General features: G+C 39.8%; 1 protein-coding gene and 1 long non-coding RNA gene across 3 annotated transcripts; one reads left to right on the top strand and one right to left on the bottom strand.

Annotated features, from left to right (window-relative positions):
- Window positions 1-17,370: 17,370 nt before the first annotated feature.
- On the top strand, window positions 17,371-46,666 carry LOC139162299 (uncharacterized). Of its 2 annotated transcripts, XR_011558297.1 has the most exons (6): window positions 17,371-18,265; window positions 21,509-21,600; window positions 23,098-23,427; window positions 24,094-24,173; window positions 24,919-25,112; window positions 46,192-46,666. It is a non-coding gene; the product is annotated as an uncharacterized lncRNA (long non-coding RNA). The 2 variants fall into 2 exon arrangements; XR_011558298.1 differs by lacking the exon at window positions 24,919-25,112 and having other exon boundaries at window positions 17,765-18,265.
- On the bottom strand, window positions 43,925-53,755 carry LOC139162298 (cyclin-dependent kinase 4 inhibitor B-like). The gene is made up of 2 exons (XM_070742501.1): window positions 53,328-53,755; window positions 43,925-44,452 (listed from the first exon to the last, which is right to left on the bottom strand). Exons 1-2 carry the CDS (start codon window positions 53,469-53,471, stop codon window positions 44,195-44,197), a joined length of 402 nt encoding a protein of 133 aa, XP_070598602.1. The 5' UTR covers window positions 53,472-53,755; the 3' UTR covers window positions 43,925-44,194.
- Between the last annotated feature and the right edge of the window lie 18,334 nt (window positions 53,756-72,089).

Genomic DNA, 72,089 nt, shown 5'->3' with positions numbered 1-72,089 from the left:
GATTTTGCAGTATCCTTCCCCTGGAGTGGGGGAGGGAATGGGCATTTTTCAGTATCCTTCCCCTGGAGTGGTGAAGGAATGGGGATTTTGCAGTATCCTTCCCCTGGAGTGGTGAAGGAATGGGCATTTTTCAGTATCCTTCCCCTGGAGTGGTGAAGAAATTGGGATTTTGCAGTATCCTTCCCCTGGAGTGGGGGAGGGAATGGGCATTTTTCAGTATCCTTCCCCTGGAGTGGTGAAGGAATGGGCATTTTTCAGTATCCTTCCCCTGGAGTGGTGAAGAAATTGGGATTTTGCAGTATCCTTCCCCTGGAGTGGGGGAGGGAATGGGCATTTTTCAGTATCCTTCCCCTGGAGTGGTGAAGGAATGAGGATTTTGCAGTATCCTTCCCCTGGAGTGGGGGAGGGAATGGGTATTTTTCAGTATCCTTCCCCTGGAGTGGTGAAGGAATGGGCATTTTTCAGTATCCTTCCCCTGGAGTGGTGAAGAAATTGGGATTTTTCAGTATCCTTCCCCTGGAGTGGGGGAGGGAATGGGCATTTTTCAGTATCCTTCCCCTGGAGTGGTGAAGGAATGGGCATTTTTCAGTATCCTTCCCCTGGAGTGGTGAAGAAATTGGGATTTTGCAGTATCCTTCCCCTGGAGTGGGGGAGGGAATGGGCATTTTTCAGTATCCTTCCCCTGGAGTGGTGAAGGAATGGGGATTTTGCAGTATCCTTCCCCTGGAGTGGTGAAGGAATGGGGATTTTGCAGTATCCTTCCCCTGGAGTGGTGAAGGAATGGGGATTTTTCAGTATCCTTCCCCTGGAGTGGTGAAGAAATTGGGATTTTGCAGTATCCTTCCCCTGGAGTGGGGGAGGGAATGGGCATTTTTCAGTATCCTTCCCCTGGAGTGGTGAAGGAATGGGGATTTTGCAGTATCCTTCCCCTGGAGTGGTGAAGAAATTGGGATTTTGCAGTATCCTTCCCCTGGAGTGGGGGAGGGAATGGGGATTTTGCAGTATCCTTCCCCTGGAGTGGTGAAGGAATGGGGATTTTGCAGCATCCTTCCCCTGGAGTGGGGGAGTGAATGGGCATTTTGCAGTATCCTTCTCCTACCATGCCTACCAAGCCATTCCCACCAAACCATAACAAGCCCACCAAGCCACGCCCACAGAACTGATAGTAAAAAAAAAAAGGATAGTAAAAAGGGGATTTCACCACTGGTTCCAGGGTTGAAAACTATTGGTTCACTTTCATCAGAGTTTCTTGCATGTGCAGTGTGTCTAAACTGAGGCTCAGAAGGAAACTAGTCAATTTCAAGGGCGCTTCTTCCCATGGAAGTCAGGAAAAACTTTTTAAAGTTGGCACCTAACTAATTCCAGGGCCCAAGAGTGGGGGGATGTGGGCAAATGATTTCCTCTTGTTTTTATATTAATCTCCACTGCTGGGGGGCAGGGAGATGCTCTGAGGCAGAAATTCCCAGAGATGCAAATTCCTAACTGTAGAGCAAATTTGATCTACTTCTTCCACCTCCAAAGCAGGTCTGTTTTTTGTAGTTAAAGGCTTCCCAAAACATCTCACTCATGAAATTCCAAAGCCAGCTTTGATCCTTCCCATGTCCTCTTCTGAGAAGCTTTTCTCTTCTGCTTCCAGTTAGGAAATCTAAGATTCTAAGACATGCTGGGCTGGATCAGACATAGGGCAAATCCCCTCAATCCACCAGCCTGAGTGAGCAAAGAATCCAATGTCTCTAGAAGGAACAGCAAATGAGCTCAATAGCCACTCTTATGGTGATGTGGCTGGGCAAATAATGTGCTTCTGTGAAGCAATGGCATAAGAAGGACAATCAGTCCTGATCACAGTTTCTAATTAAAAAAACAAACTTTTTGGGCTCCTGTGTTAGCCCTGTAGAAAAAGAGCCATGTTTGTCTGTGATGGCTAAAAATCAGGAGTCTGGCAGGGTCTTTTCTCACTAATCAATGTTATTAAAAGGCATAAGGTTTGATAAATGTTCCAAAACTTTTGCTTTTTAATATAGTGTGGCTTTTCCTGTTTCCTCCTTTGTTCAATAGTATGGTAAGATACTAGAAGAGAAGAAAGATACTCTAGCTCAGTGATTTTCAACCTTTTTTGAGCCTCGGCACATTTTTTACATTTACAAAACCATGGGGCACATTGATGGGGGGGGGGTGGCTAAAAAAAGTTTGGACAAAAAAAAATCTCTCTCTTCCTCCCTTTCGCTCTATTTCTCTCTCCCTCTTTCTCTCCCTCTTTTTTTCTCTCTCTCTCCATCCCTCTTTCTTTGTCTCTTCCTTCTTTCCTCTTTTTTGCTCTTTCTCTCTCCCTCCCTACTTCCCTCTATGTCTTTCTCTCTCTCTCTCTTGCTAAGAAAATAGTAAGAACAGGGCTTCTGTGTTTTCTAAATATTCAGCCATTTTGAAATATTAAGAGGAAGTTCATATTAAAAGCTGCAAGAGAGACAATCCAAACCAATTGGAGTATGTTGCCTTGTTAAGGGCCCTGTTCAGGTAATACATCCAAGTGCGCTTTGCTTAACCATTATTTATGTGCTTTTGATATATTTATATGTCAAAATTCGCTAGGTTTATACATATGAAACTATCAGCCATGGTTCACAAACCATAATAACAGCGTTCAGACTTAGCATGTAGAATGAACCCAAGGGTGAGACAAACTTTCAAGTCAATTTTTGATGATTATAAAATGACTTTGTCACAGCTCCAGCTCTTAAAAAAATTCTTCAGATTTCTGAGTTAATGGTGAAGTGCTATGGTTGACTTGAATTTTTCTCAGAGCAGTCTTACTGTATGATGAAATCGTCAATTTTTGATGATTATAAAATGACTTTGTCACAGCTCCAGCTCTTAAAAAAATTCTTCAGATTTCTGAGTTAATGGTGAAGTGCTATGGTTGACTTGAATTTTTCTCAGAGCACTCTTCCTGTATGATGAAATTGGAGAATTGTATAGTCACAGTCATAAATGGTTCATTCAAGACTTGTTTTTGAATGAACTAGTGACGTTTCTAAGTACATTTTAATAAAACTAGTAATGAGTACTCATTTTACTAATACTGAAATACTTCACTAAGTACTTTTTATTTATTTTATTGTGCAAACATAAATACAATATTGGCTTTTGTTATGCCTCTAAATTGACCTTTTGATCTAACTAGTTTGTATATGCTAAGCTGTAACATGATTCTTTGGCTCTAAAGTGTTGTGTTTATTCCATCAATTGTGTTTATTCAAGAAAGCTGGGTCCTCTGCACCTTGTGTTCCTGGTCGGCAGTTTTGGCTGGATGAGATCAAAGCATCCTCACTTCCCAGGCAGGCTCCTAACAACTGATTGAAACAGAAGGAAATCAGCCTGAAATAATTAACTGCAGGGTATTTCAACATTATATTTCACTGGTTCAAGATAGGTGGGTGAATAAATATTTTCTGATTTCCCTTACTCAGGCCGATAGAAAGCTCTGCAGCCAGCTTCAACGCTAAAGGATCTCCCCGTTCCTAGCCCAGCATCTTAACCACACAGGTTTTCATTAATTAAAATAGTGTTACAGAAGTGCTGGGAACTTTTAATGACAGAGATCCAGAAACTCTGGCCCTCTGACGAAGAGACAGCAATAGTGAGATGGGCAGCATATACATTTAATTAATAAATAAAAAGCATAGCTTTCAAAATAAGCTAAGATGTGTCAACTCTGCAACTTTGACCATCTCTTATGGGAACGATAGCTTTTGCAATTCAATATGATTAGAGGTACATGGGGGATGTCCTTAGGAACTTGCTATGGGTGTGTGCCTTATACACCAATCCAAATGTTTGCCTCCTTAAAGGAACAGCCCACTTAATCTATTATGGTGGCATAGTGGTTAGAATGCAGCATTGTGGGCTAATTCTGCTGACTGCCAGCAGTTTGGCAGTTCAAGTCTCTCCAACCTTCCAAGGTCACTAAAACAACTTTCATTTAGTAACTTGGATCACTTAAATGAATGTTTAGTAGTCGCCTCAACTGAGTTCACACATTTCATCAAACCAAAAAGTCCTGGGTTGGGGACTGGCAAAGCCAGTTGTTTTGAACCACAAAAGGCAATCCTTTTCATATGTGAAACTAGATGTTCTCTTCCATCTTGATACTCCCCAGAAATAGCAAGGCTTACCACTTTATCAAACATAGACAGGTCAATCTGCTGGAAGCCTGGAAGCTCTTCTGAGGAATTGCAAGGAGTCTGCAGTTGAAATGCCCTTCCAACTGTGGGTTCCAGTGGGTACTTATCAAGTGGAGATATTTGCAGGACCTCTTCAGCATCCTAGAAAAAGTGGGATTGTGTTGATGAAGATAGTGATAATAATGATATCATTATATAATTATCATTGATAACCATTTGTCTGAAGGGTCTCCTGCCCAAGCAGGGGGTTGGATTAGAAGACCTCCAAGGTCCTTTCCTACTCTGTTATTATTATAATAAAAAATATTACTTTCTTTGATGAGACTTGTCCAATTCCAACCTCAGAGCATGGAAGCCCCACAACTACATCAAGGTGAGATGCAATTTATAAGCCCATATTGGATCAATCATTGCCAGGTCAAGAAGAATCACATCAGGTGTTGGTGGTTCTGGACATCTGGTGACAATTAGGCTATGGAACTGAGGATTGTTGGCTGAGCAAATGAAGTCAGCAGCAGCTGCAGAACTATCAGAAAAAAAGTTGTTTTCCCATCCCAAATTTATTTTTTTATCTATCTATCTATCTATCTATCTATCTATCTATCTATCTATCTATCTATCTATCTATCTATCATAGGATAGTAGTTTACATAAACGTAACTTAGAAAGTAATGATAAAGGAAGACAAATAGGACAGGGACGGTAGGCACAATGGTGCACTTATGCACGCCCCTTACAGACCTCTTAGGAAAAGGGAGAGGTCAACTGTAGACAATCTAAGGTTGAAGATTTTGGAGTTTGGGGAAGAAATAATAGTCAGGTAGCGAATTCCAGGCATTGATCCCTCTATTGTTGACGTTATATTTTCTGCAGTCCAGTTTGGAGCAGTTTAAATTTAGTTTGAATCTATGATATGTTCGTGTGTTGTTGCAGTTGCAGGTGAAGTAGTCATTAACAGGAAGGACATTTTGGTATATGATTTTGTGAACTATGGTTAGATTAGTTCGGAGGCCATGTAGTTGTAAATTGTCTAATGAACTTATAGACTTATAGTATTTCAAGTCTGGTGGAGTAAGATATTTTGTTTTGGGAGGAGGAGTTAAGGACTCCTCTTGTGAAATATTTCTGGAGACACTAAATTGTATTAATGTCTGATATGCAATGCAGGTGAGCTGTATTCTACAATTGGTCTGACAAATGTTTTGTAAGCTCTGGTTAGCAGATCAATGTTACCAGAGAAGAAGCTACATAAGATTAGATTGACAGTTCTTAATGCTTTTTTGCCAATGTTGTTACAGTGGGCTCTAGGACTTAGGTCATTGGATATGAGTACTCCAAAGTCTTTGATGGAGTGAGGGTCATCTATAAATTCATTTCTTCCAAATATATATTTAGTATTCTGATTCTTTTTACCAATGTTTAAGACAGAGCATTTAGTTTTGTGACAAAGGATATTGCAATAACGTTACCAGTTCTACAAAGAATGTTCTGAATAAAAAATAGAGGATAGCTTATCAGTGGCAATTTATAATATGAAACAAAGTAGTCACAGAAAGAGAATTGGAAGATCTGCAAAGTTCTACCCTGTTCTGTCTGGGTTCCCCCAGACCTCAACACCAACTGGAAAAAACAGCCAGACACTCTGGTAAAAGCCAAAAGTATTTTATAACTGGAAAAAATAAGCACAGAGGAAAACCTGTTCTTCCCAACAGACAGGATATAATACGGTACAGCAGGGTCCTGATGTCCAGACAATACAGCAAGCTTCTTGCTGGCACCCACCCCCAAGGTTTCAATAGTCAAAGGCACAAACCAGGATTCCAAGACGCCAAAGTTCACAGTCAGGTCCCACGACTCTCAAAGATAAAACTCCACAAGCCAGGAAGGGTGGGTCTGCCTTTTAGCCTTTCCCAAGAGCACCACACCCAAACCCAGCTGTTGCCACTTTAATGCTGAAAGTATTTAGCCAATTGATTCCGTCTCTGAGTAGCTCTTCGTTGTCGCAGATCAATTATGGCTTGTGCACTTTCCTCTAAGGAATCCAGGCTGCTTGCTGGGGAGAGCTCCCCCTGGTGGGACTCTGGCTGTCCTCCCTCTTCTTCAGCCTGGGATTCCTCCTCCTCGTCTGTCTGCACCTCCTGTTCCTCAGCCTCTCCCTCTGAGCTGGAAACCGACAGAAGGTCAGCCGTTCCCGGAGGGGCCTCAGACGGAACCACAACATACCCAGGGCAAATAAACCAAAGCCTTACCAAAAGTAACTCAGACTGTAGAGCACAGGTGTCAAACTCTATCGCATCACATGACGTATTGTGACATATCCCAAGGTTTTTGACTTTGTGATCTGCCTATGCAAGACTCATCCAGCCCGTGAGGTGGTGGGGAGGTGCCAGTTTGACTGGCCTGCTTAGGGGCAAACTAGGGGGCAAACTAGAGGGAACCATCTCCCCATACCATCCAGTTTCAACTCAGTATTTATCCATTAATCCCCCAACATCAAAACTGAAGAAGTTCCTTGGTTGATAAAGGAAACATTTTCTTCTTCGTCAAGAAAAAACCAGTCCATTTGAAAAAGCATTGCTACTGAATCATTTTTACTCTCGAACTAAGCACCTGTACGCTGCCTTCTCAGAAAAACTAAGTGTTCTAACTAAAAAACTAGAGGAATTGAAACAAAGAATAACTGAGCAACAAAATAAGACTTCAGGCATAGAAATGTATTCCAAAGAAATAGCTAGTACAAATATTAAAAGAATCCAATACTGTAATAGGAAACATAAATAACACTAATTGCAAGAAACAAATCCACTAATGCAGTGGTCAGTGAGAAATTTTTGCAGGCACGCAGAAAAAGTATTTGCATTTTTTATATTGCACTAAATACTATTTATATTGCACTAAATACTTTTTATTAATATATATTAGTGGTCCGCAGGATTTAAAATTATGAATTTAGTGGTCCCTGAGATCCAAAAAGTTGATGTAAATTAATGTACAGCATGGCTTCAGTTACAGTTTATGGCTTTCGCTTAATAACCACTGAAGTTATAACAGACCTTCTCAGAGCTAATTATATAATTTTGAAACTGCCTTTCCCCCCCTAGATTCTGGCATTTACTTTGTTTCGAGCAAAATTGCCATTGGAAAAAACTGATACATTTAATGGCTGCCAGAAATAAGGTTATCAAATCAGGCCTGGTCACGTAGTGATCTGCTAAATGACAAGTATGACAACTTATGACCATAATTATGGGCATAATTACAAGTAGTGCTCAACTTATAGCCTGTTCAAAATTACAACAGCACTGGAAAAAAATGACCCATCACTACTTTTTACATTTACCACCATTGCAGTATCCCTGTGGTCATATGATCAAATTTGGAGGCTTAGCAACTTTCCTGTATTCATGAAGGTTGTTGTGTCCAGGAGTTGTTTTGATGCAACCATCCTATTATAACCTATCCCTCCATCTCCTCTCCCTCCACCATCCAGTCTCAACTGTCAATATTTATCCATTCATCCCACATCATCAGAACTGATGAAGTTTCTTGGTTGAGAAAGGAAACATTTTCTTCCTCAAGAAAAAATAGTCCAGTTTCCTTTTGGAAAAGTATTTTATTTTATTAGCACATGAAATTAAAACAAAAACAAAAACCCACAACACCAAGCAAAGCATATATCAATAAGACATGACTGGAAAATTTAAGAAATAGGCAGAGGAGCCAATTCTGGCTGCACAAGATCAAGCCTTAATAACAGATGCTCATAAATACAGAACTGAGAAGATAGCAACAGACAGCAAATGCCTAGCTGTGTCAGAAACAAGGGACTATAATTGCTGCTAGATGTTCACAATGTGATGACAAAACAGCAACAACAGTGCACTGGAATATCTGCAAGAAATACCAATTGTCCACAAATAAGAACTGGTGGGACCATAAAAGCAGACAAAGTAATAGAAATTGCAGCCATTGACCCTTGATAAGAGAGACAAAGAGTCTAGATAGTGGCCATGGCAGAACCTGGAGATAGCAGAAGAGAAGAGAAAGAACCCGGAGAAGATAATAAAATTCAAATACAAGTAGAACGTACTAAAAGAAAACAAAGGTAAGCAGCAGTAGTAATAAGCATTTGGGTGCACTCTCAAAACAACTGGAGCACGATTTTAATGCTATCAGCACTATCAATTAACCACAAGTCAATTGCAGAAATGCAGCGTTACTTGCACATCCTGTGATAATTTTTAACAGCCCCAAGCAACACCTGCTTATCCCAGGTCTTTAGAAAGGATTCAAAAGGTGGATAAAAATACCAAATCAATCAATCCAAATCTACACATCTGGCTGACAGTACGACCAAACCATAATAATTCATTCTAAGTTATTACTAGCCAATAAATGTGGATACGATATAAAGCAAGGGGCAATTCTGGAAAGGAAAGGTTTTCGAGAGATTCTTTGTCTATTCCTTTACTCCTGGGAGTAGAGGAAGGGTCTCTTAAAAGCCTTTCTTAACAAAAATTGTATTCACTTCAGCCTGCATGGCAGGAGAGAAGACAATTATGTGAGAAGGGCCTTCCGGCCTAGTAGTAAAAGGCATGTCAGCAGTAGTTAACAGTTTGAACTTTCAGGAACTGTTAGCAATTTGAACTTTCCAAACCCTTGAAGTTAGCTGTTCGAACCTCAAACCTTTGAGATTGCTTGAAGACTACACACTGAGAGCAAGGACACTCTGGCGGTGCTTATAAAGTCAAACTTGGAATAATATCGATAAAATAATGAAGATTAATATGAAAAGCATAATGATAGTTTAAGAAAATTATACAAATGACTATTGTTTCCTAGGGGACATTTGGTTATGACAAAAGGGGTGGGAGGAATGAATGACAAATAAGATTAAGAAAGGTGAAGAAGCAACATGGCTTAATATTAAAAGGCAAGAGACAGAACAACTATCTTGGTAAATTAAGCTAACAGCTGTTAATTTGAGAGGAAAAAAACTTTTTGAAATTAATTGGTAGATATCCCAGATGACAAAATTAGATTTATTTTTTTCTCTTTTTTTTGAAGCATATAATTTCAGAATAATATACCTGGAAAAAAAATGTGTGTGTGTGTGAATATATATATGTATATACACACATACATACATACACATACAGTACATATGTACTGTATACTGTACATACATAAATATTTTTGTCAAGTCACGTGTGTGTGTGTATATATATGTGTGTGTGTGTGTGTGTGTGTGTGTATCACATGTTTTTGCTGAAGTTTTTAAAATTAAGGGAGACTAGGATGGTACCATTTCAGTCTTGTTCAATAAACTAGGGTGATCCGACATAAAACACACACACACACACACATATATATGTATACATACACACACACACGTTTTTATATACACACGTCCGCGTGCGCACACACACACACACTACATACATACATACATACATACATACATACATACATACATACATACATACATTCTATGAATGATTGATTAAAGTGTATAATTATGTATTTACTGTAATAACGTAGTATCTGAAAGTAAGTATGAATTGATGGAGGGAAAATTAAAAACTCCGAAATGGAGGGAAAGCCCCAATGCTCATATTTACATATTAGACAAAAAAAAAGTCAACTCATTACTTGCATCGGCTTTATACCCTGCAGGAATAAATTCCCAATTTTCAGGAAATTCCCCTTTTCCTCTTTGGCCCCATTTATTCTCCTCAATGTATTCCGAGGCTTCTTTCGCTGGTCCCTTCATTTTATTTTCTTTTTTTAAAAAAACCACCACCAAGATTATTATTCGTGAGGGCGAAAACGGCGTCCTATTTTGACCTTTCTGAAAGCAGCCGCCTTTTCTTTCAACGGATAAACTTTTGGCTTATAAACATGCCTAACTTCCCTTTTTCTCACACACGGCATGCGCGCGCTCGTCTTGAACTTCGACGTCTTGAGCTTCGTCTTTCTGAAAATGGAAGGATGATCGCCACTTCCTTTTCCGAAGTAGCCGAGAATCGGGCGACTTAGCTGGCTCAAAGAAAATAAACGCCGGAGGAGCTCCTCAGCAGGGAAGGATGAGCAACGGCCATATTGGAAAGAAAAAGATATATACTGTACACTGCTCAAAAAAAATAAAGGGAACACTTTAAAAACAGAATACTGTATAACTCCAAGTAAATCAAACTTCTGTGAAATCAAACTGTCCACTTAGGAAGCAACACTGATTGACAGTCAATTTCACCTGCTGTTGTGCAAATGGAATAGTTGTGCAAATGAAATATTTCATTTATTCAGATCCAGGATGTATTATTTGAGTGTTCCCTTTATTTATTTTTTTGAGCAGTGCATGTACACTGCTCAAAAAATAAAGGGAACACTTAAACAACACAATATAACTCCAAGTAAATCAAACTTCTGTGAAATCAAACTGTCCATTTGGGAAGCAACACTGATTGACAATCAATTTCACCTGCTGTTGTGCACATTCAACTTTGTACAGAACAAAGTATTCAATGAGAATATTTCATTCATTCAGATCTAGGAGGTGTTGAGTGTTCCCTTTATTTTTTTGATATACATACATACATACATACATACATACATACATACATACATACACATAAACACACACATACATACATGTGTATGTATCAGGGATGTGTGTTGCCCATTAAGGGGTAATGGGACAAGATTAGAAAAGATAAGAGATTAGAAGAACATCCGCTGGTGTGGAAGGGCACGAGTCAAAATTCAGGAAATAACCACCCACAGGATGACAATGGGGAAATTGCTTCATTAGGCTGCATTTACACAAATGCTTAACTTTTGAGTTTTTAATGCCCTGTTTTACAAAGTTTATACGAAGTGCCAAATTGACTCCTGGCCCAAGATGGTCCTTTGTTGAAAATGCACCTACTAATGTCTTATCCCAGCCACTGATTCATATTCTTTCATACTTGGATGGCCAGAATTTTGTGTAGTTGTGAAGGCACCAGGCTAGATAGTCTGTGGGTTTTAATATGATTTTAGGTACCAATAAGCTGGGTGACCTTGGACCTGTCAATTTCTCTCAACCCTAGGAAGAAGTAATGCCAAATAGTTTTCCAGGGATTTTTCCAGGCAGAGTCAAGGTTGACTTGAAAATATTCCTCTCTCCTCCCCAGAAGAGTTGACTAACTCTGACTCAGATATTGGTACCTATAGTCCAGTCTGCACATACACAAAAATCAGGGTTAACTGAATTGTTAGGGTAGATGGTGAATTAGCTGGGTGGATTGTACTGTATAACATTTAGACTTATATTCATAGTGCTCTTACAGCCCTCTCTAAGCTGTTTACAGAATCCGCATATTGCCCCCAACAATATAGGTCCTCATTTTACCCAACTCCCAAGGATGGAAAGCTGAGTCAACCTTGAGCAGGTGGTGAGATTTGAACTGCTGAACTACAGCTTGCAGTTAGCTGAAGTAGCCTGCAGTGCTGCACTCTTAACCACTGTATGTCTGCCTAGATTTTACCACAGTGCCAGAGGGCTTTCTCTAGGGCTGTTGACCTTTTCATTCCAACCTGGAGAAGTAAAGAATTGAGATTAGATTTCTTTACACCTCAAGATAAGTGTTCAGTGGTGAAACTACAGCTTTCTCCTTTTTTTTTTTTTAAAAAAAGAAATATATCCACATTTATACCAGTCTATTGTCCCTCTTTGCATTAAGTTTGGGTGATGGGATCTTCCAGGAGCAGGAGACAAAACAGGTCAGACATAAATCCAGTCAAATTAATGAAGTTTTTTAAAATCATGCAACAATTGAAGGAATTCAGCAAGATGGACATGCAACTGAGCATAGAGTCTCCTTCATGTGAGATTGGTTCCTAAATGTGATGGATGGACGGATAAATTAAGAGGAGTAATTTTGTTATTCTTTGACAGGAAATTATTCTTCATAACAACATGGTGGTTATTTCCCCCAGTGCTTCCCCCTTAAGAGTCTCCCCACTTAAGACCATACCTTTTAGACGTTTAATGTTAAATTGTTATTTTAGACTTTTAATATTAGATTTGTTATTGTATATTGTTTTATCACTGCTGTGAGCCGCCCCGAGTCTGTGGAGAGGGGCGGCATACAAATCTAATAAATGATAAATAATAATAATACTACCAATGACATCTGATCTGAAGATGAATGTACAGTTCTGTTGGGGTCTTCTCTCTCTCTTCCTTCCCTTGCCTTAATGATCTCCCTGCCTCTTCCCCAGGGAGGTTTTAAGTGCAAGAACACCTGTATTCATTCTGATGGCAGAAGAAAAGCATAGGTCCGTATTCTCACTAAAAGTGCATTGAAAGAGGAGGAACTGAAAACACTGTGCCCAAATGGTTTATTTCAGCTTGGTTACTGGATTATTTATTTATATCCCACCTTTATTGTTTTATAAATAACTCAAGGTAGAGAAAACACATACAATACTCCTTTCTCCTTCTATTTTCCCCACACTATTAACCCTCTGAATTATGTTGAGGTGTGAGAGAGCGACTGGTCAAGTCACTCTCTCTTTCCTGAGATTAGAACTTGAGTCTCCAGGCTTCTATTTTTTTGTCCATTTTTTAAAAAAATTCTCCCCTTTCTCACATACAAATCAATATGTACAGTATATGCTTTCCAATATTACAAACAAAATACATAATTGCACATTTGTATCCCTTGTTCAAAGATTCATATCTTATTCTGCCCTTATCTTAACTACCACCAGTTTGCCCCTCTTCTTGTTCTTTCTTACACTCCCCCCTCTCTTCCTAACTACTTACTCCTTCACTCCTCCTCTCCCACTCTCTTCTTCTCTTCCTCCCTGTCTACTTCTTCTTCAACCCTCTTTTACCTGTTTTCCATCCTAACTCACTTCGTAATTAGCAGACTGATGCTGTATATTCAAATTTAAAGCTACTAATGGCTCTTCCAAATTTTTTAAAAATTATTTTTAAGATTTACTCCTAAAACAAAAGAACTATTTATTCTGGGTATATATCACCAAAAGAAAAAAACAAACCTACCTCCAGTAAAAAAAATCTATTTTTGTCCTCTATCAAATTCCAAATTTTAATCACTTTTGGCTTAACTTTCCAAAATGCTTATTATTTCTTGTGCCTTTTCATCTTTAGGCCTGTTGCTTCGTCTCTTTCCTTGATCACTTTCTTCAATGTTTATTTTTTTCTTATTCCCTCTTTTATTATAACTAAATACCTCTAAAATACATTTAGACATAATTAAACATATTATCTTATATTCATATTCACTATACATTTCAACTTTTCTTATTAGTCATCAAGATTTCATCCTGGTTTCTAGACTGATGCCTTAACCAATATACACAGTGCCTTAACTAATCAAATAGATTGGGTTTTCATAAGGTGTGTGTGTGTGTGTGTGTGTGTGTGTGTGTGTGTGTGAGAGAGAGAGAGAGAGAGAGAGAGAGAGAGAGAGAGAGAGAGAGAGAGAGAGAGAGAGTGAGTGCTATGGGCACAAATGCGGAAATGTCCCCACAACTCCAAACACATACATATGTGCAACCCCCAAATCAAAGTTAATACTAACTAAACTTAGTAGATTTTGCAAATACCTGTCCCATGCTCTTACCAGACCTGGTTAAAAGTGATGTATAAATTAGGCCAATGAGACTTTAGAACATTGAAATGGTGATTGGAATATCAAAGAATCCATGTTCATATTCTCAGAGGCACTTGGGCACAATTTTTTTCTGGACCATGTCTTAAGAATGGAGACAATAAAGAACTCAAAACTTCACGAGGCCATCAGGGAGTTTGACTCTTGAGCACTTGTGTGTGAGTGTATATTTCTATGTATATGATTATGGTTTTTTTTCCCTTACCAAAGTTTGTTTTATTTAAAGAAAGGAAAAAATGGTTTAGGTAAAGCATATAAAAGCAATAACAAAAGTCTGTGATCATCTATAAGACAGTTATCTTAGGTTTGCCCAAGCTTAGTAGGAAGAAATGTTTTCAATTAAAATTAAATATTATGCAAGATTATTACACATTATATGTATTTGGAAATACTATTCCCCAAAATATGAATATTGTACTTCAAAAAAGGAGAGCTCAGTGCTGGTTTTCTATCCACTTATTTCAGAGTATGTTGCATTCAGATTAAGGACATTTTATCTGAAACAAACATGTAGGATTACAATGTTATGCGGCGAAAGTAAGAAAAACTTCCATTGCATTTCAAAGCTTAACACAGGTACCTTTCTTGTTTTCTTTAAAAGAACTTAACGATACTAACTGGCCTTTAATCTCAAGTAAAAGTAAGTTGTAAGTTGAGGGTAAGAGTAAGTAAAAATGCAGTTGTGGCGGTGAGAATTAATTGAAAACAACTCTTATTAAATTCTGGAATTCACTTCTAAGTGAGTCTGTCTAGGGAGGGGCCAAAATAAGTTTTTAATTTATGTTGATAAATATTTACTCATGGTGGGATATTTGGCTGAAGAACTGGTAATATTTTTGGGCCTGCAGTCTTTGTCACCCTTAATGGTTAAAAATGTCCACTAAACCCTACCAATCTTAGTTCTGAGTAAACCTATATAGAACTCTCGTCCACAACTGCATTTTATGCTGTTACATAATATTTTTTTCTCCAAAACATGCATTGGATACAAATACAGTTGCAGTAGACTGAAACTACTAGGAATTGTTTAAACATGTCTCTTGATTAGCGTATTTTCGTTCCTTCATTGGGAAGGTCCTACTTCCTGTTGTTTCAGTTTAGAGGCCATTTTCTTAGAAAAAATAAAGAAAAATAGAAAAGAGGTCTGGAGACAGAATTCAATTTTCTTTTATTTCAAGGGGAGATTTAAGTATATATCAGAATGTCCCAATGCAAAACAAAATATTTTTTAATGTTTAGATCATATCTTTAAGCTTGTCTGGAGCCCATATGGTACCAGAGAAATTTCCAGTGAATCATAAGAGTGACTGCAAAGGCAAAGAATTGGAGTAAATACCTATTGTTGAACAATGGATTATTCAAACACTACCAAGATGGTGAAATTCTCTTCTAGAATTTCATTAGTAGTTATATTTATATTTTCCAATCTGATTTATTTTATTCTATTTATTCTATCTTATAAACTTCCCAGGTTGTCTTTGAAAAAACAACAACAACCTACCTGCCACTGGATTCCACAAAAGGCCAGATTAAATAAGAGTCCTCAAAGACCAGATGTGATTCTACCAAATCATTTAAAATAACCATTACCCAAATATAAAAAAAACTTTTTTTTTTAAAAAAGTATAAATTATATTTGGATATTTAGAGTAATATACAGTATCAGGGATTTTCTCTCTCTCTTAAAAAGTGAGAACTACTAATGGCAAAGTGAAAGTTAAAAAGACAATATAATTTGCTGTTTTGGAAATAGAAGATACAGATGAAATAATATAGGATTAAATTGGCATAGAGAAAGAATAAAGCAGGAGACTGATGTTGCAAGTTTTTTCCCTGGCACATTGAAAATGGTGTAGGAGGGAGGCCTATTCTTATAAGCACGGACTCTCCAGTGAAAGTTTTGAGCTTCTTTTACATTTGCATAATGGGCCCTCTTTATTTTGCATCCTTGCGAAAATAAACAAAGTTGCTTTAAGATAAGGAGAGGATCCTAGAACTATTATCAGTTGATAAGCGGCCTAAATTGGGTGATAACTAGCAACAAAGACTTGAACTCAGCTTGCTTTAATATGGAAAGGCCTACTCATCTCAAAGCCACATGGGAGAAATGTGTTTGTGATCTTGCTTCTTATCCTTTTGTTTACTCCCACACGCTATCTGTAAATTAGTAATTTCATGTTTGTAATATAGCTGTGGCTTTTGTGCAATAATGTGTAAAACCTAGTGTTTAGGATTTGCCTAAACCCATGCAGTGTTGTTATTTTATTTTACTAGATCTGTGTAGAGTGTGTATTTCAGAACATTTCAATTAAAGGGGGTGGGTTTCTTTTAGAATAAGGATGCTTCTTTTAATCTTCTGAAACCCATTTGGTAACAAACAACTCTTTCGAGCGACTGACTATAGGCATACCTATGTAGGTCTGAATATGCGTGTGTTAGGTTTATGTTATGCATACATAAAATGGAGGTCAGGGAAATTGTCCCCGAAAATAGAATGAAAGGGCAAAGAGGGAGAACGAATAATCCCTTTTGAAAAGGGAATGAAATCAAATCGAATAGAATTTTATAGGACACACAAGGAATCTTTCTTTCTTTCTTTCTTTCTTTCTTTCTTTCTTTCTTTCTTTCTTTCTTTCTTTCTTTCTTTCTTTCTTTCTTTCTTTCTTTCTTTCTTTCTTATCTTACTTATATGCTGCCCAACTCCCAAGGACTCTGGGCGGCTTCCAACAAGTTAAAAACATTTTTTTAAAAAAAGCAGCATAAAACATTTCATTAAAAAGCCCTAATAAGCACACACACTCTCACAGTCACGCATGGTCTTGGCGCATATGCTCTCAGCGTACATAAAATAAAAGATGCATTGTTTTGGGAGGCATTGGGAGATTCGCACTCACTCGGCAGCGGCACTCCCGGCAGACAAGCCAGGCGCAGCCTCTTTCCTACCTGTGGAGAGCGGGAAGTCGGGCTCCGCCGTTTCTTGACCACCAGCATCAGTGTGTGGGGCAGCGATCGCGTCCTCACCACCTTCCTGATCACTTTCCGCAGGCAACGCTGCAGAAACGGAGACGACATCCTCCCGCCTCTCACGCCTCGCACGCGGCACTTGACCCGGCCGCCCATGCCTGGCATCCGCGAGGGGCTCTCCGGCTGGTGGGTGAGCGTCCGGTGGGAACGCGTGGTGGAGATCGGAGATCTGCTTTTATGCTGATGCCCGCCACGGCATCCGAAGCCGGTGGGGGAGGCGGAGGGACCCGTTCTCGAAACTGCTTCGCGATCTCGCAGTGACAGGTTTAAAGCGCGGGGCCAAGAAGATCCTTAAAAGCTGCCGAGTCAGCTTTGCTTTTTTTAATCCCCCCTCCCCCTCTTGCTCCTCCTCCGTGCTAATATTTCTTTTTAACAAGAGAACGCTGGAAAATTATTATTATTTTTTTAAAAAGGAGAGGCGGGGGAGTGTCGACCCACGTTACGGGGCTCCGGGATGAGGAGGCAAGACCCGCCTCTTCTCTCGCCTTGGAGGCGGAGGAGGAAGGGAAAAGGAGGGACGAACCTCTCCCGGCTTCGGAGATCGCTCTTTGAAAGAAAAAAGAGAGAGAGAGGCGCGCTCGCTTTGCACACGTTAAGTCCTCGACTTACAACCCCCACCAGAAACGCCAAGTCCTCGACTTACGACAGGGCAGGCTGAGGCTGAAGCCTGATTGGCAGGACGTGTTTTGAAAACAAGAAAGGTCGCTTTCTGCCTCCTTCGGCCCTTCCCCCTCCCCCCTTTGCTCTTCTCTCCCTCCACATCTTCACTCCGCGTACTGTCTTTTTAACTGGGGAAGGGGCTGGCGGTGGGTTGGAGTGTGTGTGTGTGGGGGGGATTTGGGAACAACCAGGTCGTTAAAACGTTCGTTTGAATGGGCCACCGTCGCAAGCAGCCGCTGCGGACGCCTTTCTCGCTCACTTCCTTTCAATGGTCCAATGGCGTGGGAGAGGCGGAACTAGATCTTAGCAATCGCGAGCCGCGCGCGCCGAACCAAATTTTTTCGGTAATTGCTGTTGGATGATCGGCTTTATTTTATTTATTTTTTATTTTTAAAAATTCGCATTTCGCATTTCGGGATTCTTCCCCCGAAAGCTGGTGCTTTGGCCCTGACGTCTCGGGAGGGGGAAAAAGCGGCAAAACGAAGTCCCTTTTAAAATATCTTCCATTTGGATCAACGGGGACCCTTTGACATCTCCTCTCCTCTTCCCTCCCCCGCCCTTCCCAGAAGAAAAACGTGAACGCAAAAGTTTCGGCCTTGCAAAAGAAAACTTGAAGGGTGTGGAAATGCAAAGAGACGGCGGCGTGTGCTCAATTTGGCGGTGGTTCCCGTGGATCTTTGGTGACCTTTGGATTGGAGATCGGCCAAATCAGCTGAGGTGTGTTTGTGTTTATTTTTTTCCTCCCGCTGTTTCCCTTGCCTCCTTAAGGGCGCTTCATCGATTTGCTGTGATGCGGCGAGGTAAGTGTCATCTCTCTCTCTCTCACACACACACACACGATTTCCAGGCCTTGTCCGTTTTATTGCTGGGCGGGGGTGGGGGAGGGAAGCAAACGCTGGTTCCTCAAGTCCGGATTGAACTAAAGAGAGTGAGTCGTACCTTCCTTCCGAATCGATCTTAAGTATTTTTTCTCCGCAGCCGCGGTGAATTTTGCAAACTGTCAAATTTGCAACCTAGAGAGCACGAAAGACAAAAGCGACTATACTTTCTGGTTTACTTACATTTCCGTATCCGCGCCGTCCCGGGCATTTATGGCAGAAGAGCGTGAATCTCGAGCGCGGGCGAAGGTGTCCGTTCTCTTCCTTGAACGTTTGCTTTCAGTTAGAAGCGAGGGGCTTTGTGGTTTTTCGATTTCTTTTACCGGGCTTGAATGTGCCTTCAGAGAGATCTCTACTTAGGCAAGGGCCATAAACTATCAAATGATCTCCCCGTGTATTAAATTTATCTTTTTATTGGAGGGCGGAGTCCTTTATGTCTAATGTGACTCAGTAAAACAATAACAAAACTCTTATACTAATAATTAACCTTAACCAAACCACACATTGACTGATTTCAGCAAAAAATACATTATTTCTAGAGTAATGAATTTCTCAGTCATAATATGATCATTACAGCATAACTTCACCTCTCCTTTAAACATTAATATATATCTGTAAACATCTTTTATATGAGGAACCTTTGTTTACAGGTTACAACTTAACTGCCAAAAAATATTTCCCCCCTCTATTTTCCAGGTCACAATATTCTCAAACCCTTCTTTCCATTCAGAAATGTTCCCCCCTTTGAGACTATCTTGCCTTTATATTCTTTCTTTTCTACATATTCTTTCTGTTTGTTTTTGTTCATTATCGGTTTACCACATTTCTTTTTCCTTGTCAGAAATAAAAATATCTTTCCAGGGAGGATCCTGCACCAGTTGAAGTATTGCTAGTGAAGTTAAGCTTTTGTGAAGTTAAACTTGTGACCTTTTCTAGAGTAAGTCAATGAAAATAATAAGACTCAACAATATCCTGAGTTTGCTTTGGAAGACAAGTCAGAAATTCTAGCCAGTAGCCACATTGTGTAACATGGTAGCCAAGCTGTTAGCTAGGGCAATTAGCTACCGAATAATTATATATATATTCTTACATTATTGCAGTGTTGTCAGTTGTTTTTTAGTCCTGTCAAATTTCTGGTCCCCCACCATAAAACCTTATATGGCACATCATTAGCTACATGAGAGAGGGAGTGTTTTACTAAAATTAATTCCGTCCTTATTATTTGGCCATCTGGGAAATACTATCTGAGAATCTTGTCCTGTAATGGATATTTATATTCTTGAAAATCCTTTCTCTGGAATAGTTAAATATTCCTCTCTTTGGAATACTTCCAGAACAATGGCTGCCCCAAGTTTCCTTGCATTTAGAAATATTGTTTTATTTTAATTAATCTTCAACCCCATGGCATGTTTGACTAGGACGGTGGGTTCTGATTTTTAACTTAAATTATTGGGGAAGGGGTGGGGGAATCTCTCAGGATCATTATAAAACATGTAACTAAATCAATAAAGAAGCTAGCTTTGCTCTCAAAATATTTAAGTGTATGGGTGCAAGAAAGAGAGAGAGCCTTTACATGTTCCAAACGTGAATCTTTTATTATATCCATTCATGACAAGTTTTTGAAGATTTGTGCTGATTAATATTTGTATACATGAAAGTAGATCTAAAAATCTTTAAAATTAAAACGTGAAGGAGGGAGAGAGGTCTGTGAGGAAGAGAAAAACAAAGCATGAGACTTGGCATGGAGCTTTTGAGCTATATAAAAGGAAGTGATGACACTGAATATTACAGTCTTTCATTCAGCCATCTTACAGTCTTTCATTCAGCCATCTTAGTGCTAATGTGAGTGTAGGCCTCAGCCTGACTCTCTTGATAAAGCAGTATGTTCTCTCTGATTCAATTTACTCCTACTTTTTAAAAATTTGTCTTTATCTAATTACTTTGCTTTTACAACAACAACAACAACAACAAGAAGACACAACAGATATATAAGTCATGTACACATTAATTTGTGTGCATTAATTTTGTTATAATGAAAGGCAAAATTTTCTTCTCATTTCTTCTAATTATACCCAGCAGCAAATCAGGGTTCTTATCGGTTTCTTAGGTGTGACATAAAACTGAAATAATATTTATCTTGTTTCTTTTGCCGCCAGCATTGTTAAAAAACTCTTATCTTTGGGCACTGCCTATATGTAAACAGTATAGTAGTTGTTGGTTTGGGCATGTTTTGAATATTATTATTCATGCTTGACATGCATGCTTGACATTAATAATATTAATGTCAATCATGAATAATAATATTCAAAACATGCCCAAATCAACAACTACTATACTGTTTACATATAGGCAGTGCCCAAAGATAAGACTGGCTCTTTTGAATTATTTCCAGATTATGTCTCAAATATACAGTACATTGTTACAATTAATTCACAGTAAAAATGTGAGAATAAGTCTCAAATGGATCTTGGGTATATTTCTAATATTTGCATTGATGTTGGTTTTTGCTATCAGAAAGGCAAGACTAGGTGACATTTCTTGTATTTATTTGGATGCAACTTTTTTTCAGTAAGAGAAAGAACCATCTCTAAGGGATATATAATATATGCTCAGAACTTCTGGTAGACAAGAAGGCTGAAACATTTGTATCATTCCTGCTAATACATTGTTCTTATTTTTAATATAAGTATTTATTCCTAATATTTATTTAAACTTTTTCCTTAGATAGGATCAAAAATGTATTTATTTGTTTCTCATATAACATATAATATATCCATTAGAGTTGGTTCTTTATCTTACTGAAGAAAAGTTATCTAATATATATAGTAATAATAAATAATAATTGTAATAATATATAGTAACAATATATACATAATTGTAAACTAGTATTTGTAATTTGTAATATATAGTTAGCTGTAACAAATATTTCTAGCTAGACTAGATCTTCTAAAATGTAGATACATTGTCAAGTTAATATGTATCACTTTCAGTTTCCTGCATTAAAAATTCAAGATTTTTTTGAGAGAATAACATTTTAACTCTTTGAGCAGCTTGAAACTGACTTTATTGTGCTTTCTCCTAGAAATGTTCCTTTTATTTGCTCAGAACGTCTGGTAGACAAGAAGGCTGAAACGTTTGTATTATTCCTGCTAATGCATTGTTCTTATTTTTAATGTAAGTATTTATTCCTAATATTTATTTAAACTTTTTCCTTAGGTAGGATCAAAAAATGTGTTTATTTGTTTCTCATATCCCAAGAATATACTGATAATTAAACTTTTATGGTAATAAAAAGGAAGTGTGAAATGTAATTGCTCAGAGAGTTGTCTGAGAAAATGTAATATATTGTGTTGTTTCTGTAGATTTGCTATTTGGAAGTGGAGTGGCTGAAATATTAGGGTTTTGTTGATCTAGTAGGGCTAGTGGGAGGTGGCTGTAAAATGATGGCTACCATTGTTTTTTCAAACTTTTTAATAGATCACTTTCTATACTTAGAGTTGTACACTTAAAGGATTGAAATAGCATTGTGATAGGAAAATGTAACGTACTTGCAGGTCGTTGTAGATTCAGTACAATATATCCAGTTAATTTAATATTATCATTGAAGGGTAAATATATTTTAAAAAATATAATGCTATCAGAATCTTCTCTGATAAAGGACAAAAAAGATAAGTGAAGTATATATAGGTTATCTCCTAATGGCATTTGAATATGTTTAGTTTTTATTCCGTCTTTCCTAATACTGTATATTGTCTGCTCTCCGGCCAGAAAATTCAGTGGCCAACATAAATAGGAATTTTGGAAAATGTTGTCCAATTACACATGTAGAATCAATGGATTATTAAAAATATTTTAGTGTTATTCTATTGTATTGAAACCATTTACATTTATCAATTTAAAATTATCTTGTTTTAATCTCTCTTAAATACTAAAATTTGGATAATTTTGTAGGCAGAGTGACTTCTAAGGATATGCAAAACATTTTGTACTTGAACCATTTAAAAGTTGAACCCCCCTGATACATGTGGGAAGATTTTTTTAAATGTTATTCTGGAAATTTTGTTTAAAGCAGTTCTGTTTTGACTAAAACAGAAAAAAAATGATTTAAACTGTTTTCCCTTTGAAGTAGGAGGGTTCTGACTTCATACAAATCTGAAATATTTTGTACATCTATTTGTTCTCTGTATTTTCTACTATTTTTAAAAACCTGGTTTTAACCACGTGCTACAGCATGGATGTTACTCAGTTATTATTTTGTTAGCCATCCTGGACTCTTTTAAAGAGAAAAAGCAGTGTAAATATTCCAAACAAACAAAGCAAACAAACATGAAAATATTTTGACATATAAAAAATATTGATATATGTTTTCATTTTATCCTTTCATAACTCTGTGAGATTGACTAACCTAACAGAAACTGGTTGAACTTCAAGAATGTGCAGGAATATGAATTCATTTTAGTTTTAGTTGTGCATCTTAATTGATATAACACATTTATTCTCAAATGAAACACAATTAGTTAGTTACAGCTAAGCAATAAGATTTGCTTGTTGCTGTTGTTTTAAACTGGATCAGGTTATCTAGTGGCTTTTAAAATAACATTAATTTGAGTTAGACAAATTTGAGTGCCATTATGCTTAAGAGATTATAATAATTATTTTTCTCTCTTCCAGCTTCCATACTTAACTAAAATATTTTCACAACGTCCACTGGTCCAAGGTTCATTACTATAATCAATTTTGAAAGCCACAACAAAGATCTCCATCCTCACCATTCAGGAGAAATAAAACTCTTGCTTCTGTCCATTGTGACATTCTTTCTCTAACTTCAAAATTGCTGCATCACCCTGCTCAACAAAAATTATACATCCGGTTTTAACTGGTAATGAAGATTACAAACACATTATCTACAGTAAAAGGAAATTGAGTGCTAATGAGTCCTGCATGAAATTGAAAAGATACAGACAAATAACATCTTTCCCATATTTAACACTGTACTCTGAGGTCAGTAAGTGTGATTTTATTCTGACTACTACTTTTATTAGAGGCCAGGTCATCTTCAATAGTAGTGATTGTTAATGAAATTTACATAGCATGAAATATTATGTTAATGAAGTATTTAAAATTTGACTTTTTTTTTTTTACCATTGTAATGTTTTATATTGTTGTAAGCCATCCTGAGTCCCATGGGATTGGCCGCATAGAAGTCAAATAAATTAAATTATATAGCATGAGATGCAACGTGCTCTAATAAATTTGCAACTTTCCCTAGTGTGCTCTTTTTAGAAATACAATTACTGTACACTTAAAATGTCTGCAATATCTAGTAACCTACAACTGACTTTTATTAATATCAAAAAATTAGGTAGGATTAGAGGTGGTTAGGAATTGGATAGGAAACCTGCTAGGAAATCTCAGAGTCACAGACTAGATTGGGAAGTCCAAAAATGCATTCTTGATAAATCCAACATTTCTATAATTGTTTCAATACAATACATACATTGGTAGGAGTTTATCCATGGCAAAGTTTGCCAATCATGTGGTAGGTGTAATTAGTCCAACACACCCAATTAACCAGAGCTTGTTCCTCACTCTCTTTCTTACCTTGTTTAAATGTTTTTATTTTATGGGTATATTTTTTATTTTATGAATTTATTCTCAAACATCCAGGTTGTCCTGTCTGGGATATATGAGGAGAAAACAAATATCAGAAGGTGGTGCTTTGCTGCATGTCAGGATTACTTTTCAGGGTGAGTCTTTTTATTTGAAAACAACAAAAACATGTTCAGAAGTAGAGGAAATGGAAAAAGTATTATAGGTATATATGATGCCCATTTCTAAATTTATTTGTTTATTGTTGAAAATGTAATTTGTGGAAGTGACTGTTCAGGACAGAAGGAAAAGGGGGGACATGATCAAAACATTTAAATATGTCAAAGGGTTAAATAAGGCTCAGGAGAGAAGTGTTTTTAATAGGAAAGTGAACACAAGAACAAGGGGACGCAATCTAAAGTTAGTTGGGGGAAAGATCAAAAGCAACATGAGAAAATATTATATTACTGAAAGAGTAGTAGATCCTTGGAACAAACTTCCAACAGACGTGGTTGGTAAATCCACAGTAACTGGATTTAAACATGCCTGGGATAAACATATATCCATCCTAAGATAAAATACAAAAAATAGTATAATGGCAGACTAGATGGACCCTGAGGTCTTTTTCTGCTGTCAATCTTCTATGTTTCTATGTTTCTACAAGAGCACTAAAGATTTACTCTGTGCCCCTTCTTTGTCTACTTTTCTGCCTGCTCTTTTTGTCTGATTGCTTTCCCCCCCGCACACAGGCATGAAGCACACATTCTTTTACTGGCCATTTGATAGGTTGCAGCTAGATAAATGTTAATATTTGATTATCTCTATGACATATTTCCTGTAGATACTGTACATCTTTCTGTTATATATACCTGTAAAAAGTCCTTCATTTACATTTTTGTTCAGGTCAGATTCCTATTCCAGAATCATTCGCGTGCACCAAAAGAATAGTTTCCTCAGATAGAAACATTGGTTCTTAAAATCTACACCACGACTGACCCAGATTTTAAATTCAAGGCCTAAATTGTGACACAGGAGTTATCTGAGATTTACCTAGTGCTCCAGCACTCAAGATTTGACTAATCACTTCCACAGCAAAGGTATCAATATACAATACTTAATTTTTAGATGCTGCTGGTGATGATAACAAAAAAAATGTTTTTAGGTTTTTCTCTTTTAGTGAAGGAAAATTATTAGCCTTGTTTTGAGTAAACCATAGCAGCAGTTATGAATGTTTACAAATTCAGTGTTTGTTGAAATAGAAAGGCTACTCTGATGAAGGTGTAGTATTTTGGAGAAGAAGGTTGATAGAGATGGCAGATTCCAGAAGGCAATAGAGAATTACTGAGAAATCTGTTCTTGTAGTACTCTGCCCAGGCAGAAAAGACAACTAATGCCTGAAAATGGAAATTTGTCCTCAGGCAGGAAGAAAGGGAACCAGAGACTACACAAGCAAGAAGCTGATTATGTAATGAGCAGAGAAGATACCCTGGAGGGAGGAATATCCATTATAATGCAATAAATATATAAGTGTGGTGTAGCCCATATGAAAATCTCTCAGATAACATCCCAGGTTATGTTCACCTGACTCACTAGACCTTAAAGGCAAGACACGTTTCAGATCCCTTCAAATATATGTTGCAAAAAAGGGCCTCTTTGATAGTGGCCCTTTGTTATAGAACATCAACCCCTACACCCTGTTCCTAAAGGCCCTAAACTTAGTGTGGCTTTGTCAGTAGGCCTGAGAATTACAAATGGAAATAGAATGGATCAAAAGGCTCATCTCATTGTGTTATTGCTACTGTGTGGGGTGAAATAGGGATTTTTAACAGTTTTATTATATGATGGAGCTTTTAAATTTTTAAGAACAGGTATTCCTTGACTTATGACCACAATGAGCCCAAAATTTCTGTTGTTAAGTGAGACATTTCTAAAGTGAATGTTGCCCTGTTTCTTGCCACAGTTGTTAAGTGAATCACTGCAGTTGTTAAGTTAGTAACACAATTGTTCAATGAATCTGGCTTTCCCATTGATTTTGCTTGTCAAAATATTGCAAAAGAGTATCACATCACTTTGGGACACAGAAACAGTCATACGTACGAACAGCCCTAAGTGGTTTACAGAGAGTAAGCATATTGCTGCCAACAATCTGGGTCCTCACTTTACTGACCTTGGAAGGATGGAAGGCTGAGTCAACCTTGAGCCTACTGAGATTTGATTTGCCAAACTGCTGGCAACTGGTAATCAGCAGAAGTAGCTTGCAGTACTGCATTCTAACACTGCACCACCGAGGCACTTAAGTGTCAGAAATGTCATAAGTGTCAAAAATGGTCATGATTTACTGTTTTTTTAGTGCCACTGAAACTTTGAACAGTCACTAAAATGAACTGTTGTAAATTCAGGACTATGTGTATTGTAAGCTGCCTGAAGACACCTTTATGTGAGTTTAGCAGCTATACAAATTTGATGATAGACAGGCAGACAGACAGACAGACAGACAGACAGACAGATACATACAGACATACAGACAGACATACATACAGACAGACAGACAGACAGAGGTGGGTTCCTCCTGGTTCGCACCAGTTCACCTGACCTAGTAGTAAGGTGACGTCATGATGATGTCCAGTTCTTTTGGTGCTGGTCCATCTTTTTTCTGAGTTTTTTCCCTTCTGCGCAGGTGCAGAAGCTGGGTTTCCGGCACTGCACATACATTATCATCTTGTTTTTGGGGGAAGGGGGTTTAGAATTATTTTGGATTTTTCGGCACTGCACATCCATGTGTATGCCCATGAGGTGTGCCCACGCAGCACAGGAGGAAGCGGACCAGAAGTGAGATAAGTTAGAATTCATCCCTGGATGGATGGATGTATGGATGGATGGAGAGGAAGGGGAGGGAGAAAAAGAAAGAAAAAGAAAAGGAAGGAATGAAAAAATAAAAGGAAAGAAAGGAAGGAAGGAAGGAAGGAAGAAAGAAAGAATCCATGTGAAAATAAAATGGGAGGGGAATTAGATTTGGAAAATTCTGTTACATTTTAATAAAAGTAATTTTAAGACTGTGAGATCTATCTTGCAGAACAGACAGCTTATATGACCACAATTGAGTCTAGAAAGAGACTAGGAGAGCAGTCTCTTTCCCCAATCATTTAATTTTAAACATAGAGTTCTTGATTTGGACTGTTGAGGAGTCTTTTTGTACTTTTGTACAATGACTCAATGACTGTTCAAGGGATAAAGAGAATAAGCCAAGATCTCTGCACCTTTAGAGAATCTAGTGTTTGCAATATGTTACTCTCTAGTAACAGAAGCTCCCCACTCTCTATTTACAAGGGTCTCTTCCATGTCTGTTTATTTTAGAACTGGGGTCTCCAAAGTTGGCAACCTTAAGACTTGTGCACTTCATTTATACTATAAACTCTATTGACAGATATGACACCAATTCCCAAAAACCTTGCTTATGGTCAGACATATCCATTCTACAACGAATCTGCTCCTGTGAACTCCGAGCAGAACTCTAAAGACGTCAAGACCAAGGATATACTGACCTATACATTGAGTACCGTGCCGACTGCATCAAAACTAAGCCCTGCAATCCACCATTCACCATCCAACCCCCCATCACCCAAAACCAACCTTCCATCACCCATAACCAACCTCCCATCACCCAAAACTAGGTATGCACACCCCTTAATTCCTCAATATCACCCAAAATCAACCTTTCACCCATAACCAACCTCCCATCACCCAAAACTAGGTATGCACGCCCCTTAATTCCTCAATATCACCCATTGCTGATAATAAATGCAAACTAATGAATGCAAGAAGCATCGTAAATAAAATACCTGAACTCCTCCACTTACTAAAACCTGCTAAATTTGACATATTTGTCTGCGAAACATGGCTGAGCCAATCTCTCCCTGACCCCATTATCATAGTAGGAGAGTATCATGTTTACTGGTCAGATCTTGAAACCCATGAAGGCGGTGACATCTACAAAAAACCACTAAACCTTAAAAATATCCAAATTAGACAAATTGTTAAAATAGGGAATGCCCTATCATAGTCTGCACCTGTCAAAAGTGGTATCCCTCAAAGCAGCGTTATAGGACCAACACCATAGTTCCCTCTAAGCTGAGCAGTGAGCAATCGCTCACTTAAAAATCATCATCAACTCAGAGTTTTCCAAACCTGCCCAGAAGCCGAGAGGGAAAGAGTGAGAGGGAAGGAGAGAGAGAGGAACAGAGGAAGAGAGAGAAACAGATAGAAAAAAGAGAGGAAGGAAAAGAGAAAGAAAAAGAATGGGAGTAAGGAAGAGAGAAAGAAAATCAAAATCTAGTTTGAAACTAGCTCAACTATTTAAGTGGCATTTTGATATTGATAGAGTTGCCCTGTTATAGACACACAGTACAGTATTTTATTTTGAAATTCTCTGAGACAAAACAGGGTGGGTTTTTTATTTATTTATTTATTTGTTTGTTTGTTTGTTTGTTTGTTTGTTTATTTGTTTATTTGTTTATTTATTTATTTATTTATTTATTTATTTATTTATTTATTTATTTATTTATTATTTCTGTGCCGCCCAGTCCCGAAGGGACTGCCGCTCAGGCACTATACTTTTCCGCCCCCCCCAAAAAAAATTAGAGGGAACACTGACCAACACTATTCATTCTTTACATAAATGAACTTTGTGATCATATTAGAAGCAACTGCATTCTCTTTGCAGATGATGTTAAGCTATTCAACACCACTGACAATACTTCTACCCTTTAGAAAGACCTTGACCATGTATCACAATGGTCTGATAACTGGCAACTTCAAATATCAACCAACAACTGTTTTGTCTTACACATTAGCAAATAAAAACAAACTTGGAGGACACGACCTTGTAGACGACCCTCACTCTGTTAAGGACCTTGGAATACTCAGATCTAATGAACTAAGTGCCAGAGTCCACTGTAATAACATTGCCAAAAAGGCACTAAAAGTTGTTAATCTTGCGTAGCTTCTTCTCTGCCAATATTAAACTGTTAACCAGCGCGTACAAAATATTTGCTAGACCAATTCTCAAATACAGCTCACATGTCTGGAACCCGGACTGTAATATCAGACATTAATACAATTGAGAAAGTCCAGAAATATTTCACAAGAAGAGTCTTCCACTCCTCTGCTTGCAACAGAATACCTTATTCCACCAGACTCAAAATTTGGGGCTTAGATAGCTTATGTCACCTTTGATCTAAATGCAGTTCATAAAATCATCTGCCACAATGTCCTACCTGTCAATGAATACTTCAGCTTTAACTGCAACAATACATGAGCACAAACTCGACTGCAGAAAATACGACTTCAGCAACAGTGTTCAATGCCTGGAATGCACTACCTGACCTGTGGTTTCTTCCCCAAACAACAAAAACATTACTTGGATCTCCTTTTTTGAAGATAAGGATGACTTTAACCTTAGACTGTCTACAGTCGACTTCACCCTATTCCTAAGAGGCATGTAAGGGGCATGCATGAGTGCGCCATTGTGCCTATCATCCTACTGTCCTGTTGTCCAAATTTACCTGTATTTTCTTCACTGTTGTTTATGTTTATAACAATTCCTGCTATCTTGTACATGTTTTGACAAATTCTGGAAGTTAAAATCCACACATCTTAAAAGTTGCTTAGATTGAGAAACACTGGAAATTCAGAGCTGTTTCCAATTCCTTCCAAATTTTGTCTCCAGCTGGGAGAAGAGAAATTTTGCTAGTTTTTTTAGTTCAGTGATGAATCAGTGGACCATCCTGATTTAGGTGGCTGAATTAAAACGGAAATTCCTTTCCCCTTACCCAGATTCTGCCCAAACAGGTTTCCCTGCAATTTTCCAATAAATGGTATTTATTGTTTAGAATTTTACCCTTTGTTGGTTTTGTTTGAGGTTCTCTGGAGACAACAAAGGAAAACAATAAGATTGGCACAAAAAATTGTTAGAAGCATGTGAATGCAGATAAATACCTTTGGGTAATGAGTACCCTTCTCAATATCCCTCCCTACCTCTGCTCACCAGGGATAATTTGAGTTGGAATCCAATAGTATATGCAGGATCAAAGTTCTCTACCACTCTTTCCATTCATTGTTCTTATATTTATACGCTTACAGCTGGGGTAGATTTCCTTCTGAGTAAACTTGCTAGAATGATGCTGTCATCCTTAAGCTCATACTGTTGCTGATTGGTGAAATTCTCATGTGATGTCAAAGGGAGACAAGCTTTGCAGATACTGATACCCCAAATATGGGGTAATTAAAAATAACCTGTCTTACTGAAGCAAACCGAGTCTGCGGAGAGGGGCGGCATACAAATCTAAATAAATAAATAAATAAATAAATAAATAAATAAATAAATAAATAAATAAATAAATAAATAAATAAATAAATAAATAAATAAATAAATAAATAAATAAATAAATAAATAAATAAATAAATAAATAAATAAATAAACAAACAAACAAACAAACAAACAAACAAACAAACCAGAATTATTAATAATGACCTTAACTGAGATTTCCCTCATTTTTTGTTGGTAGTCTTTCCCCAAGACATGAGCACATTTTGGATATTACAAAGTTTGGGCTGTAACATTTTTTCCCCTTGAATACTAGTATCTCAACTTTTCTAATTTGGTGAAGGCTGTGACAGTCAAGTGTAGATATTACACCAATATCCTCTGCTATGTTTTGTGCACTGCAAATACAGACCTGCTTGACACTCCTAGATCTTATGTCTTAGGAGGATTTTAGACATGAATAATCTTAGCAATTCTTCCCATTTCCAAGCAATTGTGATGTGTAATATAATTAAAGTTAACGTAGTGGCTATCATAACTTACACAGAAGCTAGTTATAGGCTATATATCCAGCGAGAAACTTGTCATGAAGAGGTTGTTACCTATTGAATGTTGAAAATGTCCCAGACCTTTGATATTTTATGAAACTCAATCTGCTACCAATACTAGCTTTTATCCATCCTTAACATGAGGTGTAGTCATAGCAAACTGGCAATTATAATACAAAATTCAAAAAAAATGTATGTTTGCTTTGAACATGTGGTTAAGGTATAAGAGCTTGTACTACCACCTCTTACAATACTAGAAAACACAGTATCAAGAGTAGAGTCCTTCAAGTTTCTAGGTCCATGATGGTGAACCTATGGCACGCATGCCACAGGTGGCACACAGAGCCATATCAGAGGGCACACGAGACTTTGCCCTGTGTCAGCTCCAGCACGCATGTGTCTATTGTCCAAATGATTTTTGGCCTTGGGAAAGGCCATTTCGCTCTCCATATGCTTCAGGAAAGCTTCCCCGAAGCCCCAGAGGCAAAAAAAAAAAAAAAAAGCCCAATGGACAAACTGGGAGTGAGGAAAAATAGATGTTCAGTTTGCCTTTGTGCTGTTTTTTGCACTCCGGAGGGTTCAAGGAAGCTTAATGAAGCCCTGGAGTGACAAAAAACAGCACAACGGGCAAACCGGAAGTGCATTTTCCGAACTTCCGGTTTGCCCGTTGTGCTGTTTTTTTGCACTCTGGAGCTTCAGGAAGTGTCACCAAACCCTCCAAAGTGCAAAAAATGGCACAATTGCAAACTGGAAGTGCGTTTTCCCAAACTTCCAGTTTACCTGCTTACCTGTTTAGGCATTTTTTTCACGTTTTTTTTCAATAAGGCCTGTGCACATGCACATGGAGTAGCACAGGGAGGTATGCATATGCGTGAGGGGAGGGAAGGGGTGTGGGCACATTCATGCATGCTAGCACACCCTCACACCCTGTTTTGGCACATGAATCAAGACAGGCAGCATGCAAATCTAATAAATAATATTCTCAAGATTTAAAATTGGTACCTAACATCAAAAAACATCATCAAAGAAGCACAACAAAGAATGTTCTTTCTGCTCCAACACAGAAAACACAAACTGCCCAAGGAGCAACTGATTCAGTTCCACAGAAGAATTATTGAGTCTGTCATCTGTACTTCTATAATTGCCTGGTTTGTGCTTTGCAACCCAACAAGACAGACACAGACTTCAGAGGAGAATTAGAACTGCAGAAAAAACAGTCCATGAACTCCAGACAGAACTATAAACTCTATTGACAGATATGACACCAATCCCCAAAAACCTTGTTACGGCCAGACTTATCCATTCTACAACGAATCCGCTCCCGTGAACTCCAAGCAGAACTCAAAAAATGTCAAGACCAAGGACATACTGACCTGTACATTGACTACCGCACTGACTGCATCAAAACTAAGACCCATGATCCACCTTTCAAAAGTCAACCCCCACAACATTCAACTCACCTTCAACCAAAACCAATCCCACATCAAACAAGACTAGGTATGCACACTCTTACTTTCTCAGTATCAACTACTGCTAATATTAAATGTAAACTAAAGAATGCAAGAAGCGTCATAAACAAAATATCTGAACTCCTCTTACTAAAAGAAGTAGTAATCAACAGTAATACTGCCAATGCTACTACAATATCTTTTTGTGCGAAATGCAGAGTCATTAAACAATATGTACCACTAAGCACCAAAACCAAGAAAAACAAATTGCCCATAAAAATAAGGAAGCTCCAATCCAAAAAAAGATTTCTTTGGTGGAGAAACAAAACTGGCTTCATTGCTAACTTTAAAAGCCACTACAAAAATCTATGCCACCAAATAAAGACTGAATGCACCAATTACCACCCTAATCAAGAAGAAAACCTGCACATGAAATTCACATGCTCATTCTACAACTTTGTTAACAACCAACTCAAAGACTGGAGATCCATCCCTCCCCTCAAACAACAACATGATAAAGAATACAATGATGAAGCTATTAAAGCCAACCGCTTTAACAGATTCTTCAGCTCAGCCTTTGTTAAACAGCAATGGCTCATGCCCAATATTTCCTAGGTATACTATTAATAGCTACAATAATCTAACACAAATTGATTTTTTTTAAAATTACCCTCCGTCTAGAAACCAACAACCTACTCTCTAACAATTCGGTTTCAGAAAAAAATTAACCTTTAACCTGCAACTCCTACACTGCAAAACATATGGACAACATACCTCAATCAGGGTAAAACAATAGACGGAATTTACACAGATTGTTGTAAAGCCTTTGATTTAGTGGATCACGACAAACTTCTCCTGAAATTCAAATCCTATGGCATCTTTGGTCCCCTTCATTATTGGATAACTGCATTCTTGTTAAACAGAGAACAAGTGGTTAAAATAGGGAGTGCTCTATCAAATCCTGTAGTTGTCAACAGTGATGTCCCCCAAGGCAGTGTTCTAAGACCAACATTATTAATTCTTTACATAAATGACCTCTGTGATCATATTACAAGCAACTGTGTTCTTTTTGCTGTCATTGTTAAATTCTTTAATACCAAGGACAATACTGCTACCCTTCAAAAAGACCTTGACCGTGTATCAGAATGGTCAGATAACTGGTAATTTCAAATCTCAACCAATAAATGCTCCATCTTACACATTGGCAAAAAGAATCAGAACACAGAATACAAACATGGAGGACACCACCTTATAGATGACCCCCACTCTGTCAAGGACCTTGGAGTACAGATACCTAATGACCCAAGTGCCAGAGCCCACTGTAACAACATTGCCATAAAAGCACTAAGTGTTATTTGTTAAATATTCCTGAAGAAGGTTCCAGAGTTCAAAATCTGCATGGAGCCTCCTGAGCCTCTGGATTGGTTGCTTCGTTTGGCAGGAGACTTGTTACCATGTCAGATAGAGTTTGTTACATTGTGAACCCTATAAATACAAAAGCCGCGGCACTTTTTTTGAAGTGATTTTGACTGTAACCCATTTGTGTTAACCCTGTCAGCTCTAGCCGAATAAACAACTGCTAATTTCACCAGTTAACTCTCCAAGTATTTTTCAATTGGCGATGAGGATGGGATACAAAGTCGACAGTGAGGGCATACACCCCACAGTAGAGAAGATAAGGGCCATCAGAGAAGCTCCTGAGCCAAGAAATAAGACAGAGCTCCAGGCATTCCTAGGGCTCCTTAACTTCTACTCTGTTTTTTTGAAGCAGAAGGCTACCGCAGCTGAGCCATTGCACAGACTACTACACAAGGGAGCAGCCTGGAGATGGGAAAGCAGTGAATGTGCAGCTTTCATGAGAATAAAAGACCTTTTAACTTCTCATAGCGTGGTAGTCCAATACAATAACACCCTACCAGTACGGCTCACATGTGATGTCTCCCCTTATGGGGTAGGTGCAATATTGGCCCACATCTTGCCCAATGGGTCTGAGGCTCCCATAGCCTATTTCTCTAGAACCCTCTCTAATGCTGAGAGGAACTATAGCCAGCTTGACAGAGAGGCCCTGGTCTTAGTAGCAAGAGTTAGGAAATTCCATAATTACATCTTTGGAAGAGAATTCGAATTGGTGACTGACCATAAACCACTCTAGGCTTACTAGCCAACAGCAAACCGACTCCACTGTTCATGTCACCAAGGATGACCAGGTGGGCTATTTTTTTAGCTGTTTTTCAGTACAAACTGCAACACAAGGCAGGGACTCAGATGCTGATGCCCTGAGTCGTTGCCCCATAGCGCAACCAGTCAAAGACCCTGCACCAGCCAGTGAGGTGCTACTGCTGGAGTTAGTAGACCAGCCCATTGTCACAGCCAAAGACATAGCCACTGAAACCAGGAGAGACCCAGTCTTACATACAGTCATGCAATTCATTCTCAGAGGGTGGCCAGGAAAGGGTCAGGACCCTCACCTTAGAGAATTCACTGATAAACAGCAAGAGTTAACCATGATGAGGGATTGTATCCTGTGGGTAGACTAGGTAGTAGTGCTCAAGAGTCTAAGAGGAAAAGTAATGGACATGCTGCATAGAGGACACCCTGGAATCGTTAGGATGAAGGCCCTAGCTAGAGGGCACCTATGGTGGCCAGGATTAGACAAGAACATTGAGCAGTGGGTGGCCATCTGCTCCCCCTGCCAGGAGCCTAGGCCTAGCCCTCCTCGAACCAGACCAATGGATTGGGAACCACCCAGGGGCCACTGGTCACATGTCCATGTGGATTTTGCTGGGCCAGTAGATTCCAAGTCCTTCCTGGTAATAGTGGATGCTTATTCCAAATGGGTGGACATCATCCTCATGGGAAGTACAACCTTATGCGCCACCATCAAGGTATTACGTAGACTCTTTGCTACCCATGGTTGCCCAGACATCTTGGTATCAGAGAGTGGGCCTCAGTTCACCTCAAGACAGATGGAGCTGTTCCTAGCTCAATTAGGAGTCAGGCACACCCTCATCTCAGTCCATGCCCCTTGGGCTAATGGATTGGTAGAGAGGCTCGTAAGGGTAGCAAAGAGTGGTAACTGGGCTAAGGGAACCATCACTGAGAAGCTGGCCCCTAAGACATACTCTGTAAAACTAGAAGATGGCAGGACTTGAAGGCGTCATATAGTCCTCAGCCCTACGGGAACAACATCCTAATCTTGCGTAGTTTCTTCTCTAGCAACATTACATTACTAACCAGAGCATATAAAACATTTGCTAGATCAATTCTTGAATACAGCTCAACTGTCTGGAACTCGCACTGCATATCCGATATCAATACAATTGAGAGAGTCCAAAAATATTTCACAAGAAGGGTCCTCTACTCCTCTGCTTGCAACAGAATACCTTATTCCACCAGACTCAGAATTTTGGGCTTAGACAGTTTACAGTTATGTCGCCTTTGATCCAATCAAAATGTAGTTCATAAAATCATTTACCACAATGTCCTACCTGTCAATGAATCCTTCAGCTTCAACAGCATCAATACATGAGCACACAATAGATTAAGACTCAATGTAAACTACTTGAAACTCGACTGCAGAAAATATGATTTCAGCAATAGTTATCAATTCCTGGAATGCACTACCTGACCCTGTGGTTTCTTCCTCAAATTACAAAATTACAAAAAATTACAAAAATAGTCAACCGCATCCCATTCCTAAGAGGTCTGTAAGGGGTGTGCCTGTCCTACTGTCCTATTGCCTAATTTACCTGTACCTACTTTGCTGATGTTTATTTTATACCAATACCTACTATCTTGTAGATGTTTGACATAAGAATAACAATACATTTGTGCTTATGCAACTACTGTTTCTGTAGTTTTAATTTTAGAAAAGCTGATGAAGATATTTCAATCATGGCTATGGGAACAGCCAAGATTGAGATAACTCAGCCTTTCTAAAAGTGAAATACAGTGCATTCAGAGGGTATTCTGTGGCGGCCCCGACCCTCTGGAACCAGCTCCCCCCAGATATCAGAGTTGCCCCCACCCTCCTTGCCTTTCGCAAGCTCCTAAAAACCCACCTCTGTCGTCAGGCATGGGGGAAATTGAATTTTTTTCCCTTCCCCCTAGGCTTATAGAATTTATACATGGTATGCTTGTTTGTATGATTGGTCTCTTTAATTGGGGTTTTTTAGATTGCTTTTTAATATTGGATTTGTTACATTGTTTTCTTTATTGTTGTTAGCCGCCCCGAGTCTTCGGAGAGGGATGGTGTACAAATCTAATAAACAAACAAACAAACAAACAAATAAATAAATAAATAAACAAACAAACAAATAAACAAATAAACAAATAAACAAATAAACAAATAAACAAATAAACAAACAAATAAATAAATAAACAAACAAACAAACAAATAAACAAATAAATAAATAAATAAATTCAGCCTGTAAATTTAGTAAAAATAAAAAAACTGAGACATCACATTGGCATAAGTATTGGAACAATACGTGAAATTTAGCTCTGGTGCTCCCCATTTCTCTTGATCGTTGCTCACCTGTTTCCACACTTGAATAGAATCCACCTCACATATCGTTACTTATGGTAATGTGATATTTCAGTTGTTTTCTTCTTCATGAATTTATAGACGTTTCAAAAATTCTGTTTTCACTTTGACGTTATAAGGTACTGAATGTCGATTAATGAGGAAAAAAATGAATTTCAACAATTGTGGAGTGAGGCTGCAGCATAACAGAATGATAAAAGCTTATTATTCCTTTTCCCTGTGTAACCAGGCTATTTAGAGGATAAATAGCAGAGCCTGGTTCTTTTGAAATACTCTAACCCTCAGACTAATAAAGAATCTTGCACTGTTAGATGTTGTGAAATGGCCATTAGTAGCACCTGTGTCAGAGTTTACAATAAGCTTAATCACTCCTCGGAGACCTTTTGGGATGGTCTCTGAGGAGTGATTATCTTTCCTAAACCTCATTTGGAGAGGAAATATAGTCTTTTTTTCTCAAGCTAGCAAGCTTGTTCTTAAGTAAAGGAGTGTTTGTTTGTTTGTTTGTTTGTTTATACAATTTCTATGCTGCCCAAATCTCTAGGGACTGTAGGCAGCTACTTTACAGCTCTGTGAGAATCAAGATTTAATAGGAAAAGGACATATATTTTTTTGTTGTTTCCCTACATTGTTACCTTATTTCTTGTTCTTTGTTGCACTTCTGAATGCTTCCTGTGCTGTTTCTCAGCCACTTCTTTTCTTTATGAGATAATCTGTTTTAATTCTTGGTTTGATTTAGTTTTTTCTTCCTTTGTTATGGAATTCTCTGAATGCTGTTTATATTATGCACCTCAATTTGGCATTTCACTGCTTCTTGTCCCGTCCCCCCCCCTTCTCTTTGCTAAAATCTCAATAAAGTTACATGTTGATTTTAGCTTTAATCTATATTTTTGACTCTGCTAGAAAGCCTGAACTGATAGTCAGACATTCAGGAACAGCCAGTGACTATAGAGTCATCATTAGAGCTGGGGTGGCACAGCAGGTAGAATGCTGTACTGCAGGCCACTGAAGCTGACTGTAGATCTGTAGGTCAGCAATTCAAATCTCATCATCACCAGCTCAAGATTGACTCAGCCTTCCATCCTTCTGAGGTGGGTAAAATGAGGACCCAGATTGTGGGGGCAATATGCTGGCTCTGTTAAAAAGTGATATTGCATACAAATCCAATAAATAATAATAATAATAATAATAATAATAATAATAATAATAATAATAATGATGATGATGATGATGATGATGTTGTAAGCCGCCCTGAGTCTAAGGAGAAGGGCGGCATAAAAATCAATCAATCAATCAAACAAACAAACAAAAACAAACAAACATTATTTCCAATCTAGTTATTATCTAGCTCAGGAGTGTTCAACACTGTCAATTTTAAGATTTGTGAACTTCAACTCCCTGGATTCCTAAACCAGCCATGCCAAAGTTGGACACTCTTGGTCAAATTTAAGGGTCAGTGATCATTTTTGGAAAGGACCAAATGGTGTCCTTCCTCCACATCCACAAGTGATGATTAGGATGCCAGCACTGCACAGAACAAGATGTTACTTGGCTGGGAAGCTAGGCTTGAGACATGAGCCTGGTGATCTAATACACTTCCCTCAGGGCTGAATATTTAAAAAATTAGCATTTTAAAGCAAAGTACAGGGATGGAACCACACCTGGTCTGTTCTAAGCAGTGTTCCAAAAGCTAAGTGGGGTCAGCTCTAGTTAATAGTTGGATGGAGAGAAATCCGAAGACCATAGAGTTTAATCTGGAAAATTGAATAGCATCCCTGAAAAAACAGTAGATATTATTTTCATATTGTCCCTGTAGGTTTCTTAGCAACAAGACAACAGGAGGTGACTCAAGGCATGCCCAGAAAGCTTGGCTATCATGAGAATCAGTCCAATACTGTTGTGCATTATGTGGGAGTTAAAATGGAGAAACTTTCAGATCCTGCTTGAGCACAATGGCACCAGTCATTCCTCCTTCTGCTTCCTTACTTGTCATACAGAAGCAGAGGCATTTCTGACATGGAAGAGTTTAAGGTCTGAGTCACACATCAAACCTCAGGCACTCACATTGCTATTACTAGGACTGTGATTCTGTAGGTTGCCTTTGGACTGCTTTAGCTCAGTCTTCTCCTCATCTTCTGTTGGGTTCTTAGTCAAGGAAATGATAGTGTATCTCTTCTGCCCCAGCTACGGACCACAAAGAATGCAGCACACACAAAGTCTGTACAAATCTTACTTTACTAATTAAGGGCTACTAATGAGCTTTATTTAAATACAGTTTAAAGCAATGTTTCCTAAACACCGGCTGTTAATTCAACTTCATTAACAGGCAGCACTAGTTCATGAAATAATAACACAATGCTGAGTCAACAGCCTAGTAGATACCAGCAATCTTATGGTGGTTGGCAAAATGCCCAGAAGCAATTTGCAGGAAAAAGCCAAGAGAGAGAATAAGAGCCAATCAGTCATGAGGAGGCTGGCTTGCTTGGTGACTTGGAGGCGGGAGGGCCGGGGGAGCCTATCTCTGGGGTGGTAGAGGGCCAGAATATCCCAGTACTGCTGGGGAGAGGTAAATATGGTGGGAACCATGGGGCACGCCATTCCCAGGGAACAAGAGAATGCTGCTTGAAAGCGATCCCTTGCTCTGGCCCCATGAGTTCTGCTCGGGGTCCTGGTGATGAGTGTAATCTGGACCCTAGACTCAGGCTGCTGCTGCTCAATGCCAGGTTGGTAATTAACAAGGCTCTCCTCATCCGGGACTTGATCCTGGAGGAGGAGGCTGACCTGGTATGTGTGACTGAAACCTGGCTGGGCCCAGAGGGGGGAGTCCCCCTTTCTGACATATGCCCAGCCGGGTTTCAGGTACAGCATCAGCCACGACTCCAGGGAAGGGGGGGGAGGAGTGCCTATTATAGCCAAGGAGTCTCACTGCTCCTGAGATTGTAGGTTGTGAGTGCCTCCTTGTGAAGTTGGACCTAGAATTCAGGTGGGCTTGTTGCTCACGTACCTGCCTCCCAGCTGTGTGTCAACAGCACTGCCTGTGCTGCTCGAGGAGGTAGCTGGGCTGGCAGTGGAGTCCCATGGACTTATTGTCCTGGGGGATTTGAACCTGCTGTTGCTCGGTGAATCCTCTGGGCTAATGCAGGAGTTCATGGCCACCATGACAGCCATGGACCTGACCCAAGTAGTTCAGGGTCCAACTCATGAGGGGAGGCACACGCCTGACATGATATTTTTCTCAGAGCAGCCTGGAATAGGGATATGACAGAGGCTCTTGCGACCTCTCTATGGCACTAGGAATGGTAAACCAAGGACCTCCGGATGTTGAAACGCCAAAAGAGATGTCTAGAGAAGCGATGGAGGAAGAGTAAATCTGAATCTGATCGAACACTTTTAAGAGCTCATATTAAGACTTACAAAGCGACGCTCAAGGCGGCAAGATGCGCCTTGATGCCGCCTTAATAGCCACTCCGAGTCTTTGGAGAGGGGCAGCATACAAATCTAATTAATAATAATAATAGAAATAGTACTACTAATAATAAGAAGAATAAGAATCCTGCCCAGTCGCTCTGTTTAGGATGACCCGCACCCTTCTTAATCAGGGGGGGGGGGGCTGGGGAGCTCTTGCTCGTGCCAAGGACTTTAATTCATTTTTCGCTGATAAAGTCGCTCAGATCCAGACAGAACTCGACCCTGATTGGATAGCAGTGTCGACTGACAACGAGTCAGTCGAGGTGACTGGGGCCTGTCCTTGTCCATCTGTCTAGGAGAAGTTTGACCTGGTGACACCTGACGAAGTGGACAAGGCCATTGGAGCTGTGAATTCCGCCACCTGTTTACTGGATCCGTGTCCCTCTTGGTTGGTTTCGGCCAGCAGAAAGGTGACACAGAGCTGGGTCCACGACATTGTCAATGCTTCTTTGAAGGGGGGTCCTTCCCGTCTCCCTACAAGGAGGCACTCGTGCGCCCCTTCCTCAAGAAGCCTTCCCTGGAACCAGCCGTACTTAATAACTATTGTCCAGTCTCCAACCTTCCCTTTATGGGGAAGGTTATCGAGAAGGTGGTGTTGCTCCAGCTCCAGGGGTCCTTGGAAGAGGCCAATTATCTAGGCCCTCAACAGTCAAGATTCAGGCCCGGCTACAGCACGGAAACTGCCTTGGTTGCGCTGATGGATGAACTCTGGTGGGCCCGGGACAGGGGTTTATCCTCTGTCCTGGTGCTTCTTGACTTCTCAGCGGCTTTCGATACCATCGACCATGGTATCCTTCTGTGCTGGCTGGAGGGGTTGGGAGTGGGAGGCATGTCTTACAGTGGTTCTCCTCCTATCTCTCTGGTCAGTCACAGTCAGTGTTAGTGGGGGGTCAGAGGTCAACCTCTAGGTTGCTCCCTTGTGGGGTGCCTCAGGGGTCGGTCTTCTCCCCCCTACTATTTAATATCTACATGAAACTGCTGGGTGAGATCCTCCAAGGGCATGGGGTGAGGTATCATCAGTGTGCTGATGATACCCAGTTATACATCTCCACCCCAAGTCCAGTCGGTGAAGCAGTGGAAATGATGTGCCGGTGCCTGGAGCTGTTGGGGTCTGGATAGGTGTCAACAGGCTGAAACTCAACTCTGACAAGATTTAGTGGCTGTGGGTTTTGCCTCCCAAGGACAATTCCATCTGTCCATCCATTACCCTTGGGAGGAATTATTGACCCCCTCGGAGAGGATCTGCAACCTGGGCATCCTCCTCGATCCACAGCTAACATTGGAACATCATCTTTCAGCTGGGGCGAGGAGGGTGTTTGCCCAGGTTCGCCTGGTGCACCAGTTACAGCCCTACTTGGACAGGGAGTCACTGCTCACAGTCACTTATGCCCTCATTACCTCGAGCTTTGACTAATGTAACTCTCTCTACATGGAGCTACCTCTGAAAAGTGTTCAGAAACTTCAGATCATGTAGAATGCAGCCACGAGAGCAATCATGGGCTTCCCTAGGTATGCCCATGTTTCATCAACACTCCGCGGCCTGCACTCGCTGCCGATCAGTTTCCAGTCACAATTCAAAGTGTTGGTTATGACCTATAAAGCCCTACATGCCATCGGACCAGAATACGTCCGGGACCACCTTCTGCCGCACAAATCCCAGTGGCCGATTAGGTCCCACAGAGTTGGCCTTCTCTGGGTCCTGTTGACTAAACAATGCCGGTTGGTGGAGCCCAGGGGAAGAGCCTTCTCTGTGGTGGCCCCGGCCCTCTGGAATCAACTCCCTCCAAAGATTCGAACAGCCCCCACCCTCCTCACCTTCCGTAAAATGCTGAAGACTCACCTTTGTCGTCAGGCATGGGGATAATTACCTCCCCCCTTTGTTGTGTTTTCTGACCTCTGTTGTATGATGGATTGGGTTGAATGTGTACGATTGTGTAGTTAGTGATTTTAGAATACTGGTTATGTTATCAATGTTTTTAAATCAATTTTTAAATTTTATTATTAGATTTGTAATGTATTGTATTATTGTTGTGTTGTGAGCCGCCCCAAGTCTTCAGAGAGGGGCGGCATACAAATCTAATAAATATTAATAATAAATAAATAAAAGACACAATGAATAAGAAGGAAGGTTGCTTCCTGCAAATTGGCTCCTTTGTAGTCATCCCTTAAATAGGCTAGGGGAGTGGCCAATTAACCCAAACCTTACTCATGAGGAGACCTCCTCCTGAGGAACCATTCCTGCCTTTTTGAAGCTCTGCGTACCCTTGTATTAAGAAGAGGCTCCTCCTTATCTTCCTAATCAGTGATGTGAGATGCTGAAAATTCCAAAAGCCCTTTGCCTCTGGCACCAAGTTCTCACCAGCCACTTCACTGTCCAACTCAGGTGCCAGCTGCACAGGCCTCTCGCGCATCACCAGATTGGCCTCTTCTTTGGTGGGATCTGCTACCAGCTGCACGGCTGCTGGCAGGCCACAACAAACAGTTGCCAGAAACCTAGGACACGCAGCAGCTGCTTTCAGGAATTAAGAGCACTCTTATTTCCTCAAAGGCACTTCTGTTGCCTTTGAATACTGACTCTTTTACTGTCATACAATATTCTAAGAGAAGGTGAACACACTATGTTCCCTTGCATCTTCCTGGCAAGCAAAAAAAGGAACCCATTTTGGCTTAAGGAATATAGTAGTGACATTGGTGATGCAGCAATTGTAGTAAAAATTTAAAAGCTTAAAGTTGGCTATCCAATGCAGGTTCTTTTATTTCGAGGATCCCAAAGGACATTGGGAATTGTTACTTCTTACTCATATTCCATTTACTCTTTAGCAGAGGCATTCTGGCAGAGAATGGGAGAATACTCTAAATTTGATGCTTATATCCATCAGCTGCCCAAAGCCACAGACTTGATAGTGGGCCAGCTAAAGTCCTTACCATTAAGAAGGGAGTGAGTAGAATTTTAAAAGTCAGGATGGAAGTCGTATAACTGCATGTCAAAGCTGTGTGATAAGATGGCAGGTCACCAGAGGGCTGAAATCTTGCTAGGCTATTGGATCTGTTGGAACAAGTCTGCAAAGAGAAGCCAAATGACGTGACCCAGCTAGATATGTACATATGTGTGTAAGTGAGCATTGCATTCCCAAGCAGGTTTGAAAGTGTGTTTCACCTGAAGCTCTTTCCAGTCATTCCACCATCGCCAAATACATTATTTTGAATAAGCAGGACAAATTAACATAAAACCATTGGAACCATGCCATACAATTGCAGGGGTTGGAAGAGAAATGGTGAGCTGCAGTTCTGCATCCATCCATCCATCCATCCATCCATCCATCCATCCATCCATCCATCCATCCATCCATTTATTGATTTGATTTGATTTGATTTGTATGCCGCCCCTCTCCACAGACTCGGGGCGGCTAACAACAGTAATAAAACAGTATATAACAATAATCCAATACTAAAAACAGTTAAAAATGGATGGATGGATAGATGGATTGATGGATTTGGATTTGGATTTGTCAGGAAAGAGGGAAATGGGGAGAAAATCTGAGGTTGTATCATATTAGCAAGCCAAAAAAGAAAACTCATCATTGTCCCAGTTGACAAATTACATATTAATAAATATGCAGTTAATATTCTTTTTAATGAGAATAGCCTGAAAGAAAAAAAAATAAAGGAAACTGCAGTTTTAGTCAGAAAAACCCTATTTCTTCTAGTGTTTTCATGAGCCTTGAGAAAAAAAGGGCATCTAGAATGAACGTCCCAGACCTCTCTTTGTTGCTATTATTTTCTTTTCTTTCCAGGAGCATTCTCTGCTCTAGTCTTTATACTGCTTCTTCATGTATCACATTGAAACGTGTCAACCAGATAATTCTTGTAAGTAATCAACCACATGATTTTGTCCATTCTTTCTTGCCAGGTCCAGCGGACTCTGGCCCCATTTGTCCAGATGATCAAAGTGAGCCCCCCAATGGTATAGGAGTTTCAAAGTGTCCAGGAATCCCTCCCGGGCCGCGTCATGAGCTGCCACTGCACCTGTAGAAGGGTCTGGCCTGTTGGGACCTGCTCCTCTCTGGAGAAGCAGCTCTGCCATTTTGGTGTTTCCCATCATCATAACCTGGAGGACAAAGAAAGTAAAAAGTTTTGACTGGGCACCTTTTCACGCTTGTCCTCTATAAACTTAGACTTAAACAGCTTAGAGAGGGCTGTAAAGCATTGTGAAGCGGGATATAAGTCTAAATGCTATTGCTATTTATTTATTTATTTATTATTTATTAATTAGACTTCTATTCCGCCCTCCTTGAGGCGACTCAGAGCAGCGCTATGGTCCCAAAAGCATAATCCTAGTCTTTAAAAGAGAACGAATTTGGAGCTATATGTTTGGTCATAAAACTTGCAATGGGATAGGATGGAGTAAAAGATTGAAAAGAGAGAAAGTGCTGGTATTCTTTGGTTGAAAGAAATATCTCAGATAGCAAGGGATTCATGCCTTTGGATGGGGTGTAACGCTATTCTGAACACTTGTAGATGCCCCTGAAATTAAATCAATCACAAGAAGATGAGGTCCCATGTCTACAAACAGTTACAGTAACAGTATCATGCTATGTTAACCTCCATCTTTCCTTTTAATCTCATTTCCAGCACCGGTCATTTGGCACACCATGCTTCGCCCCCCCCCCCCCAGTGAAATAGAAAACACGATTGCCTAAGTGCTTAACCAATTTCAGTTATGCTGAAGCTTAGCTATTTGCACAGTCATAGAGTGACTGCCCTGATAATTCCCCTAGGGCAGTGATGGCGAACCGATGGCATAGGTGCCACAGATGGCACGCGGAGCCATATCTGCTGGCACGCAAGCTGTTGACTTAGCTCAGCTCCCACGTGCATGTGTGCACCGTCCAGCTGGTTTTTGGCTTGTACAGAGAGCCTCTGAGGGGATGGGAAAGGGCGTTTTTACCCTCCCTGGCTCTAGGGAAGCCTTTGGAGCTTGTGGAGGATGAAACATGAGCCTACTGGGGCCACCAGAACTTGGAAAACAGGCTGTTTCGAGCCTCCAGAAGGCCTCTGTGGATAGGAGGAAGCTGTTTTCGCCCTCCCCAGGCATTGAATTATGGGTGTGGGCACTCGTGCATGCATAGTTTATAGTTTTTAGTTTATTAGATTTGTATGCCGCCCCTCTTTGAAGACTCAGGGCGGCTCACAGCATAACAGTAATACAAAACATTACAAATCTAATAATAAAAAATGAAATCAATTTAAGAAGGCATTAATAACATAATAAAATCCCTAACTATGCAGTCATACACATTCAACCTCATCTATCGTACATAACATAATAAAAAAGGTCGGAAAGATGGTAATTATCGCCACGCCTGGTGACAAAAGTGGGTCTTCAGCATTTTACAAACAGCGAGGAGGCTGGGGGCTATTCGAATCTCTGGAGAGAGTTGATTCCAGAGGGCTGGGACCACCACAGAGAAGGCTCTTCCCCTGGGTCCTGCCAGCCGACATTGTTTGGTCGACGGGACCCGGAGAAGGCCAACTCTGTGGGACTTAATCGGCCGCTGGGATTCGTGCGGCAGGAGGTGGTCTCAGAGATATTCTGGTCCGATGCCATGTAGGGCTTTATAGGTTATAACCAACACTTTGAATTGTGACCGGAAACTGATCGGCAGCCACTGCAGGCCACGGAGTGTTGGTGAAATACATGCATGATAGTACATGCTTATGCTCTTTCAGCACCCGAGGAAGAAAAGGTTCACCATCACTGCCCTGGGACGTGTTTTATGGGGTGTCTGTTTTCTTCATAATTGCTCATTTGTGGTCGATTCATTTTTCCATCTTTCTGGATTTCAGAACATCACATTGCAATTTGCCCAAGTGAAATGTTGGTTGAAAAATGGACAATCTGCTCAACAAATCCACATCATATATGTTCCAGCATCCCAAATGAAATGCATTTCCACAGTGGCAAATGATATGCTAGTGATTCAACAACTGAATCAGAAAAGAAAACCAATATCTATAACATCTGAAGACCTGCAAATCTGGCAATGGGTATTACATAAGAGGTAAGACAGATTAGTGATGTTGACACAAGGATTGGTTAATGGGAAACTGACATGAGAAAACAGCCAATAAGGAACTTGGAACCAGGTTTCTTCTCTCCTTGCTGCTGAAGAAAAACAGTGTGTCTATGTTTGATACTAAAATTATATCCTATAAGAGAAAGGGATGTCTCCATTGTGGCTTGTCTGATCTGTTTTTTCTCCCTGGCTTTTGTCAGTGGTTAAAACTCCTAAACATTAAAAAAAAAAAGATTTGCCCCATTTTACTCTGGTCCCCTTTCCCTTCCCTTGTCACTGTGTTTACTAGGGATTGATCCTTTTTCTTTTTTTTTCTTTCCTTCCAAAGTAAATTATGTGTAAAATGAGACAATTATCTCTCATTGATTGCAAGTATGATATTGGGATAGCTGAGATATTTTCTAGCTAGGCTTTTTTTTTTGGTGGTAGTGGGGATTACAGTACAGATTAAATCTAGGATCATCTTCCTTTGGGATAAATATATTTATTTTTCAAGTATATTTAAAACAATATAATGTTATTTCAATTCATCTGCAATTGTGTCTGCTTTGTAGAGTTTAGCATATATATACAATTCACACAGCAGACAATATATGACAAATACCAAATTCTAATATAAAAAAAACATTATGAAAACAAAGGGCTTCCTTATTCAATCAGACATAAATGTATCAAATAACAATTGACAAATGATCAAAAAGGTGAGCTGTCAGTTATATTTTACTCACTAAAAGTAAAATAGCAATAGCACTTAGATTTATATATGGCTTCAAAGTACTTTACAACTCTCTCAAAATGATATCTAGGAATCTGAAGGAAAGCATATCTCCTTTTTCTGAGGGATGTGATTGGTTCATGGCAGCAACCTTATATGTTGAAAGACTTTTTGAAAAAAAAATAAACAATCTGGGTAAAGTGGTAAAATATTGTACTGACACTGGGCAGTCTCAGGGTCAAATGCACCTTAGACCTTATCCAGTGCTTCTCAAATAGTGGGGTGCCACCCTCCCCCACGTATCTGTGGGGAGGAGAGGCGCATTACCCCTGGGAATGTGCTTTTTCCCCCTTTTTTCTTTCCTGCAGGGAGTACAATGCACATCCTACTAACAATTTGGACCATTACCTCCATTGCATTCCTCGGGCGTTTTGTCCAGGACAACCCAAGTTCTAAAAGAAAATCAAACTTCTCCAACTCGCAAGACATTTTCTTTTAGAATGGGCTGCCCTGGACACAACACCCGAGGAATATGATGGAGGTACCGGCACAAGGGTCAGGTGGGACATCTCTGGTGGGGTGGCAATTTGAGGGGTGGTGGGGCGGGCTACGAGACCTGCACGCTTCCTACATGGGACTTGTAGCTCCATGCGTTTTTGGTGTTGTGTCCACTGATCCTCCTCTGGCTCTCCATCTCTCTCCCCCTCCCTCCCTCCCTCCCTCTCTCCCTCCCTCCCTCTCTCCCTCCCTCCCTCCCTCTCCCTCTCCCTCTCTGTCCCTTCCCCCCTGCCCCCCTCTCTGTGTTTGTGTCTCTCTGTCTCTGTCTCTGTGTCTCCGTCTCCCTCTTCCTCCCTCCCTCCCTCCCTCTGCAGTGAAGGGTAGGAAGGAGTATACATAAGACACAGCACCAGATGGAAGCTTGCAGAATGTAAGAAATCTTTCCCCATTCACTCCAAGAGTCTCACTAACACTCATTTCTGGCAGAATTTTGAAGAGATAAAAGATTCCTTGCATTGGGCTGTGATTCGAAGAAACAAGGAAGCGGTGGCTGAGCCCGGCTAGAAGTTTGGTTGTCAGCTTGGCTTTCCTTAGGCAGCCTGCGAGTTTCTTCCCCTGAGTAGGGAAAGGATCAGTGTATGGAGCATCAAAAGTTTGGGGTGTGGGGATAATGTGAAATGTTTACTTCTTCCTGGGGGGGGGGGGTGTTAACAGAAAATAATTGAGAAGCACTGTCCCTAATAAAAAAAAATTCAAATAAATTTAATTTATTATCAATTACCGCTGAGAAAAATCTGGTAGGTACACATTTCTTTCCGAGGTTCAACCTAAACGGGTTTTGTCCATCCATTCCTCTCACTCTTCCAGAAAAAGCTCTAAAAATGAAGGGTCAGATGGGGAGATGGAGACAGATATACACTGCTCAAAATAAATAAATAAAGGGAACACTTAAACAACACAATATAACTCCAACTCCAAACTTCTGTTAAATCAAATTGTCCACTTAGAAAGCAACACCAATTGACAATCAATTTCATTTCGTTGTCAGCACATTCAACTTAGTACAGAACAAAGTATTCAATGAGAATGTTTCATTCATTCAGATCTAGGATGTGTTCTTTGAGTGTTTCCTTTTTTTTTTTTGAGCAGTATATTATGATATTATCAAGGCTCTTATCTATTGTCCTTAGATATTTGCCTCATGTTGCCTATAGAGCTGAATTTACAAGGGTGGTTTTCTGTACTATCCAGAGTTCATATGTTATAATTTCAATATGAATTGAATAAGTGCGCGCGTGAGCGCACAAAAACACACACAGGAAAATATTTATAGAATATTTCTTGAAGCTATCGTCATGTACGGGTCTGCTCTTATTTTACAATATTTGCAATAACAAAGCATATTGTTACTTTGGTTGTCATTTCTCATTAATTCATTGGGAATTTAATTTCAAGATTAAATTGAATCTTGTCCTGCTTTGAATTGTGGCTAGTGGCTCTCAGCAATGCAAATGCATTAGAAATGTAGGGTGTACATTTAGAAAACCATGTCTTGCCAAGCATTTGCCAAGCATGTCTTGGCATGTCCCAGCACCGGAATGTGCCAGGTTTGCAAATTTGGAAAGAAGGCTATTAGTTAATTAGTTTCACGTTTAGTGATTTTTCTAATGCCAAGAATCAAGTGACTATGAATTCTTCTGTCTGTTACTTCACCTGATATGCTCTAACTAACGTGTTTCTTCATTTCAGGGAACAATTGTCCCTGATCTTAGAAAATAGGAAAAATAAGTGGCCCTAGAATTGGCATCACAGAGAAGGCCTCTGCAAGAGAACTAGACAGGGGATAGTGAAAAAGTGAGTGGCAGTTTGAGATATTGGAAAAAGTGTGAAGTAGAAATGAAAAAGCAGCATGAAAATTATGAGTCAACAAAAACCAGATTAATTGAAATGAGTCTGGGTGCAGAGCCATCCTTATCACAATCAACTAGTTAGATTTAATATTATAAAAGACTGATGATGTCTACAGGAAGTCTCAATAATAGAATAACAGAGTTGGAAGGGACCTTGGAGGTCTTCTAGTCCAACTCCCTGCTTAGGCAGGAAACCCTACACCACTAAAGACAAATAGATGTCCAATCTCTTAAAAACTTGGAGCACTCACAATTCCTGAAGGCAAGCTGTTCCATTAATTAATTGTTCTAACTGTCAGGAATATTTATCCCTAGTTCTAGGTTGCTTCTCTCCTTGATTAGTTTCCACCCTTTGCTTCTTGTCCTGCCATGGTGTGCTTTGGAAAATAGGTTGACACCCTCTTCTTTGTGGCAGCCCCTGTGATATTGGAAGACTGCTATCCTAGTCCTTCTTTTCATTAAGCTAGACATACCCAGTTCCTGCAACCGTTCTTCATATGTTTTAGCCCCCAGTCCCCTAATCATCGTTGTTCTTTTCTGTACTTGCCGTGCAAAAAAGATGCGGCGTAGGGCTCTCTCTCTAAATGCAAATGGGCTCCGGGTAGGCGAGTACATTTTTGTTAAAGAGATTTTGTGAAGCCCGCTGGGAAACTGAACCAATCCAAGCAACAACCTCTCTCAACTCGAACCCAACGTGGTTGTTTTACTTAATGTGCGGCCGCGTTGGTAACTCCGAATGGTGGGATTTGCGCAGCGATTGTGCGTGCGGGCTAGCTTTGCCGTTCAGCAAAACCGGGTCAAAGAAAGCAATTCCTTACATATAAATTAAAACAAATAAATTCGACAGGACCGATAGCAAAAACTGCTGAGCATCCGAAAAGAGAGCGTTTAATCTTTCTGAAGCAGCAAAGCTAGGGCGCGAAAACCAGAAAGAGAGAGAGAAAGAAAGGAAGGAAGCAACAAAGGAAGGAAAGAGAAACAAAAAGAGAAAGAGGGAAGGAAGGAAGGAAGGAAGGAAGGAAGGAAGGAAGGAAAGAGACAGAAAGAGAGAGAAAGAAAAAAGAAAGGAAGAAAGGAAGAAAAAGAAAGAAAGAAAGAAAGAAAAAGAAAGAAAGAAAGAAAGAAAGAGAAAAACCCTTGCTCCAGCGAACGGGGCTATATAACCTAGCCGTATTTATCACAGAGTATATTGGCTTAAGACTGAAGAGCTCGATTTAATAAGCCTCAGCGGCTTGAAAATAAAGCAGATCGGGAGGCCTTAGTAAGAACGGGTTTTATCGATGTTCGAGTGAAAGAAAACTCCTTTTCATGCAAGTAACCGAGTTCAGGAAGTCCCTTTCAGTCGGGATGTAAAGTGTAGTAGTTTAGTAGGAATTGGATACGTGTAGTTTTCATGAAAAAGAAGAGGAGGGGGGTGACATGATAGCCCTAGTCCAACATTTGAGGGGCTGCCCCAAAGGAGAGAGTGGTGTGTTTGTGTGTCTCTATTCTCCAAAGCACCTGAGGTTAGGATAACAAGCAGTGTATGAGAACGAATCAAGGAGAGAAGCAACCTAGAACTAAGGATAAAATTTCCGGACCGAACAATTAAACAGTGGAACGACTCGCCTCCAGAAGTTGTGAATGCTCCAACACTGGAAGTTTTTAACCAGAGATTGGACAACTATTTGTCTGAAACGGTTTCCTGCCTGGATAGCGGGCTGGATTAGAATACCTTCAAGGTCCCTTCCATTTCAGCTATTCTGTAGTAGCACTAAGTAGAGATGGTGACCCTATGTTGTCTTTATCTAAACCTCGTATTGGGATCCGCCCCCCCCCAAAAGAAACCCACGTTTCTCTAATTGCCTTGAATTCTTAAAAGCTAACCAGCATGATCTTTTCATATTTTCCCCCCGAGACGGGTAACGTTGCCGAAGGTATCTTTTTGCAGAGCGATATTAAGCTCTGTCTATATTTGGTATTTCTAATTTTAAAGTTTCGGGGCAACGGATTCTACCGAGTAGAATCGTCAAGGCTCAAAAAAGGCAATTCACTCGGAAGGATAGAGACCTTCCATACACACGATTTCTCGGACATAATTTCCCTCTTGGCTTCGTAAGTCATTCCCACTCGAAGAGTTCCCACCTTGCTGATTCACAGTTGAGGCAATGCCTCGTAGATGAGACGATATGCCTGCACTTTCGGTTTCCAATAGTCTCCCCATTTAATTTAAGGGTCCTTAAAAATTTTTTCTTGATCGCTTTAAGAGACAGCGTCACATCCGAGATTGCGCCACAGCTTGCAGCTTGTCCTATGGTTACATTTCGTTATTCCTTCGCCTTCAAAGGGACACCTATTCCCAATTGTATTGGGAATAGAAATATTAGTACTGGGGGTGGGTGGACGGAAATAGTGCCCCATTGTATTGCCCTTCCGAGCTTAGAAGTCCATGAAGTCCACGAAGGAAAAAGAAAGGAAAACCCTCCCCCTGCCTCCATTTGCACCGGAATGCCCTCCCACGTGAAATTAACACGATGTGAGGTTTGCAACTAGTTCCAGACTTCTATCTATACACACACACACACCCTCTCTCTCTATCCACACACACATACACACATCTCTATATCATCTCTCTCTCTCTCTCTCTCTCTCTCCATCCATCCATACACACACACATCTCTATATCATCTCTATATCATCTCTATATCATCTCTACCTCTATCTATCTATCTATCTATCTATCTATCTATCTATCTATCTATCTATCCATCCATCCCTTTTGCTTTTGAAAAACATATATCACCCTTGTTTTTTTAATTTCCTTTTTACATCATTGCCTGCACACCCCATATAAAATATATTCCCCATATAAAATATAATCTAATTTGATCAACTTAGATATGGAACAAAATGAGTTATACTAATCATGAGCCAATATAGTCTATTTTTCCTGTGATATAGTGTTAATAAATATTTAGTAAATTGGGTGAGGATAGAAGAGTATTTCATATTTAGTCTCTTTTTTTTCATTCTCTTATATGAATTCACGAAAAGGGAAATACTGTATACAAACAATGTTGATTTAAGTTTGCGGACACAGTCCCCTCCCTGGTTAGAGCTCGGGCCGAAGTTTCTCCTAAATTTTGAAGCAGAGATTCGGTATAAGCCGCTCTGGGTCCTTTTTGGAGTGAGAGGCATATAACTACAAATAATACATAAATAATAAATAAATGATCAAATGTCACACTGTCTTCCCCCAGGGGAAAAAATAAGACAATACATACCGCACACAATTGAAAAAAACCCGGTCAGCCCTAAACAAAACTTCTGCGTCGTCTATAATATATATCATAATAATAAAGTACCATATAATAATGGTACTTTTAGAGCTGCTGACTCAGCTCAATAGCCCTCCCTATGGTTACTGCTGAATTCATTCTAAATTCCAAATGACTCTTTTTAAAGTGGCAGGGACTGCGCGTACGGGAGAGTGACTGGCAGGGAGAAGTAGGAGAGGGTTACGCCGTGGAGAAACAGGAATGGAAGAGATCGACAGACTTTCCCTGCGTTTTCTCTTGAGCTGCGGCTTTTTACTCCGAGCCTGAACCCGAAGTAAAATCGCTTTAGACTTAACGCCTTTCGAGGCGTCCTCTATCCTGATCAGGGGTTGCGATTTTCAAGCAAACCCTCGAAGCCAAGAAACGTTTGCAATGCTGAGCCGGTATGGGGAAAGTGCAGCCGCCTCTCCCCACTCTCTTTTTTTAAAGGTCAAACCTCTGATCTTTCGGTCCAAGAAGGTCCCACCTGAATCGGGGTTCGTCCGAAGTCATTGACAGCGTTGGGATCCGCCCCGCCGTCCAGGAGCCTCGCCGCCGTCTCCAGATCTCCGCGGGCGGCAGCGTTGGCCAGCTGATGCGCCCGACCGGCGTCTCCATTAGGGGCTTCCATGATTTCAACCCAGCGGTATTTCTCTAGGGCGAGCGCCTAGCTCATCTGCAAGCGACTGGCTCCGTTCCTCCTCTCTTGCACCTCCCGGATTGTGTAAAAATGCACGATCCAGCCCTCTTCGCCTCTCTAACCTCTCGGACGATCTCCTCCCCTCCCGTCTTCGGCTGTTTTTTCCCCCCTCCACCGATCACCTTTTCAAGGTAGCAGAGCGAGCGAGGGTCGTCCGTCGTTCCGTTTGATCCCTTAATTTGATACCTGCTCTCGCCTGGCCGGGCAAGGATTTGATTTTTCCGCAGCTCTGCTTTATCAAAAGCTTCCGCTAGCGCCCTCTTTCGGTGGTTCATAAGGCAAACACAAGCAGCCACTGAGCCTCGGGGGGCGCATGCGCTTTCGCTCGATGCCGGCGTCCGTTTTATTTATTTATTTTGTCCAATACACAATAATACACATAGAGGATATAGTAGAGAAGTTATATGAGATATAGGAGAGACTATAGGACGGGGGACAAAAGGCACTCTAGTGCGCTTATGTACGCCCCGTTGTGAAACTTCGGCGGAGAACGCGGCGATTCCTGCCTCAGGTGGAGCGTCGAAGTCTCTTTTGGAACCGCGCGCGGAATGAGGGGCGGAGTTCCGGATTCGGGGGATTCTGATTGGACGTTGGTTTTGAACAAAGCCTCCCTGCGTGACGTAAAGACAGCACGGGTTACTCGGTTGATAATTAACGAAGTAAAGGCGCTTTGACACATTTGCTCAGAAGTGAGTCGGGAGGGCATAAGCGCACCATTGTGCCTACTGTCCTATTGTTCTATCTTATTGTTACTTTTAACTTATGTTTATGTTTATGTTTATTCTGGAAGTTGAAGTCCTAATAGTATCTCCAAATTGCCAAGGTTGGGAAACACTGCTCCAAAGCACCTGAGGGTAGAACAAGAAGCGATGGGTGGAAACTAAATAAGGATAGAAGCAATTTAGAATTAAGGAGAAAATTCCTGACAGTTCTTAGAACAATTAATCAGTGGAGCAGCTTGCCTCCAGAAGTTGTGAATGCTCCAACACTGGAAGTTTTAAAGAAGATGTTGAATAATCATTTGTAGTGTAGGGTCTCCTGCCTAAGCAGGAGGTTGGACTAGAAGACCACCAAGGTCCCTTCCAACTCTGTTATTATTATTATTATTAAGTTCAACTCCGCCCTGAAGCCCTCTGAGCATGGGAAGCTTTTGACTTTACTTGTGTATGTTTCTGAGGGCACCTGTGGATGTGGATAAGTGCATGCCCTGGTTCCTTTGTGTCTCCCAAAGGCTTTGTGCTGTTTGATGCTGGACAGTCGAAGGTTAAATTTGAATTTAAGCCAAAAAGGAATGGCTAAGAATCACTTTGTTAAGAGCAGGGGTCCTCAAACGTGGCAATTTAAAGACTAAGCTGGATGGAGAATTCTGGGAGCTGAAGTCCACAAATCTTAAAAGTTGCCATGTTTGAAGACCTCTGCGTTAGGGGGATGGCTGAGCTGGGAGCACAAAGACAGTTTGATGCTATTTCGCCTAGGTTCAAACAGCCAGCTTGTCTTTCAAAACAAAACAGGTCTTGACCAAGTTTACACAGACAGCTAGAATAGGCTGTGCATGATAGGAGAACCCATTGGGTAGACCTACTCGAAACAGAAGAAGCTTCTTGGATGAGAAGTGAAACATCTTCAAAAGGGGGGGGGGAAGTCCACCTGCCTTCTGAAAAAGCACCTCCTTTGGGACAACCATGACCTGGGTGACTGAGAATCATATACATATACAGTGTTCCCTCGCTTTTCGCAGGGGATGCGTTCCGAGACCTCCCGCGAAAGTCGAATTTCTGCGAAGTAGAGATGTGGAAGTAAATACACTATTTTTGCCTATGAACAGTATCACAAGCCATCCCTTAACACTTTAAACCTCTAAATTGCAATTTTGCATTCCCTTAGCAACCATTCAGATTATTACTCACCATGTTTATTTATTAAAGTTAATTTTTTTTAAAAAATTATTAAATGCAGACAAAAGTTTGGCGCTGACATATGATGTCATCGGGTGGGAAAAACCGTGGTATAGGGAAAAAACCTGCAAAGTATTTTTTAATTAATATTTTTGAAAAACCGTGGTATAGACTTTCCGTGAAGTTCGAACCCGTGAAAATCGAGGGAACACTGTATATATATTGCCAGAGCCACCCAAATAAGAAAAGGTTAACATTACCTTGGCAACAGCTAGTCAGTTCTATAGAGACATCCTTGGATTCCTTAGAGTTTGATGATCCACCATGGAAACAAAGGATATGGAACCAACTCCCCCCAGAGATTAGAATAGCCCCCACCCTCCTTGCCTTTCGTAAGCTCCTTAAAACCCAACTCTGTCATCAGGCATGGGGGAACTGAGATATTCTTTCCCCCTAGGCTTCTACAATTTATGCATGGTATGTTTGTATGTATGATTGGTTTTATAACAAGGGTTTTTAGCTGTTTTAGTATTGGATTGTCACATGCTGTTTTTACCACTGTTGTTAGCCGCCGAGTCCACGGAGAGGGGCGGCATACAAATCCAATAGATAGATAGATAGATAGATAGATAGATAGATAGATAGATAGATAGATAGATAGATAGCAAACTCGCTTTTCCAATGCCCTCATCATCATCCTTGCAGGCTGCAATCTGAATGCTTATTTCAAAGGGACCAAGCTCATGGTTTGCTTGGCTCCAAGCTCACTAAACTTCCACTTTCTATTAATATCTTCTATGAAAAAAGATCTCAGGACAAGTCCAGACTTGCTGTGCTATTGAACTTCATAGTACAAAGAGTCAAAAATCTGTCTTGAGTTGTCAGATGACTATAATCAGGCAGCATAACTTTTATTAGAACTCTTTAGGTTCTTATTTGTTTTCATTTTGGCCAATGGCTATGATTTTATTTAGAGATAATGTCTTGGGATGGGTAAGTGTGCCAACCATAGGGAGGGGTGTAACCAGAGCTGAAATGGAGCAGAGTGGAACAACTGGTATTTTTTCCCTCTCTCCCTTGGTTTAGCAGAATGCTGAGGAAGTGCGCATTCAAATGAACATTTGAATGCACGTTGAAACTGATGCTTTGCTGAATTTCATAAAGCCTCGCTATCATCAATACCTCCCCCCCAATAAAACCCTTTTTTAAAAAAAGTTAAGGTCCGCTTCACTCCATGTCCCTCTTTTAGATGTATCCTACACCAGGGATATCAAACTCGTGGTCTGTGGGCCAGATGTGTCATATACTGGCCACACCCACCCCTGTTTTAGCGACGGGGGGGGGAAGTCATGATGTGTCATATGATGACAATGTGACAACGCGAGTTTGACACCCCTGCCCTACACAGCATTATATTATTATTATTATTATTATTATTATTATTATTATTATTATTACTACTACTACTACTATTATTACTACTAGTAGTACTACTATTATTATTATTACATTTATTTACTTACTTACTTACTTACTTACTTACTTACTTACTTATTTATTTATTAGATTTGTATGCCACCCTTCTCCGTAGACTCCGGGCAGCTCACAGCAATAATAAAAACAGTGTACAATAACAAATCTAATATTTAAAAATATCTAAAAACCCATTATTATTTTTCCTAATCTCCAGGGGGAGTTGGTTCCAGAGGGTCGGGGCTGCCACAGAGAAGGCTTTTCCCCTGGGTCCCGCCAGACGACATTGTTTAGTCGATGGGACCCGGAGAAGGCCAACTCTGTGGGACCTAACTGGTCGCTGGGATTCATGCGTCAGAAGGCAGTCTCGGAGTTATTCTGGTCCGGTGCCATGAAGGGCTTTATGGGTCATAACCAACACTTTGAATTGTGACCGGAAACTGATCGGCAACCAATGCAGACTGCGGAGTGTTGGCGTGACATGGGCATACCTAGGGAAGCCCATGATTGCTCTCGCAGCTGCATTCTGCATGATCTGAAGTTTCAAAACACTCTTCAAAGGTAGCCCCATGTAGAGAGCATTACAGTAGTCGAACCTCGAGGTGATGAGGGCATGAGTGACTGTGAGCAGTGACTCCCGATCTAGGTACACAAGGTAGTCTGATGGGGCCTGATTAGCACATGCTCACTTTTTTCATCTTTTTTGTAAATAATCAAGATACACATGTGGTAGGGAAAAATATGATCTGTTCTGGGCTAGATAAATGAGCACAGGCTGCCTGCTTGAAGTGGAGGTAAAATTTGACAACAAGACCCTATTACCGTAATCCTCCTGCCCATGATTCTAATAAAAGATACAGAAAGTGAGTCCCATTGGCCCAACAAGTCTTTTATTTCTTGTTCAGTTCGAAGGTTGGAAGATAGTTTTTAGCATCCTCTGGTTAGTTTATGGGTCTCTGATGACCTGGATAGGAGATATTAGGAGATATTCAGGTGGTTGTGTTGGTCTCATTGCTGTGTTCCTCTGTTTCAGACTTCATGTGTAAACAAGGGACCCAGGAGTTTTGCTCTATTATTTTGAGGGTTGTCAGAAGGACTTGGTAGGGTTCTCTTCACTTGGGCTGCAATGGGGGAATTCCTGGTGTAGGACTGTAGCCACACCCAATCCCATGTTTTTTAGTGAGAAGGTTTGATCTGAGCACTCCATAGCCAGACCAATTATGCATCCCAAGTAAATCTCCTCTTGTGTAAGTTATTGTAACATTGTAAGTATTGCTTTGTGTCTCCTCTCAGCTAGACAAGACAGCAGATAGTGGGGGTGATGATGCAACTGTTATCTTGAGAGGGTGAAGCCAGCAAGAATCATCCACGTACTAAATGCGGATGGAGTCACAAGCAAAGGCCTGCTTTTAGGATGTATGAAAAGAGAGTGGGTTGAATTAACTAGAGACAACCTCCGCAGGGAAGCTGTTCCACTGGTTGATTGCTCTTACCATCAGAAAGCTCTTTCTTATTTCCAGGTTGAATCTCTCTTTGGTCAGCTTCCAACCATTGCTCCTTGTCTGGCCTTCTGGTGCTTTGGAAAACAGTGTGACACCCCCCTCTATTGCAGCCCCTCAAGTATTTGTAAACTGCTATCATGTCCCCCCTTGACCTCCTCTTTGCTAGACTATCCATGCCCAGTTCCTGCAACCTTTCTTAATATGTTTTAGTTTCCAATCCCCTTATCATTCTGGTTGCTCTCTTCTTCACTTTCTCTAGAGTTTCAATGTCTTTTTTTGAAGTGTGGTGACCAGAACTGAATGCAGTACTCTAGGTGCATTCTAATTTGATATCGTTCTCCCCAAAACAATGGTATCCATGCATATAGATGACCTTCCCCTCTGAAGGTGAAAAGATATTAGGAAACTGGGTCTACAGGGATGCTGAAAAAAAGTGGAGCACAGAGATCAATGACAGTGAAATAAGTGGTGGAGACAGGAATCATAGTCATGATTGTGGCTGAATTTGGCACTTTGTGGGAGGATATAGGAATTAATATTCTTTAGATCAGTGCTTCACAATTATTTTGTGTTATGCCCCCCCCAGGAAGAAGTAACCATTTCGTGCCCCCCCCCTCAATTCTCCGTGGATGATTGTTTGCAATATTTGGCATGTTTTCGCTGAAAAACGTCAAGCGACTTATCAGCGTGATTGGCGTGTAATGTGTTTAAGTGACACCTTAATTTATTTGGCTTCATGATGTCCGCTGCCTACATTTTTAGACACAGTAAACATAACAGTATTTTCTCGTCTCTCACCGTAGTGACAAAGTTACATATGCTTCCTCATCCTATTTTCTTGTCTTAGCTTTCGAAAGGCTTAAGGTCTGTCTCATCATCTCCCTCTCCTTTCTTTTCATCCCTGTCAAATATTTTTCCATGGTGTCTCTTAAGGGTTTGTTATCTGCACTTCATATCTCCTGCTCTGTGCTGCGTGCTATTGTTTGGTGCAAACCTCCCCTACTCTCTGTGGCACATTCTTCGGGGTCACATGTCCCCCTACCATCTCTCTGCAACCCCCCAGGGAAGCCCACCCCACTATTTGAGAAACACTGCCTTAGATCGTGAACAAAGCAAGAATTTGTCTACCTCACAGGATCTTTCGTAGGTTTTCTTACAGTGAAGATTGGGAAACAAAGGGAGGTGACAAAACTGGGGTGTTGTACAGGACGTTTTGTGGCAGATAGGCTTTTATCAAACCTTGGATAGGTTCCACCACCTCCGCAGTCCAGGTTTTACTTGTCTTACCATAGGAATTACACTTTTTAGGAACTCGCCTTCCATGGAAACTACATAGAGTGGCAGGAAAGACTTTGGAGGTTAGGAGGGATTAAGCAAGATTCATCTTTTTTAAAAAAGGGTTGGTTAAACAGTGCGAGGATAGGGACATCTAAGATTAAGCTAATACTGGTAGGAATATATTCATTGTGGCATCCATTTGGCAAAGCAAATAGGTAAAAGACATTGGAATACTAATATCAAATGATCTAAGTGCCAAAGCCCACTGCAACAATATCGCCAAAAAGGCTTCTAGAGTTGTTAACCTGATCCTACGCAGCTTCTGCTCTGGCAATCTCATGCTACTCACCAGAGCCTACAAAACTTTTGCCAGACCTATCCTTGAATATAGTTCATCTGTCTGGAACCCATACCACATCTCGGACATCAACACCCTTGAAAATGCCCAAAGATACTTCACCAGAAGAGCCCTTCACTCCTCCACTCGAAATAGAATACCCTACGAAAGCAGACTATCAATCCTAGGTCTAGAAAGCTTAGAACTATGTCGCCTAAAACACGATCTAAGTATTGCCCACAAGATCATATGCTGCAACATTCTACCTGTCAATGACTATTTCAGCTTCAATCGCAACAACACAAGAGCACGCAACAGATTCAAACTTAATATTAACCGCTCCAAACTTGACTGTAAAAAATTTGACTTCAGCAACCGAGTTGTCGAAGCGTGGAACTCATTGCCTGACTCAGTAGTGTCAACCCCTAAACCCAAACATTTTTCCCTTAGACTATCCACGGTTGACCTCTCCAGGTTCCTTAGAGGTCTCCTTGATTAGTTTCCACCCATTGCTTCTTTTTCTACTTTCAGGTGCTTTGTGCCTTCTCCTTTGTGGCAGTCTTTTAGATATTGCAAAACTGGTATGTCACCCCTAGTCCTTCTTTAAGGAGTGGTATGATTTGCTAAGTAAGTTTGCAAGTTTCTCTTTCTCTCTCATATAAATTGCTCATTTTATAACTTTGTTCTTGAAGCTGAGATAGTGATACTAATTTTCTCGAGAATTGCAACCGAGAGGATCTTAGAGGAAGGTATCTTATCTAATATCTAGAAACAGCAGAGCAAGGGTTGCATGCAAACACCATTACAAAGTCAAGTAGCATTCATTGAATTTACCATATTTTTCAGGGAGGAAAATGGGGTGGGGAAAATTTATCTACTGGGTATTCATCTGGCTAACGTCCTTAATTTGTTTAACTTCAGCACATTATTTTATCTTCAGGTTAGGTCTGAAAAAGCCTTTTTCAGAGGGAGTAGGAATGAAAACAAGCCTGCAAAGACTTAGGGCTGGGAAAAAACTTATCTGGGGGGAGTAGGAAGCGGGGAAGATCATTAGCACCCAGTTAGGGCTGGGGGGAAAAAGCTTTGAAAAAGCTACATTTGGAGTATATGACACACCCAAATTTTCAGCCTCTTTTAGGGAGGAAAAAGAAGCATCTTATATAGTAATCCCTCGTTTTTGTGAGGAATGCATTCCAAGACCACCGTGAAAAATGAATTTCTGTGAAGTAGTGGAAAGATAGTTTTTTTATGCATTTAACGAGTATTTGAACTTTTAAAACCCACCTTTTGCATTAAACAGTCATTCTATAATGTTTCTCAGCTGGAACTACATGTGATATCCTGCCAGTTTCTTTAATACAGTACAGTAGTACTGTAGAAGAATTTTATGAATTTTTAATGGATTTAAAGTTTTCAATGGATTTAAGCCCCCTTTGAAAACCCATGAAGTAGTGAATCCGCAAAAGATGAACCGCGAAGTAGCGAGGGATTACTATACTCCCAAAAATACGGTAGGTCCTGTGTTTTCCTTCAACATGGTAGTTAAGCTACCTAGCATTAATACATAAATGGGGAGTGGGGGTTATGCAAAATGTTTCATGGCTGAACTGTTATGTGCCCAGAATGATCACTTTCAAGTGTCCATAACAAAAATGCAACATGTTTGAGCAAAATGTTTCTGAGTGGGGAGAATAGGAGGAAAGGAAAAGCAACAGCAGAAAAGGGGAACTAGAGAAAGGAAAGTGCTGTGAAAATAGAGGAGTAAAGAGCCACACAGTTGGGGTCAAGATAAAATAAGATTTACACAAACCTCTGTAAGGTATCTGGAAGTCTTGGTGCTAATGCAAAACTGGAACCTGCCAGAGTGATATTCTTTTTTAAAAATAAAATAAAATGTATTCAAATTATTTATAAGGAAACAATAAAAGAAAAACATCGTCGAATCTTTATAGCACTATAAAAATCTAATTACTTTTAAGATAATAGATATTCAAAAATATTGTAATGACCTCATTTTTTTCAACATTCTGGTGAATTACTTTTGGAACAGGAAAATGAGCTCATAGTATCTACTGCATTTATTCTTTTAAAAAAATTATTTATTTTTAATTTTCATACTTTTCACCCTTAACCCCCCCTCCCTTCCCTCAGTTCTTTCTTATTCATAGTTCCAGCCAGGTTAGAGTTCTAGGCAATTTCTTCTTTGTGTATTCATTGGCCTTATCCCTTTCCACCCATGCAAAATAAGGTTTCCATTTTTTTCTTATCCTTTCAGCTTTTTCATCCCACGAACAGTTCAGTGAGACAATATGAGTTATTTCCATTTGTACTTGTTCAAATATATAATCGTTCCATCGTTTTAGTGTCCATTTACTTTTATCCTTCCATCCATATACTATAGTTGCTTGAGCAGCTTTTATCATAATGATAAAAGCTGCCAGAGTAATATTCAGCCCTCTGGAATGATTTTAATGTTTATTTCTTGGTGTTTTTCTCCTGTAGAATTCCCTTTATCTGGGTGTCAAGACAAAGGAGTGTTTATGCACATGTTTTGGGAATGCCCGATAGTGCAGGAATTTTGGCAAAAAGTGAAAGAGGATATCAATAGAATGCTAAATATACAATGGACAATCACTAAGGAAATGGCAGTACAGTACTAGTAAAAAGCAATGCGATGGGAGAATTTAGAGAAATAAAAAAAGCAGCAATAGAAAGCGCTCAGGCAGTAATAGTTTTGGGTTGGAAGGATGCGACAAAATGGACAATGCAAAATTGGTATAGGTACATGGTGGACCATATTCAATTTGAAATTATGGAGAAAAGGATAAATTTGGATAATGAAACTGAGTTGGGACAGCTGATGGGATGGTGGGACAAGGTAAGACGATATATGACGAGTAGAATCCGAGACCAAGCTACAAGAAATAAATTGGAATCACTCTATACAGTGATCCCTCTATTATCGCGAGAGTTCCGTTCCAAGACCCCTCGCGATAATCGATTTTTCGGGATGTAGTGGTGCGGAAGTAAAAACACCATCTGCGCATGCGCGCCCCTTTTTTCGTGGCCGTGCATGCACAGATGGTGTTTTTACTTCCGCACCTGGGAAGACCCAGCAGCTGAGGAGCCGCCTGCCTGCCCGCTTGTCCGCCGCTTTTCCGCTTGTCCGCCCGCCGCCTGTCCGCCCGCCGCCTGTCCGCCGCTTTTCCACTTGTCCGCCCGCCGCTTGTCCGCCCGCCGCTTGTCCGCCGCTTTTCCGCTTGTCCGGCTGCCGCTTGTCCGCCCGCCGCTTGTCCGCCGCTTGTCCGCTTGTCCGCTTTTCCGCCCGCCACTTTTCCGCCCGCCGCTTGTCCGCCGCTTGTCCGCCTGCCGCTTGTCCGCCGCTTGTCCGCCCACCGCTTGTCCGCCGCTCTGGGAGTTGAAGACCCAGGGAAGGTTCCTTCGGCCGCCCAGCAGCTGATCTGCTCGGCAGCGCAGTAGCAGCGAGGAGCCGAATATGGGGTTTCCCCGTTGCCCACGCAAAGGGGAAACCCCATCTTCGGCTCCTCGCTGCTACTGCGCTGCCAAGCAGATCAGCTGCTGGGCGGCCGAAGGAATCTTCCCTGGGTGCTGCCCGCCGCTCGAGAGCAAGAGGGGGAGAGATAGAGAAAGAGAGAGAAGGAAAGAAAGAGATGAGAGAGGGAGGAAGAGAGTGTGAGAGAGGAAGAAGCAAGATACAGAAAGAGAGAGAGAAAGAAAGATGAGAAAGGAAGGGAGTGACGTCATCGGTTGGAAAAATCGCGATATAGCATTTAGCAAAGATCGAGATCGCGAAACTCGAGGGATCACTGTAATATGTAAATAGATATATTGCTCTTGGGTTAAGGGGACTATACAAGAAATACCCCCAATTTTGGTGGTGGGGAATGTGTGTGTGTCGGGGTGGCGGGCACAATTCACTATGCACTGTTTTATGTTGTGTGATATAAAATTTGTTAAAAATCAATAAATATTTTTTTTAAAAAAAATAGAATTCCCTTTATCTCTTAATTATCTATGCTTAGTTGCCTATTACTTTCCCCAGAATTTCTCACATTAGGGCAGATACACCATTGCCCTTAAATTTAACCTGGACAGCTCCTCCAGTCTTCCCAGTGTTGCCTTTCCCCCACCTCTATATAACCACAGTCACTCCTGAATTCAGTCACAATATATCCAACTGATCTGGGATGGGTTCTAACTTAACTCGCTGCTGGTTTGCTTCCTCCCGTGCTGCATGGCCATGCCCTGTGATAATGTGTGCGCGCATGCACAGTGGCAAAAAAAATCATTTTTTTTTTTAAAAAAGAAGCTGAAAACAAGATAGCGACACATGTGCAGCATTGGAAGCTCGGCTTCTGTGGATGCGCAGAAGAAAAAAATCCAGGAAAAAAATTCAAAAGGAAAAAAATCTGGATTTTTTTTTTTAAAAGATGGCGCCGCCAACCGAACCAGTTCTATAACATCCTTGTGACATCACCAGTGGTTTGCTAGTGGTTCAGGGGAATTGATCCAAGTTGTTCAGGTGAATCGGTCCAAGCTCTCTGCAACTGACCCACCCAATCTTTTCTTTATTTGGGAGTGGCAGAAGAAGTGGCTTAGGAGGTTACAATGAAATTCAAGGGTGCCATGGTAGCTTAGGAAAAGGAAGAAAATCACTTCCGGTTTGGTCCGGGATTGCAGTGGAGGCTCCGGGGCAGGGCTCTGTCCCCGACACTCCTTAAACCTCTCCAGAGGTCGCACTTTGTGGTTGGTTCGAGTCCGGATGGCCTGTTCCTGGAACGGGGGCTTCCCTGAACCCGAGGAGCTGTCGCCAAAGCTCCGGAGGCAAGGGATCACCCCGCAGCTCTGGAGAAGGAGAACTGACCCTTGAATTCCCAGAGGGCTCGGCCATTTGCGATCCATCCAGATCAGTGGGAAGCAAGAAAATAAAATGAAGAAGAATCTAAGATTTTGAAAGAGCGGCCAATGCAGAAGGAGAGTACAAAAAGAGAAAAAGAAGACCTACGGTAAAATTTCACCATTAATAATAAACTTGGAAGATTTATGTAAATGGAGCTTTTTGAACAACAAGGTGAAAAGAGAAAGTTTTAAAGAAAAATTCATATCCTGGGGCCGAAAAAGTACAGGCAGCCGGAACTACTTTTTCTCTTTGTTCGCATGGAATTAAATTCTTTAAAATTCGAGAATTTGGAAGAAGATGTTAAGTGACACGATTTGACAACGACTTAAAGGACATTAATGAAGAAATAAATTATATCAACTTTAAAATAACGATGATTCCCGGTACTACTTTTTCTTGACTGAGGGATTATTTTTTCCTTTTTTGTTGTTGACAATCTTTCAAAAAAAACCCCCCTGGAATTAATTAAAAATTACTTCAATATTTGAATGAAATATGGATATTATTGACCAATGACTTAAAATAAGAAGATTTGTATCGTTGGAGCAATCTCGATTGGATCGGCTGTTTTTCTGGATTCTCGGCTTTATTTGTTAAAATCTGCTGCAAAAGAGGAACTTTTACTGGGTCTTTTTTACTACTGCCCTTTAGGGTATATTTGAATACATACATCTGGATTTGGATTATAATTATTCTTACTTGATACTTTTGGATTAGAAGATTTTGGATTTTGGACTTTGGATTTTGGCTTGGCGTCTGAATTATATTTGGATTGAACATTGGAGAACTGAACTATATAAAATTGGATTAATTTTACACTTAGAACTATTTTGTGTTTTGGAGAGAACTTCAATCAACTTTAATCAATAAAGGATTTCTATATTTGACTGCATAATATAAGTATATTACTTTTCTTTCTTTATTTTTTCCCTTTTCTCTTTGTTGTCTACCCTTTTCCTCTCTTTCTTTTTCTCTTTTCCTTTTCTCCCTAAGGTACTAAGAATATTAATATTTATAGAAAATGTTAAGTAGAATTAACTGATATAATGAATTGCTAAACAACCCTTGGTTACCCCCCTTTCTCCCCTGGTGTGGTGTTTTTATCTCCTTTTTATTAAGAGTAATAGTAATAAATTTTTAGTAAGCTTCTTAAAGTAAAAGGATATTTTTATAAATAAATATTTTAAAGTAAAATAATAATTTTATAAATATATAATCATTTGAATTAAAATTTCCTCCTTTTCCTTTTTTATATCTAGCTATTTCCCCCCTTTTTTGCCTTTCTTTGATATTTGGTGAATCTATTATTGCAAATTTTATATTAATTAATAAGTTTTTTTTCTTTATTTCTTTTAATGTGATTAATGATTATATATAGTTACCCTAAAATAGGTTGAATTTTTTTAAAGTAAGATTTAGCGTATACATTTTTAGTATTGATAAAGTATAAAGAATATTAAGTGGATTAAGTTGTTGCAAAGGGAATGATATCTAATATATTCCTCTTAAATATATCTCTTTAGATTTTATCTTTTTTCTATTATAGTCTTAACAATTTCGATATATTGTCTTATCTGTGTTATTTTGAAATTTGGGTAAAATTTTTTATAGAAATATAAGGAGTAAATATAAGTTTTAAAAGTAGGATTATATTGAGGTTTACTGGAGTTTTCTCCTCTTTTTCTTAAAAAAAAAAGAAATAAAGTATAAATTAAATTAAATCAATAAAAAATCAAATATTAGAAGGGCAAGGAAAGTCCACGAAGGAGTACTCTTTAAGAGTAAATTAGGATGTCGAGTACATCCACATATACAAAGACTATCAAAAAACAAACTTTAACTTCGGCTTCATCACCTCAAGTATCACCTCAACCATCTCCTGTACATCAAAGTGTCTCTGCAACCATGTCAGCTAAAGAGAAAGAAAAAGAAAAAGCACAAGTGCAACCTACTCTCCAAACAATACAGGTGACACTGAATGCAATGAAAGATTTTATGTTAAAATCCCAAGACGACGCAAATGAACAACGTGAAGGTATTAAGGCTGAAATAGGGGAACTCAAAGCTGACACGGGAGAGATGAAGGAGAAGATGAAAGAAATACAACAGACTTTAAAAGAAAGTGAACAAACAATAAAGGTAGTAGAAGAAAAAACTGAAAAAGTAGAACGAAGAATGGATTACTTTGAAGATAGATCTGATTCTTTAAATAGAAGATATGATGAATCAATTGCACATCTTGAAATTCAATGAGCATCTTATGGTCTGAGATTCCAGAATATAATAGAAGAAAAAGATGAAGATCTACAATCAAAAATGGCAGAAATAGTAGGTGGAATCCTTCAGGTGGATCCTACGGAACTGATAAAAGACATTGATGAAGTCTTTCGTGTACAAACCAGCTATGTACGCAGACATAATTTATCAAGATAAGTCCACATTAAATTTGTCAGGAGAACTACAAGAGATAACATTTTGAAATGGACAGGAAGTGAAAAACTACAAGATAGAGGAAGAGAAATTACAATACTGAAACAAGTTCCTAGAAGAGTAAGAGAAAGCAGAAGGGATTACTACTTTTTGACCAAAATCTTGACCAAGGTAAATATATCCTTCCGCTGGCTTGTACCAGAAGGACTCTCACTATACTGGCAATCACAAAGAGTTAAAATAGGAAACATTGAAGAGGCAAGAGCGTTTTATGAAACTAGTGGAATACGCAAATTCGAACAACCAATGAAAGAATTGCCAGAAAGAAAAGAAGATGAGTCAGGAGACACTGCCCAGGGGAGAGAGGAGGAATCAAGGGCAAGAAGAAAACAACCCCAGCGCGAATCGAAAGATCCCAAGAAATATTATAAATGACCACGTCGAAAGACTTTAAAAAAATTTCTGTAAATGTTAATGGACTGAATGAACCGAGAAAAGGGAATCAAATATTTGCCAAACTTAAAAAACAAAAAGCACAAATAGTAGTATTACAAGAGGTTCATATTAAAAAGACAAATCGGAAATTATTATTGAATTCAAAAATTGGAAATATGTATGCCGCATTGGCAGATCAAAGAAAAAGAGGGATAGCTATGTATATTGAAAACTCCATAAATTCCAAACAATTATACGCAGATCAAGAAGGTAGAATTTTAATTGTCCAGATAAATATAGAGCCAAAACCGCTTGTCATTGTCTCTATTTATGCTCCAAATGAAAATCAAACAGTATTTTATAAGCAATTACATCAAAAAATAAATGAGTTAAATATTGAAAATGTGATTTTAATTGGCGATTTTAATGCAATTTCAAATAGATTATTAGATCATTCAGGGGGAAAAAACAAGAAAAAGAAAAATATACTACCACCTACTTTTCAAAAAATGAAATCTGAACTATTGCTGAATGATATTTGGAGGGAAAGACATCCACAAACTAGGCAATATACGTTCTATTCAAACCCCCATAAAGTATGGACAAGAATAGACATGGTTTGGGCTCCAAAAGTAATCTCAGAACAAATAATGAAATTTTAATGAAATTAAAATCGATAAATAAATTACAGGAAGAAGGGATTAAAATTGATTGGTGGCAATTTATTCAGATTAAGTCTAGATTTCAAAGAGATAGTAAGGCATATATTTTTAATAAGAGTAAAAACTTTTTAAGTAATTTATTGATTACTAACCAGACTAAATTAATTGGGAAAGCATATAAATATATGATTGGACATAAAAATATAGATCTAAGGATAATATGATAAGTTGGTGTAAAAATATAGGTAGAGAAATTGATATAGACACATGGGAAAATGTCTGGAGTTCTAATTGGAAAATGACAAAGTCGGTATCGCTAAAGGAAAATCAAATTAAGGTGTTCTATAGGTGGCACTTCCCCCCAAGTAGAATAGCAAAAATGTTCCCAAATATGTCCCCACTTTGTTGGAAGTGTAAAAAAGAAATAGGTTCATATTATCATCAATGGTGGAGTTGTTGTAAAGTTAAGATATATTGGAAAATGATTGACAGAATAATAAAAGAAATAGTAAGGCAAGAGATTGTTGCAAAACTCCGGAATTTTATTTACTAGGTATAACCAAACAGAAATATAAGAAAGACATTTTACATCTACTTATTCATATAACCACAGCGGCCAGGATAGTATATGCGCAAAATTGGAAAGGGGAAGATATTCCCAAAGAGGAAGAGGTTATTAAGAAAATATTAGATTGCGCTGAAATGGATATGATGACAAGACGGTTAAATAACCAAGAAGAATCAGAATTTTATGAGATTTGGAATAAAGTGTATATATGGATAGATAAGAAGAAGAAGTAAAAGTTAAAACTAGGATAGAATTGTAGAAGTATTGTGATGATTTAATTTTTGAGTTGTTATCTTGTTTATATAAGAAGATTTTTTTTATACAAGGTTAAACAAAATTTCTTCTTTTCATTTAAATTAATATGTTGATCTAAGGTATTAATTATGTATTCTTTTTTCTGTAATATGATTTGACTTCTAGAACAAGAGGGGTAATTACAACCCCAATTTTGTGTTAAATGTTTGTCTGTGTGTATGTCATTTTTGTGAAAATTTAATGAAGTATATTGAAAAAAAAATTTTTTAAAAAAAGGAAAAGGAAGAAAATTAATAACTAAACTGGCCTAGAGTCTACAAGAGGAGAAGATTGAAGGACACCAAGTCCTTTTTTGGCCTGCAAGATTCCTCCAAAATTATCTTCCTGAACAATGTTCTCAGTTTAGGTTTGACTAAGCATGACTTGTCCAGAATGCTTTGCCTGAACTTCTAAGAAATTGTTTGATTTCAAATTTGAAACAAAACATATGTACGTTTGACATCTGATTCATGAGCAGTGGGGAAATCTATTTGATAGCTTCTATGATGAAGTGCCCAAGGGTGCTATCAGGTTGGCATTTTCAGTTACGTAACTCCTTGTTTTTCAGTCACCTGATGCCTGACAATGGTTTAAATCTCTAAAGGTTTCAATCTTTGAACTTTTGAACTTCAGAACCACGAGACTGACATTATTCTGATCAATTAGCAGGAATCAATATTTAATTCTGTGTCATAAAAAGCCCCGTAGCTGATCTGGCAACTGTAATAACTGTTTAAAGGTCCAGTTTAGTGGTACATTATGTGCACATGAGAAGATTGTATATAGGATCCAAAGGTTCTTATGGTGCGTTCATGGGTATTTCCCTGATAGAGCTACAGTGCATGTCAGCTGGCTCTTATCTTTCAAGGAAATAAAGTGAAGAACAGATATACTGTTGCAATCATTTATTCAAGCTGAAACCGAATGATGATCTGCATCTTGTGACTGCATTAAATACTTTTTTTTCATGCTCCACCCTAGGATTTACTTTGGTTTGCCTGTTTGTATGGTAGAGCGATGATCAAGTCCACATGATTGGGATTTATATAAAAATGCGGTTAGCAAAGCTCTGGTTTAGTACAAAGTGGCAATTCAGTTTATAGTTTATTACTGCTTCTTTGTTAGGTCAGGGAGATCTGTAGTCAAAATGGACTCCTGTTTAGACACCAAGTATTAGAAAGTGAAAATGAAATGGTGGCTGTGAGGGCTGTGAGGGTTCTGTTCATCCAGTTTTCCTCTTTGTGCTGTTTGTTTTCCTGGGCACAATTGTACAGTAAAACACTTTTGCGACCAGCCTTTGGAGAAAAGAGCCTCGGTGGTGCAGTGGTTAGAGTGCATTACTTCTGCTGACCACCAGCTGCCTGCAATTTGGCAGTTCAGATCTCACCAGGCTCAAGGTTGACTCAGCCTTTTATTCTTCTGAGGTGGGTAAAATGAGGACCCAAATTGTTGGGGGCAACATACTGACTCTGCAAAACCGCTTAGAGGTGGTTGTAAAGCGGTATATAAGTCTAAGTGCCGTTGCTCTTGTTATTGCTATATTTGCCAACCAGCCTCAGACCCTATAGCCAGCCCCAAAGGATATCATGGTCAATGGTACCGAAAGCCATTGAGAAGTCACAGAGAGCAAGGATGGATCCACTATCCCCAGAGGTCATCGGTGTAACCAACGGTGGATTCTAACTTACCCACCGCTGATTCACTTCCTCCTGCACTGCGTAGGTGTGTGCATGCATGCGCAATAGCAAAAAATCAGACCCCCCCCAAAAAAGCCGAAACCAAGATGGCAATGCATGTGCAGTGTTAGAAACTCAACTTCTGTACATGCGCAGAAAGAACCCCCCCAAAATTCAACCCCCCCCCAAATTCAACCCCCCCCCAAAGATGGTACCCTCTACGGAATGGCACCAACCAATCTGGTTCTGTGATGTCACTGTGACATCACCAGAGGGTGGCTTCCAGTTTGGGCAAACTGGTCCAAACTGGGAAGAATCCACCTCTGGGTGTAACTAAGGCCTTTTCTGTCCTGTATATTTATTTTATTTATTTATTTGAAGCAAAAAGGAGCTGTGATGTTCCTTCAATATACCAGGGTGATCCGACATAAAAAAACAACAACAAAAAAACATATAGCCCCTCCCTGGTACAGAGCTGGAGGGATCAGGTCTGATGGCTCAACTGCTAATTCTCTGTCTTACAAGGCAGAGGCTACCAGATCGAATCCCAGGACTGTCATATATATATGACGGTCTTGGTATATTCAGGTTTCTTCCCGTGTAGGATTTGGAAATTTCTGGTGATGTTTCCCTACACGGGAAGAAACCCGAATATACCAAGACTGTCATACCTGTACCCGTGAAAATCTACGAAAACAAATATATAACAATATATAACAAATATAGAACAAGGACAGAAACACCAGCCTGAAGATGACGAGTGAGACCTCGTCGAAACGTCGCCAGAAATTCGGGTTTCTTCCTGTGTATGTATGTATGTGTGTGTGTGTGTGTGTGTGTGTGTGTGTATGTGTGTGTGTATATATATATATATATATATATATATATATATATATATATATATATATATATATATATATGTCACATGTTTAAGCTGAATTTGAAAATTAAGGATCTATTTCGGCCTTATTTTGGCCTCATCAGCTAGCCATACCCACTGGGTCTTGAACCTGCAACCTTTGCCTTGTAAGGCAGAGAATTATCCTCTAGGCTACAGTATCCAATCCCTTCAGCTCTG

Source organism: Erythrolamprus reginae, chromosome 2 (assembly GCF_031021105.1).
Source record: "Erythrolamprus reginae isolate rEryReg1 chromosome 2, rEryReg1.hap1, whole genome shotgun sequence".
Classification (NCBI taxonomy): domain Eukaryota; kingdom Metazoa; phylum Chordata; class Lepidosauria; order Squamata; family Dipsadidae; genus Erythrolamprus; species Erythrolamprus reginae.
Note: the sequence above shows the minus strand (reverse complement) of the source record. Positions and strands in the feature narration are given on the sequence as shown.

Excerpts from the sequence above, each read along its gene's own strand:
- LOC139162298 (XM_070742501.1), bottom strand. The coding sequence starts at position 53,471 with ATGGAAGCCCCTAATGGAGACGCCGGTCGGGCGCATCAGCTGGCCAAC. Across the intron at positions 44,453-53,327 it reads TCGGACGAACCCCGATTCAG|GTTATGATGATGGGAAACAC; the intron begins GTGGGACCTTCT and ends TTTGTCCTCCAG.